This window comes from Phoenix dactylifera, chromosome 9 (assembly GCF_051530095.1).
Source record: "Phoenix dactylifera cultivar Ajwa chromosome 9, Ajwa_hap1_PhDact_Kaust_v1.1, whole genome shotgun sequence".
Taxonomy (NCBI): Eukaryota; Viridiplantae; Streptophyta; class Magnoliopsida; order Arecales; family Arecaceae; genus Phoenix; species Phoenix dactylifera.
In genome coordinates this window covers 7,844,322-7,916,410 of record NC_143198.1, presented here as the reverse complement: position 1 = coordinate 7,916,410, position 72,089 = coordinate 7,844,322, and the positions used below count along the sequence as shown (strand labels likewise).

Here is a 72,089-nt window from a genome sequence, read left to right as displayed (position 1 = left end):
CAAGATGAATTGAATATTAGAAAGAATTAGAATCCGTGAACAAAAAAATTAATTTTTAAGAAAGCTTGATTCATATGATAGTACTACATATGTGCTTATTTTTTGCAAATTATTATTTATTTAATTGTCCGATTTACCATTGCTTACTGAGCTATCTAGTTCATTATACGATTTCTAATTCTTTCATAGATTCGAAGAATTAACCTGATCCGAAGTTCGTTATGGGAGAATGACTAGTAGAATTTTGACAAACATTACCTTAGATTAGGATTTATTTAAGTTGATACAATAATTTAGAAAATTGTTGGTATTGTGAGATATTTATTTTTTTTGAAATTAGTAATTTAAGATAAAGTTTGAACATTATTATTTAAAATTTATGTTGGTGCTTGTTTACAATATCATGTTGAGATGCCTGGGGAGAGCTCCCATGAGTATGTGATGGTTGATGCAACCCCTGACTTGCAAACTCCGGTTGGGGTGTGACACAACCAGTCTATTGTAAGGTTTTCAACGAGCAAATTTTGTTAGAACAGAATAAAGCTTTCACAACTGGACTGTGAACATAATAAAGAAGCAGAATATTAGCAAGCCATCTCACTGGCATCTTGTAGGTATTCCAGTAAGCTGATTCAAATTCCAAAATTTGAAATTTATGCTAAGGTGAATAAGTATCTGATAACAAAAATATACGGTGGAGGCAGCATTTATGGCAGTAAATGAAAAATATAATCCATCATCATCATCATAACAACTTAAAACTTTTATATAGGATTTCTGAAATCCATTGGAATTTTATCGCCTGGACAAATAGGCTTCCGAAAATGAAATTCTCCCGAAACCAGAGCTTATATGTAGCTCTCTGTTCTTGGAGCTGAAAATGAAATCCTCCAGGTAATCTATAACCTGGATACAGGACGATGCATGTCTGCCTCAGTTATTATGTGTCTGCGAGTGATTTCTTTGAGCGAGGTGCAACCACTTAATGCCATAGTCAGCTCGAATTCGTCGCGAAGCATTTGAAGCACCTTTCTGACACCAGCCTCGCCTTCAGCAGCCAAAGCAAACACCACAGGCCTTCCAATCTGAAGTCATGAAGTCATGTAAGATACTAGAATGAAATCCAAGCCTTGTGACATGACGAGAACAAAATCAGCAAAAGAAATAACCACCTAATGCTTAAGTGAATTGGGTATAATGATAATGCAACTAGAAACAACAGTATGGGGAAAAGTACTGAAAGACCAATTCCTATGGTATGTGGTGCTTTCTACCTAGCAATTCCACTTTTACTTACAAATACACCGGAGGCTCCCAAAGCTAAAGCCTTGAATGCATCTGTTCCACGACGAACACCACCATCTAGAAAGACAGGAACTCGGCCTTGTGCAGCTTTGACAACCTGAATATACCACCACTCAAGAGCATCAGTAAGTCAAATATTATTTTAAAATGCCTAATAGGATGTTGATCTGTAGCCACAGGTGACAAACATGAGGGTGCCTCAGAAAAATTCAGCTGATATTGCAAACAAGCACTTCCCATGATATATTTGAAGAATCCAAAAGAATCCAAAACAAGGCTATTCCATCTTACGTGCAAAGAAGCATGCCTTGGTTTGTAGATAAAAAGTTCATTTAGGCTAACAGTGGAACATAAGAGATTTTCACCATTTGATATTATCTAGAGTGGAACAGTCTTTGTTAGACAAAGTGTAAAGCTGGTTTCATAAGTAGATGTACCTCTTCCAGAGCAGTGATGGTAGCAGGGACGTAGTCAAGCTGGCGAGCTCCATGGTTGGACACAATGATACCAGCTGCACCATTTTGTATGGCCAACCTTGCTGGATGTTTTAAAATAAAAGATAATGGTACATGTGGGACATCAGGCCCAGATGAATATGAACTCATTTCAAAAGAACAAAAGAGCAGAATATACAGAAACTGAATTCTTACTATCTTCAGCAGTGAGAACTCCTTTCACTAAAATTGGCATAGTAGTGATTGTCTGCAACCACTTAACATCCTGTCCAGATGCAAAGCAAATAGCCTCAGAAAGGATTGGAAAATTGATGAAAAAAATGCAACATCAGTAACACCGTTATAGAGTGTGTTTATGTTTGTCCGTGCATAGACGTATTGTATGCAGAGAGAGTAGGGAGGGATTTACATTAGCAATATGATGAACAAGGCCCACATAGAGTTCAATGTGGATATATATTCACATGTAAAAACAAATATCTCCGCATGCCAAATGATATTGTATCACATATGAATGCTAAGTACCTACCTTTTTTCTGGAGACTTTACATATATATATATTTTTAAGACGAACATAATCTTAGCCTGCATGTGTGTTTGTATATGTATATATGTATCTATGCATGTCTGTATATGTATGTATATATGAAATCAAAACCAAGTACTTATAGGTATTAAAACATTTGTGCTGACTTTTTAACAAATTCAGCATTCAAAGAGAGTGAGCTTCAAGGAAAAAAGAACGTTATATTAGATTCACATTGTACAATGAAGTAAAAAAATTAACCACAGATATCAGTTGAATTGTTATTCACCAAACAAACAGAGTAAATCAGCATTGGTGCATTACCATGACAGATTTGCATTTCCAAACTGAGAATCAAGTCATGGTCATCTTATATAGGCTAGGCAATTAAATAAACATATATGGAAGTGCTCAGATGTTTGAATTTCAATCCAACAACAAATCCTATCAATCTGCCGGGGATAAAGCAAGTAAAGCAACCTGAACTACTTGCTAAACTGCTTTGACATCAAAAGGTGGTACAGAAAAACTTGATCCTTTTTACAATGGCACCCACCTATTGGCATTGTGGATCGTGGTAAACATCCCAAACCGCTGAGGATAGAATAATAAATTTGTAATTAAGCACAAACCAAATAACTTTGACATACCTTCCAACTTAGTGTTCGATCAATTTGGCTAGCAACATAAGATGCCAGCCCAGAGTCATCGGCCTGCACAACACCACAAACTTATTAGAGAGATTGATACTCAGAGAACTAAAAATGGATAGAGAAATTTAAACTTACCTTGTTCATCTTGCCAAGGTTCAAACCCTCAAAGTTCTTCAGAGTTAAAAATGGAGGCAAGGTGAATCTGTAAAAACAACAAATGAAGAGATTTATCTCTCAAGAGCATAGTAGAATAACATCCATTCAAGATATTCAGACTTTGCAACTAGCATTTGACATGAGCATTCGTCAAGTTGAATCTCACAGCTTCTTTATATTTGTCTGTTCAAGTTGTTTACACCCAAAAAATTAATTGGCCATTGACCAACTTTAGTAAATGGTCAAACATATTAGGCCAATCAAGATTTGATTAATAAAACATGTTCCAGCACTTTTTGCTCATATAAGAGGCCACATATGAGTGTTTTTTTTTTTGTTAAAAACCACATACGAGTGTTTTACGGCTGAAATTACCTTCCTAAAGAAAGATATCAGGATGTAGAACGGTTATTTGCAAGACCAACCATCCAAAAGGGGTTATTTATGTAAGAAACTGCTGGTTACCATCTGAGGAGTTACCAGGACAAGAAACTACCTCCTAAAGGAAGAAATTTCTGAAAATAACTTCCACTCTGCATGATAAGAGGGAAAAAGATCAATTTGCTCTCTCCTATATATTCAACACAACAACACTCTATCAAGTGTTGGTTGCCTACTATCTTACGATTGATGGAGAGCTTGGTCCAATGAACCCTCCTAGAACTCTATGATCCAAAGCCTTTCTTAACAATGAAGGGATCTCATGACCATCAATAGATATGACTCCAATTCTACCTAAAGAGTGAGTGTTCAATCCATTCTCACATGGACATTGAGAGGCCTAGAGCAAACGTTTGACCTACTTCTGCATGGATATCGACGTTCCCATATACTGGAGGTTCAACATGCCAACTTATGGAGGTCAAGGGACCCATAGAGTGGAGGGTCAACCTTTCCACATGGAATTCAAGTAAACCACAAAGTTGGTGGTGGATATCATTCTAATATCAAAGAAGCAGTTCGAGTCTCATCTACAGGCAAAAGACTTCACTTAATCCTACTTCTTCTATGTAAGGTTTGAGTGACAAAACATGATGTGATTGGAGCAGTGGAGAAGGTACATTCTTCTCCCTCTTTTCATGATTAATTCTTTTATTGCCATTTATGTCGTATCACAAACACTATCAGTTACATTCATTAATTCTTTCACTCATCCTCCTCTTTTGTTTTCTTTATCTCAAGGTCCACAATCTTGATATCAGGAATTGTAATCAAGCTGAACCTTACCAACAATATGTACCGATTGGTACTAGTTCACTATTTTTTGCCCTTTTTGTGTTTTTGTTTTTTTATTTTTAAGTTTTTTTAAGATTTATGGATCTTTATTTTATGATTTGAGGTTGTATTAGTGCCATTGTATTTCATATTGGTCCTAAAAGACCACATAATTGCTTAAGGGATGCAATTGTAATAATCAAACATAGATTTATAACTCGGTATGCAGATGCATATCATTGTATGTCCTAGTTTTCATCATCTATGACTTTGTTTCAACCGTTAGCCTTTTTTTAAACTCTTGCTCTTGACTTTTGTCGTCCTCCCCTTACTTTCAACTCTACTATTTTTGCCTGCATTAGATAGATCTACATAGACTACATTATCCGCATATATAGGTGGACGTGACACCTTAAGATCTAGTTATTGTCTTGCTCCTAGGCTTATAATTCCATCTCTCTATTTCTCTCTCTAATTATCATTTCTGATTTACAATCAGCATCTACTAGAAAGGTATTAATCTAATGAAATAGTCTTAGGGTTTTCTTAGGCTTTCAATTTATTTATACAACTACTATTCCCATCAAGAGCTAAAATATTATAGGAGGATTTTAGGTTCCTAGATGATAAAGGCTACGGTTAAGGTGCATGTTATTTTTGGTCATACTGATGTGTGAGAGCTTGCCTTCTCCGAGCACTATTCATGGAAAGTATTTTTATTTATTGATAGTTCAATTAAGCAACACAAAGCTCAGATGGAGGCAAATTCTCTAATTTAAAGGCACGGTATAGGTTATTGAAAAGGTTATGAATGTCAAAAAATATTTTTATTTAAATATTAAATATTGTAGTTGTGTCTTCAATAGTCCCTCTTCTAGATGAACTGAAGAGAAGTTCTTTCACAGAGATCTATATGATCCTTTGTCATTCTCTATAGTTTTGGAAACTAATAATGATCAGGACCATCTCCAATTTTAAATTCTTATTATGAAATTAATGTTGCAGTAAAATATATGAATTTTTTGTCACAAAACCAATTATTCCCTTTATAATTTTCGAAGAAAAGAGATGAGAATGACATCCTATGGCCTTCTCTCTTTTTGGTCAGAGGATGGTCCAAAATGACCCGAAGCAAGCCAAACCAAGTGGTTTCGCTCGCTTCAAAGCAATTCAGGCTAATTCAAACCAGTTACTGAACTAGGAGTTTAAATCGATCCGAGTCTGTACTAGTTCAGTTCAATACATCTCGAACTAGGCAGTTAGGGTTGGTTTGGCAGATCATACTTTATATTAATTACTCAGCAAATGATAAATCCTCTTACTTGAGGCATAGAAAATAACTTAGACACCTTAGGTGATCTTAGTAATGATCGATCAATGAGAGGTAATTTTAAAATGTGAAAATACAAGTTATTGCATTTGGATAACTTTATAAGCATCTTAAGTTATTAAATAATATTTATGCCAATTTCTTCTTGCTTTTCTATGAATCAAGCCACAGATGATATTTTGCATGGGGAACATAAACTAATTTGACCAAGTAAAACCACAAGGGTCTAAGTCCAAAAGCTTTATAGATAATGCACGCATTGATTAGTTCTCCTAACAATCATCCAAGCAGTCAAGATTCTCAAACATATCATCAATTGGTGCTTGTCCTAGTAGTCATGGCTCTTTGCTTAGCAACCAAAGGTTATAGTTAGCAGTCTTGGGTGATGCATCCCCAAGTACTAGGACTTATATAATTACAATGCATTTGGGTCTCCCTCACTTTCTCTCAAAAAAAAAGAAAAAACTTAAATGTATCACAAATATAACCCGGTGGAAGAAATCAAATTGCTAATTAGTATATACCTGTTCTTGATGTCTGCTTCCCTACGCCCAAGTCTTGGAGTATCCACAGTGAGAGCTATTGCCTTGAACCCAGCCCTTTCAGCCCTCCTTACAAGCTGTGCAACTACATTCCTATCTTTGTATACCTAGGAAAACAAGGAATAAATTATGAGAACAAACAAATCCAAAGAAAACTTATAGAAAACATATAATTAGTACTAAGAAACCAAAGTGATAACAAAACAGAAGACAATATTTACATAGAGCTGGAAGAATCTAATTCCTGGTCCTGTGGAAGCAACCTCCTCGACGCTGGAAGTAGCCCATGATGATAATGTCTACAAAAGAAATAAAGAAAAACCATAACCACTATGTATATTTTTCACGTTGAGATTGGCAAATCAAAATAACAAAAGCATAAGTATGGTTGACATGTAGAAAAACAATGATTTGGTAAAAAATGGTTACTCTTAAAAAATTGAAAAGATTTTTTTGGGGGGGTTGGGGTTGGGGGAGCCTAGAGTGGCACATGGTAAAAATTGCATCTACCAGAGAGCACAAAAGAGCAATGCCTTTGACTTCTAAGAATTTGGCAGCATTCTGGTTTCCTACCGAGCAAAGACATATAGAGGCAGCAAGCTTTTTTATGTACGCATGGTATTTGGCAAGTGAAATAAGCTGGACATGAAACCATGTAAGTCTTATCAAAGGATGATTATTCCTTGATCAACTCTACAGAGGTACTGCAACAAGCTTGGCAGACAGCCATATCAGGATTCATAGACTTCTGTTCAACGGGGATATAATTGGAAGAGTATTGCTATTTCTTTCCATATTATCTCAATTCTTTAATTTAATTAACAAAACCTAACCTACAAGGCAAGGAGCAATGACATGATAAGTTCATACATGACAATCTCTATGCCACAATTAAATTTTCCAAGTTATGAAGGTGCTTCAGCCAGTATAACTTCAAGGGATAAAATATTGCATTCCACCCATTCCCTTCCTTTTAGGATGAAGCGTCTGGATGTTTGTCAAGAAAGGTCTCGAAGCTGATTCTATCAGAATGAAACTACTGAAGCAGAAATAGGACTCGAATACATATTTGGGGCTGCTCAGTTGTCTGTGAATTTGTTTAAAAGAGATTACCATAAAACATGAACTTTGTAAAACATGATTTATGCATGACAGTAAGACCTGGTTTTCATAAACCTCATTTTTCAGGTTTTATGACTTTCCAGTTTTGGCAAAACAGGTTTTATAGTAGACAGCCAAAGAACCATTTAGTTTACTCATTCATTTTGATTTTTTATAAACTTGTGTTATTAACAATTTCAACCAAACAGTCTCAAAAAATTCTGAAAGAAGTGATGGCCTGACTATTGAATCTAGAGCTGGGATGTTTATTCAGGAAGGACATTACTTACTTATTTCTCATCATAACCTAATCAAATTTAACATTCATCATAACAACTGAATTATTTGGCAGGGAAGCAGTCCTTTCCTTAACAGGGACAAAATACTTTTGATTAGCCTGCTTGCTTGAGATTGACTCAACTCTATTTCAAGTGTGTACATGACAGAAACTACGTAGATAGAACATGTAGAAATTGGAGAAAGAACTTGTTTTCTTGCCAATGGCAATTTCCATGTGCACTATTCTTGTTTCTTGGTTGGCACGGAGAGAAAGGACAAATGAGTGTTCCAATGATCAAGTACCCATTCTAACAGAATTTTGAATGGAGAGGCATCTAAGCTGTAAAGTTATTCAAGCTAGATGCAAGATATATTTCTCATCACTCTATAATATGTTAAAGCTCCTTAAAGCCAGCCATGCTTTGGTAGTGATTAGGGCTTGTCTTAGCAGCAGAAACTGTTGTTTGTTATCCAATTTCAGCAAAGGCCACATTGTTGTTATTCTTGAAATTCACATTAGCTTCTCCATTAGTGTCACTTCCAAATCATTAAACCATATTACTACAAGAAAATGATGACCAACCATAATGGTGCCAGCTGCTGATGATGCCCTTGCAGTTGCATATTCTCCTGAGGTACAATATCAGACTCAATGTCAGATGCTTTTTCTCAAGAACCAGCCCATGCAAAATACTAAGTACTATGTGAGGTAACTTGTAACATTGTCATAAGTCAACAAACACACACAAGTTAATATTGTATCCTCATTTCTTTAAAAGCAGTAAAAATTAACACAAATATTTTGAAAGCTCATCCATGTTCGAAAAAAGGTAAAATTGATAAATGGAGAAAAAAGAATATCATATCTTGTTTCAAGTTTTTAAATTCTGTGAGGCAGGTTGTCCCGGTTTGAACGTGGGATGCCCTGCTGTCCTGCCCCCTCCCTGGTGTCCATCCAGGTCGAGCATTGGTACCCTTTGTCTCCATCCCCTTCTTCTTTCCTCTCCTTATTTCTTTCTTTTTCTTCCTTCTTTCCTTTCATCCTTTCTTTTTCTTCCTTCTTTCCTTTCATCCTTACTTTTTCTTCCTTCTTTCCTTTCTTCCTTCTTTCCTATCTTTCTTTCTTCCCTTTTCTTCATTCTTCCTTTCTTTCCCTTCTTCCTTCTTTCTTCCTTTCTTTTTTTCCTTCTCTTCCTTCATATCTTTTTTTTTTTCTTCTTCTTTCTTTCTTTCCTTCCTTTTCTTATCCCTTCCTTACTTTTTATTTTTTTCTTCTTTCCTTCCTTCCTTTCCCTTTTTCTTCTTCTTCCCTTTCTTTCCTCTTTCATTTCTTGCCCATGTGGATGGATTTAGGAATCCCACCCCATCCCAATCCCATTGTCTTACAGGAACAAGATGGGACAGCCAAGATGCCTTCATGCTGCCAAGACTTAAAACTTTGTCCCGTTTTTCAGATTCTAGTATGAGACTGAGAACTTATATCCGACAATTCAGTTTCATTTTGAGCTTAACTGGGCTTAATGAACCCAATGGAGTTGCTACAAATTCCTAAAACTTGACACAAACATGATAGATACAAGGTGAGGGATTCACATACCTTCTGGGTGGGCCATTTTCTGCATGGCAGTGGGAGCAATCATAATTGGCATTGATATCTTGAAACCAAGCACAGTTGTGGTCATATCAATTCTGGACACGTCGATAAGTATGCGTGGTCGAAACCTAGTCCACAGTCAATGAATCAGGTTCAGTAAGATGAAATCTAGTGTACATTGACTAATGATATGAAGTCTTTGAAGCAGCATATGTTGGATCTTTCATATGATACAGAGGGGCATTACATATCTGTATGATTGGAAAGACAACCAAAAGTGAGGAATACAACATGTATGCATACCAGACATGCAGAAAAGGCATCTTGATCTTATCGCAGAAAGAAAAAAAGGCAAAATACAGGGAAACTGTTAGATAACACTAACACCATGTTAAACAGCTAAAACATAATGTGTTCAATGGAAGGCATAGCAACAAAAAACGTCTTAGAGCCTGAAAGTGACAAGTTTGAGAACTATGTACTTAATGAAATTCTTTAATGATATATTCCTTCATACCGCCCTTCTTTCCTGTATATCAGAAAAGATGAAATATATAAAGATATCGAAAGGAGGGGGAAAATATTATTTAGCTTACACTAGCATCATATTAACCAGCTGAAAGATATGAAATTTTAAATACAAGGCAGAGGAGGAGAAAATCTTAATCCTGCAGCTCACAAGATTGTATATTTTCTACAAATCCCTTCCTACAGATATGATCATGCTCATTCTACAGATTTGACATGTGACTTCTGCTTTAAAAAATGAGACATCTTGAAAAAATAATTCTAAATCATGTCAAGCAAAAACTTTTCTCTGGCGAGATGAACTGCTGAACTTGCCATGAGGGTTCTGAAAGAATCTCATTCACATGTACTTGTGATAACTGCATTATGAAAAGGTAAATCTCAAATAATCTAAAGTCTTAGTTGCAGGCAGAAGGGTAAATCTGCATGAAACACGAAAACCTCCCTTCTAAATACAAATAAACAAAAAAGATGCATGTAAGTATTTTAATATGAGTTTGAATCCATCTTACCCAGCAAAATAAAGACCAAAAGTTTTATTATCCATCACCATCAAGCACTGAATGAATCATTTGCTTAAGATATAACAATCTTGACAATTGACACAACCTGTGGCAACCAATACAGTGATCTTTCCAACATAGTGTCAAACAAATGCCAGATTCTGAAAGATCCAACATGGTGTCATTATAAGCTACATCATCAATATAAAAGACTGGCGTTGCTCGCTTCAACGGTACAGGAATCAGTTTGGATCATATTTATCATTAGAAGAAGAGCACAGATTTTGAAATCAAATCAACAAAAGTAAACATCAACAGAAAGGGAACACAGACAATCAACAGAAGAAGCTTACAGAATCCTCGAGAATGCCTCCCTGTTTTCCTTCAAACTCCACTCATCCTCTGCACCAGAGGCATAGTAGTCATAGACCATCTTAGGCAGCTTCTGCCTGGCGATTGCCTGATACTCCGTAACGTTGGTGATCTCCATGCTCATGGTTGCTTATCGCACACCCCCTGCAACCCAGACAATCTACAACTCAAAACACATGTAATTTGAGCCTCAAGTCACACATTTCACCTCATAACAACAGAGTGATTCAGCCAGGAAAAGAAGAAATCATATCAAATCTTGCAACCCCACCTCCTAATATCCAGCATCCAATTGATGCTGCTCAACATGGAATAACATGATATTAAACGCAAAATCTGTAAGTAGATTTTTCAGAATGAAAAAGGAAACTAAGCATATATACAAATATCTCATGTATGTGCATACATACATCTAAAATAGATTTAAAAACAATCAAAAGAAGGAAAAAAAATCATCACCTTTTGACAAAAACAAGATCAAAAACAAAATCCCAACTAGCTAATCATTGATCAAGTTAAGCTAATAAAAACATGAAAGTAGAGAACGCAATCAAGCGAGGAAAGAAGAACAGCAAAGGAAGAGAAAAGAACCTCAGTTCCTAAGAAGAGAGCGAATGGAGTGAAACCGGAATGGATGGATGTGGTGTGGATCAAAGTCATATATAGGCTGGCGATAAGAGATGGTGATTTGTTCGTTGTACAAAGAGCAGGGCTGGGGGAGGTACACTGGGTCTGTACGTGATGACAAAGGAGGGGTAGTGACGTGCAGGAAATCATCTATTAATTTAAGACAAGAGTGGAGGAAAATAGGGGCTGGTTTTGGATCAGCTTTTCGAGGTGGAAATGAAGAACGGCATCTCCAGCACTTCTTCCTAATCCACAAACGTCATAATTTCATTCGCATCCAAAAATTCTTATCCCATTTCCTTTTCTTTTTTTTCTTCTTTCTTTTATCGAATGCCACAACCCAATTCATCGAAGGATAAGAAGAAAACAAACGAAAAAAAAATTATGAAAATCGTGTGCGAGATGACCAAGTATTAATTGGACTATTTTGATGGTGAGAGATGGAGATAATTGGTAAAATTGTATGTGGCGAGGAGAAGTCTAATAGATTTTGAAGTCTTTCTTTTTTCTTTTCTTTTTTCTAAGCGCTGGTTTGAAGGAGTCCTGGTGGAAGAAGACAGAGACTGACCGTGATACGTGTTCGTTCTCAGCTTAACGGGAACCAAAACCAACGAATCTACGAGTTTGACGCACCGAACCATGAAACCAAAGTGTTTGCGCTGCATCACGATTGCCGTCCGCAACTACATCAGGGCTCACGGATATCGTACACGAATCTCAAAGAGAGTCGTCCTTGGAAAAGAGTAGCTGAGCTAATAAGTTGTTAACTGACGGTATTGGAATGGCTTCCAACAAGTTGTGAAGGATCGGGTTTCATCAAACTTTTTTTTCACGCCAAATAATAATTAAAAAAAATTCCACCAATCACAGTGTTGTTTTGCTCTAAGTTGGACGTGGTCCGGAAAAAATAGAAAAGTAGAAAAAAGAACAAAAGACAAAAACAAAGACGTCACCTCATGGTGGCTCTTGGGGAGTGAGATTTTGAAAATTCCAAGTACAAAACTATACGGGATCACGAACAAATAAAAAAAATCACATAATCTCCTATCGTTTGAATATATATATATATATATATATATATATATATAATAAAAAAATCAAGGGAAGAATGTTGAATGATATTAAAATATAGAGAGAGCAGAACAAATTATAATGAAGAAGAAAATATGATAAATCCTGCATCATTTTAACGTTGACATTTTTTTATTTTAATCCTTGACACCAAAGCTTTTTAATCAATGGAATTAAACCTTCGCAAACTTATGGTTCCCAAATGCTTACATGATACAGGGATGTGGGAAACCCAATCCGTTTATACTTAAATTGATTGACCCTAATTTGACCCAATTTAGTCATCGAGAACCATCTCTTGACTCATATAGGTAGACGGGTTTGGATTAGAAATTGCTAGTTTGCTACCACTGCTTTGGCTGATGAACCTATGATCATTTAACCGGTCCGGTCGAACACCCAGGCTAAAGTGGAGGTAGATGAAGTGATCGTTCACCATTTTTTTGAGAAAAAAAAAAGTAATTGATGGCATTTTGTCTGAATTAGTGTTAAACACCAGATTCATCAACTCGTGAATCAGGACAGATTTTTGCATCATGACACAAATTAGATTGGCAGTATGCAAGGAGTACTCATCTGACAGCAAAAAAAGGTGGCATCTGCAAGACCATTGTCTCAGAAAATACTTGAGTAGCACATGCTCGCTATTTTTATGTGACTTTGTTGCTCCAAATTTTAATCAGACAAAAAGAGATGGTCAATAAATCAACTTGAATGACCTTTATTCATCACATGTCATTGTCCTGATGCACCAAGTTGGTGTTTTATTACTTAAGGTTGATAAATTACCTTAGGCAGGTTCAACCTGAGAGAAGGCTGCATGGATCCAAAATGATATATTAAAAAAGTACCACAAGGTACCTACGGGCTTTTTGCTATAGAAAAGACGTGTTTGCATGACCATTCCGTCAAAAAAAATTGGCCGGAATTGGATGCATATCGTTTTGTTACTTCGACATACCTTTTCTTAGTCCCAAGGCATGCAAAGCCGCTTCAACTTGACGTTGGCGTTATCAATGTCTACACTCTCCATTGTGGTATTTCTCTTTATTTTCTTTCCAGGAGTTACAAAAGATACGTTAGAAAGGCTTCGTCGAGGGAGGAGGCTGCAACTTTTCTTCTTTCTGTGTGCCGATAAAACCGCTCCAAAGTCGACTCTGTGGGCTATCATACACGAACGGTTCATTAGATGGCCTAAATTGACACGGTCTCTTGTAAGAGGAACTATCGCCTATCCTGCGTGCGCAACGTGGGTGCATGCAGCCAACCACGGCAGCTTGTCCTATCTCCTTGTATCATTCTAAAAATCAACTATCATTATTTGCTGCATATACGGTCAAGTTGGTGCGACCAATAATTTCTCCAGTTGTAAATCACATTCTCTTGATACAACGCACACAAAACAACTCGTACTAGCCAATTTGGAAGAACAATGTAGACACGTACACTACCTTCTCCTTCTTCTCTTCTTCTTTCCTCTTTTTCTTCTTTTTTTTTTTTTTTTTTTTTTGGGAAAAATGGCATTCATATATATCTCACGTGAATACAGTTCGCCAAATCAAAAAAAAAAAAAAAAAAAAATGATACAGAGAGTGGGGTGTATCTCCGACCCTGGTCCAGATTAATCCGTCCGAATGCCGAGCCACAAAGAAGACGACCCAATCTGCCACATTGTTCGCCTCCTTATAAACATGCGCTATTTGAAAAAAGCCTATCTCCCGGGCCAAATCGCGGATCTCGCAAAACAATGGATGCTCGTCTCCATCCGGATCCACTCCCTGCATCCAGTCAACCACCGTGACGGAGTCCCCTCTAGAAATATCCTGTCGGCTCCAAGAACTCTTCTCGCATACGACATGCTCTTTCAGGCAGCCTGCAGCTCCACCTCAATGATGGCCTGGCTGATAGTGCATATACCACCTTCACTACAAAGTGCATGTTGAAATTCAAGATACCCATGCCTATTTTATCAAGATTACCAAACAAACAAGCTGTGTATGGGCTACTTCCGATTGGCTCAAGTTTGCATATTAGTATAATTTTTATATGTTCAACTAAGCTCGGAAAATATGAAATAAACAATTTATATATAATACAATTAGCAACTATCATTTTTATAATTTTTATATGTAATTATTTGACTTAATATTATCACTATAAGAATTTATAAGTTTACCTATAAAAAATTTCATCAGTAAAAAACAAAATTTATTACTAGGTTCATGGCTAACGCCCGGTCGCTAGACGTTTTCTACGATGGAAGCAGTAATTCATTACCAAATACCCAGCATTTCGTGATGAAACGTCTCTCATCACCAATTTATCCATGATTTATGACAAAATATTTCGTTATTAAAAGTATGTAAATCTCATCATGAAAACAAGTAATTTCATCTTAATGCTAAAGGTCATGTGCAGTAACTTTTGCTATGAAGATGATATTTTCTATGATGAAAAAACTTTCATTATTAAACGATTTGATAATGAAATTTTCTTCCCCATAGAAGAATGACTGTTGGCGACAAAGTATTTTTATCATGCATAGTCAGGTATTGGAGATGAAATACTTTTGCTGCAAATTGTGAACTACTGGCTACAAAAATATTTTTATTAGCAACAGCTAACTCTGATGGCAAAATGAATTTTGTCACAAAATCCACAATCTTTGTGATGAAAGCTTTCATTGATGAATTTATCGCTAAGCAATTTTCTTTTTGCATGAAGGTTGATATTTGTTGCCTTATGTTAAGTTACTTTTAGTGATGAAATTTATTCCATCACTAAAAAAAATTAGTTTTATTTATATTTTTTTATTTTTTACTATAAGAAAAAGAAGATTTAGCAACGGCCAAAGCCGGTAAAAGTATGAAAAATTGCTGTGGATACTTTTCCAAGCGATTTTCCCTACCGCTGCTTGGTCGTTGTCGAATGTCCTGCCTCTTACTCGCTAGAGCAGGGGCGACGGATGCCAGAGCCCTTCAGAGAGTGCTGACAGAGTATTGTGCCATATCTGGGCAGAGGGTCAATCTATAAAAATCCGCCATCTTCTTCAGTCCCAGCATAGAGGGGAGGGTGCGACAGAAGATCAGGATGATTCTGGGGATGCAGGAGCAGATAGGGACCCTGGTTTACCTAGGGTTCCCCATCACAGGGAGGAGACTACAGGTGGCAGAGTGCTCTACCTTATTGGAGAGGGTGCGGAGCAGACTGGAGGGGTGGAGGGCATCGTCGCTTTCTATGATGGGGAGATTGATATTGATCAGGTCAGTTCTGTGCTCCATGCCGCTTTATTTGATGACACACACAGCGATGCCGAAGACCGTGTTGGAGAGGATAGAGCGGCTCATGCGGAGTTTCCTTTGGGGCTCCTATGGGGGGGTATGGGATACACCTGCTAACCTGGGAGAGAGTGTATCAGCCACTGCGTGAGGGTGGGCTGGGGGTGCAGTCATTGTTGGTGCGACGCAAGGCTCTTTTGGCACGGAGGACGGTATAGTTTGTTTTGGAGCCGTACGGTCACTGGGGCCAGGTCATGATTGCCAGGTATGGCCGAGCGGGACCCGAGGGGCTGGTGATAGCTCCTCGGAGGAGATCCTTCATGTGGCGAGAGATCGGGAGGTATGTGCCTATGGATCTGGCGCATTCGAGGTGACTGATCGGTGACGAACAGAGCATCGATGTGTTGGAGGACCCATGGGTGGATGCACTTCCGTTGAGACTATGGCCGACGACAATCAGTGTTGAGGCAGGGGCAGGACTTTGGGTTTCTGACTTGCTCAAGCCGGAGGAGGCGGAGTGGGATGGCGATAGGCTGGGCCAGTTGTTTGGGGAGCATCTTGTGGAGCGGGTACGGGCGATTCCCCTTTCGGGATCTACAGGTCCAGATGTCAGAGTTTGGAGCACTACCTGTCGAGCCAGTGCTGGGATTGGCGAGGTTTCCCGGGTTCTTCAGCTAGGTTTACAGCCGGGCCTAGACTGTGGTTGGGTGTGGAGGTTTGGACTACACTAGAGGGTTGCTCTTTTCCTCTAGAAGGTGGCTTGGGAGCGATTGCCGGCATGCTTAGTTTTGAGTAAACGTGGTATGAGCCTGTCCCCCTTATGTCTGGAGTGCGGGGTGGCAGAGTCGGTGGATCATGTACTATTCCACTGTGTGAGGGCTAGAGGTGTCTGAAGTTTGACTGAGATCCAGGAGGACCCCTGGAGTGGGAGGGTTATCTTCCTGGAGGTAGTTCGGGATTGGGCTGGTGTTCCCCAGATGCGGAGATCAGCCATTAGGGCGTCTTGTACAGCATATCAAATATGGCTGGCCAGGAACGCCCGGGTGTTTGGGGAGCAGCAGCTATCCCAACGGTTTGTGATGGAGCGGGCCTGTGCCCAAGCTGATGAGGTTATCCATGTAGAGTCTACTCATAGATCTTTGATAGCTCGGGACACCTGGGGCTCCCACATTGCTTCGGCAGCTCCGCATAGGGTATTCTTTACCTGGGAGCCCCCACCCCCGAGTTTCCTCAAGGTCAACTTTGTGGCTCTGTCTTGGATGGTGGCAGGAGGGGAGGGGCCGGATTTATTGTTAGGGGCCCCGGCTCTGATGCGGTGGCAGCAGGGGGCTGTCAGATTTTTGATACTTTGGTTCTAGGGGCAAAGCTGCGAGCGGCCTGGATGGGTCTGTCCTACGCGCGGCGGGTACTCTACGCGAGCTCGATTCTTCTAGAGGGTGACTCAACTACGGTGATCATCTGGATCCGTAGGGGCCTGAGCAGTCATGGTGGTGCCCACCTCTTACTTCATGACATTTGGATGATGGCGAGGGAGGGTGTGACATTGCAGGCTATGCATGTGTATTGGAAGGCCAATGGGGCGGCTGACTGGGTGGCAGCGTATGTAGCGTGCCACTCGGGAGGTACCTTATGGGCCGGGGAGAGAGAGATGCCCGGAGCACTTCGAGACTTTTTGTATATATAGGGTGTATATGAATCGCCCGCTTTAGCAAAAAAAGAAAAGAAAAGAAAAGAAAAGAGAAGTAAACTTTTACTAGCAGTATTTATCGGAATTTAGTAGCATTTTCTTACTGCCGTAGAAATTTCATCAAGTGGTCTTTACTATTACAAAAATAATATACTATAAAAAAAAAAATATTGCCGACGCTTTTTAATATATATACCGATGCTTATCGGTAGTTTTATTCAGTGTTTTCTAAAGTGTCGTAAAAGCATTGATAATGTGAGCGTCGAAAATCAACTTACCGACGTTTTTTGAAAACGTATTAATTGGCGATGCATATAAACATTTCTAATCACTGATGCTTATAAGCGTCGCTAATCGCTAATATATTTATAACAACACTTTAAAGCACCATAAGAGTTACTTTTTTAAAAAAAATATTTTTAAAAAATAAAACTTTGTATACATATATACACCAAATACATATATAAAAAAAGTCGCATAATAATACATGTCACAATCAAGCAGATTATTTGAAATATTCATTTTGTCAAATATAATTACATTTACATTGTTAATATGCTTCAAAAAATATTATATATATATATATATATATATATATATAACTCCTAAAATCTGTGAGAAAGTAAGATTTTTCCGTTATAACATATTGTAAATCAATAGGTATAACAAATAATTTAAAGTATTTCATCTATAGCTTTCAGAGTCTAACCGCCAGAGCATAATAACCCCTGAGTTGATCGAGCCAGAAACACTTTCAGGGACCCCAAATACCGTAATAGCTTTTGGCAAATAGGCTATCTTTGCAAACCTTTTGTAGATCTCAACAAAAAATAATTTTAAATATTTTACGTAATTATTATATATTTTTGTATTAGCATAATAATTTTTGTATTCTTTACTTTTAAAGTTTCTATCTTTTTTTTAAGGTTCCTGATACTTTCTTTAATCCCCTGATAATTCTTAGACTATTTATTTAGGAGTTATATATATCTTATTTTTTAAAATATATTGTAAATGTAAATTTATAACGTAAATGTAATTATATTTGACAATATGAATATTTCGAATAATCTGTTTGATTGTGATATATATAATAATATGACTTTTGTTATGTATGTATTTAGTGTGTATATATATATATACATAGTTTTAAAAAAAATTTAAATAATCTTTTTTTAAAAAAACTCTTACGACGCTTGAAAGTATCGTTATAATAAATATTAGCGGCACTTTTTAGCGTCGCTAATGACCGACGCTATTAAGCATCGCTATTAGCCGACACATAAAAGCGTCGGCAATGAGCGACGCTTATCTGCGTCGCTAATTGCCGATGCTTATACGCATCGCTAATTGACAATACTTATTTGCATCGCTAAATGCCGACACTTATAAGCATCGACAATTAATTGAATTTCAATGCTCACATTGCCGACGCTTTTGCGATACTTTATAAAGCATCGGGAATAAAACTAACGACGCTTATAGGCATCAATATATGCAATAAAAAGCGTCAATAATGTCTTATTTTTTTGTAGTGTTGAGTAGATTATAGAGATGATTGTTGCGCGGTGAATAATATTCTATTTTATTACATAAAGAGAAAAAAAATATTGCCGCATCATTGTTTCTCGACTGTATTTTTCCAATGCTTTGGATTGAACGATTCTTGAGACCAATATTATGCCATGTCAACATATCTTCATGTGATATTGCGATAGATCTTTCGGCTGCTTGTTGGATAACATGCTCATGAAGTTAATTCTGTGATTGGGAGAATGACTAGGACTAACCGTACCACAGGTTGTGACGGAGCTTGACATTGGAGGGGCTTTGGGACTGCATAGGAGAGCGAGTCTTGTGTATGAGACTGTAGTTGTGACATCTTACAAGCCTGCACTTGCTAGTTCCACATCCTAATTTTTAAGGCATTTATTATTATGAACTGCGTTTGTTAGTGCTTAAGGATAAAATGAGGCTGCTTAATTTAGAACTTAGTTAACCTAGGATCAATGCATCCTAATTCATTAATTAGAGCTATTTCTATACATGCTAAAATTTAGTGATAATGAGTTCCAAACCTATATCAAGAATAAATAAATTTTCTTACGAAAGCTCTCCAAATCTTCCAGAGTAAACCATTTTTTAGTTAGCTAAATGATAGAAAAAAAACATGCAATGATTCCTTTTCTTAATATCTGGCCTTATTTTAATCCAAATTCACAACAAAGGTTTGAAGTAAGCAAATGAATAAAGCATTATGCTCCATATTAAGGATATAGTCCAAAGTATTATCGTAGGTATATGGATTTGGCTGCAAATTTACTAACTTCCAAAATACAGTAAAATTTCCTATCCTTCTTGTCAACGGTCATTTGCATGCTTGTGCATCTGGTTCACACATCTATCCAGACAGTGCTTTGTGAGATGGATTGCTAATATTAACTATTCTATATGATGACACACTTAGGTGTCTGTACAAAATCTTACTTTAGTGAAAGAGGACCTACAAAATTGCTGTCCACTTTAGCCACTTGGATAATCTCTAAAATATTCATGAAATATTTTTTAGCTCTACGACTGATGTAACACACACATGACATTGTTCATAAGATCATGAAAAAAAAAAACTATGCATTAAACTGGTCAGTGTTTACTGTTAAGCTACTAGTCCATTCCAGAATTCTCTAGCACACTCTGTAAACTTCTAGCAAAATCTGAATTCAGTTAATCCCAACTGAATTCAGTTAGTTTACAACTGTTGTAACCAACTCCAGCTAATCAGCAGCTGGTTTACTTGTATCCTGGATCATCAGCTATAACTACACATCTACTGGAAGCTCTTTGCAAGCAATAAAAATCACATTCAAACTCTTCTTTCCTGTTCTCTGCTTTCTCAACAGTTTACTGTAGCAGAGCAGTTTCAGTGTCGTGCCAATTTTTAAGGAATGTGCCAGCCACTGTAGCTTCAACATATCTTCTCCCAGACTTCTTCATGGTATCAGAGCAGGGATCCAGATCATCTCACCATGATCCACTAGCTCATTAAGATCTGTTAGTAAGATTAGAAGATCTTAAGAGTGATTCTATGGCATCACCTACATCAGTGAATCATACCAGATCAGATGAAGCTGTAAGGTCTTCTGAAGATCAGGTTATATCTCCCAAACTTAAATTCTTGACTTCAAGGATTCAATCACTTGTACCCAGTCAACTTACCTCTGAAAATTATCTTGTCTGGAAATCCCAAATCACTCGAGTGTTCAAAGCAAGTGGATTTTTTGGATTTCTAGACGGATCATCAACTTGTCTACAATCATCAACTAGTTCTGAATTTGATGCTTGGTTTTTGAATGATCAGTTCTTAGCAGTGGCTTTGAATTCAACAATTTCTTCTTCTATCCTACCCTATGTAATTAATCTTGAGCATTGCCATCAATTTTGGGGTACATTGGAATGTAGATTGAATTCCTCAACTAGATCTCATGTAATTCAACTAAAGAATGAGCTTCACAATATACGGAAGCAAGATCTACCAATGCAGCAGTATTTAAATGAGATCAGGAATAAGATAGATGCCCTTGTAGTTGTTGGATCCAAGTTAGATACGGAGGATGTGGTGTTGTATGTTTTGAATGGCCTTCCAGCAGCTTATGATTCCTTCTCTACTGCAATTAGAACTCGGTCATCAGCTATTACTTTGGATGAACTCTATGCACTTTTATGCAGTGAAGAGATTATCTTGTCTAACAAGGAAAAACAACAGTCCTCTGTCGACTCTACATTTGCACTACTTTCAGTTCGTGGCAGAGGTCGTGGATGTTTCTACTTCACCAACCGAGGACGAGGCAGGTCAAGAACATCAGGATGGTCCTTTCCAGATCGAGGCAGAGACCAGAGAAATTTATTGGAATGCCAAATTTGTAATAAACGAGGTCATTCTGGTGTAAATTGCTGGCACCGGATGGATTCAAATTACAGTAGCACAGGTTGGCAACGAATGGATTCTACTTATAATGCATCCACAACGGCACATACTCCTCAGGCTCTTCTAGCAAACTCTGCTTCTCAAGCTTCATCTGTAAGTTCTTCTCCATCAACAAGAACTGGGGATTGGATCATTGACAATGGAGCTACGACACATATGACGCCTGAGCAATCAGTCCTGCATCAACCTGTTTCTTACATTGGGTCTGAGCAAGTAGCACTTGGAAATGGAGCTTCTATCCCTATTCATCACATGGGTTCTGGTATACTCCCATAACCTCATCTTCTTCATGCTCCACAAATCTCCCATCACCTCTTGTCAGTCTATAAATTAGCAGCTGACAATCATTATGTTCTTATTTTTGATTCGGATGGTTGTACCATTAAGGACAAGCATACAAACAAGACTTTGTTTCAGGGACGTTGTAGTGAAGGACTTTATAAGATTCCCTTCACTTTTGTTTCATCATCGGTATCAGCTTCCACTGCTCCAAAAGCACTCTTAGCTTCAAAATCGTCTTCCTCCATCTGGCATCAGCATCTTGGACATCCAGCTGCCTCTGTGCTTTCCACATTGTCCACTAATATACAGCCACTTTCTTCTCCAAACTCTTTCTCTGTCTGTCATACATGCAGCATGGCGAAGAGTCATAAACTCCCATTCAAGTCTAGTTCTGCAGCATCAACAAAGCCTCTGGAACTTATTCATTCCGATGTTTGGGGGCCGTCACCTATTGCATCTTCAGGAGGAATTAAATACTATGTTCTTTTTGTAGATGATTTTTCTTGTTTTTGTTTGGTCTATCCTCTTCGTAATAAGTCTGATGTCTTTCAATATTTTTTACAATTCAAATCCATAATTGAAAATCAATTTTCCTCCACCATTAAAGTGTTTCAGTCTGATGGCGGGGGTGAGTTTAACAATGCCAAATTTCAAAGTCTCTTTTTCCGAGCTGGTATTGTACATCAAATGTCCTCACCATATACACCTGAGCAGAATGGCCTGGCTAAGAGAAAGCATCGCCATCTCTTGGAGGTTGTTCGAAGTCTACTTATTCATGCCTCTCTCCCTTCAAAATTCTGGGTTGAAGCACTTTTGACTGCTTCATACCTTATAAATCGCTTGCCTACACCACAACTTAATTGCAATTCCCCCTTTGAACTTTTGTTTAACCGTGCTCCTGATTACAATCATTTGAAGGTATTTGGATGCCAATGTTTTCCTTGGCTTCGGCCACAAGCATTGAATAAATTCTCTCCAAGATCTACTCCCTGTGTTTTCATTGGTTATTCTACACAACATAAAGGCTATCGATGCTTCAACTTGAAATCAGGGAAAGTTATCATTTCTCGGCATGTTGAATTTCATGAGTCCTTGTTTCCATTTTCTCAAAAGTCTTCTCTTTCATCCTCTCAGCCAGCGCTTCTTCCTTATCCTCTTCTTGTTTCATCCTCACACTCTTCAGAGTCATCTACTGTGTCTTCTACTTTCCAACAAACATCACCACATAACTGTTCTCCTGCACAATCTTCCTCTGTTTCTGTTCCTACTTCCCAGTCTTCTTCTTCTTCTTCCCTGTCATCTTCTTCTCATTTATTGCCTTCTCCTCCACAGCCTTCTCGTCACCACATGGTCACCCGTCTTCAGAACGGCTCACTTAAACCTCGGCGTATTTTCTCTCTACTTAGCACTGCATCTGTTCTCACTGAGCCTTCTTGCTACTCCACTGCTATTGCTGATCCCCATTGACGAGCTACCATGTCACAAGAATTCAGTGCTTTAATTGATCAGCATGTTAGATGTATGCCCTAGAAGCCAATTTTGGCTGACACATTATTAATTCTGGGACATAATTTGTACTTGACTTTATTATTATTGAATAAATGAAAGGCATCTTTTTCATTCATATTATTATTGTGTCTATGAATCGTCCAAGAAATTAATAAGATGATGATGCATATTCTCAAGAGTTGAGAATTTGAGCCATTTATCATTAGTAATTAATTTCTAAACGCTCCTGATCGATGGATCATCACGAGAACGGTGATCGATCCGACGAGATCAGTGCATACATTACTTTTCCTGTGGATGGACGAGACTCAAGTCCACGGTGTAGGGACACTGAAGTAATAGTGCAGGTGCTTGTTAGAGAACAAGGGTACTGAGTGTGACCAAAACAAGAAGTCACTTGAATGTCTATCCACTCGTCAGTGACTTGCTTGATGTTGCAGTAGTGTGACTAGTCCTTTGACCTGCGATGCTTCGGCTACTCACAGTGAGGTTATTGTAGTTTGACTGCACATATACATGGTCTCTAGCCATATGGAAACATGCAGTGTAGATTGGCTGCAGTAGGTTCACTGTAGGAGTAGGGTATGTACCTATAAGGAATTCATCGACCTTGATAGATAAGAAGAGATCCTATGTGATTTATAAGACTGAGTTCGTAAGACCTCGGCCAGGGCAGATTGTATAGTGGAGAAAGAGTTTTCTACTCTCGAACTTAAGTCGAATAAATCTTCACATACGACAGACGATGGGGTTTGACGAGTTGTCCATGACCTCCGTCCTATAGGGATCCACGATAGTAGGACTGTATCACATATTAATTGCACCTAGAGGTTCATTATCCCATTCTGCTAGATAGCCACTACATGCTGCTAGGTGTCACTGGTGGATGGTGAGACTCCCAGGAATTATCTCGATGATCGATAAACCCTAATGAGTAGAGTTGGAATCTTTCCAACCCATTGAAAGGAGTTTTCAATGATATTGAGATAGGGATCACAATATATCTCACTACTAGTCAGAATAGAACCTATAAGGTCACACACACTAGAAGTATTGACCGATCCAATGGTTGAAAAAGTGATTATGAATCACAAGTAATCAATTCGATTGATAATAAGTTGAAGAAGAAATGGGAATTGATTAATTGGACTTAAAACACGAATCCTACTTAGAGTGGGATTCCTAGAGTCCTAATTGGATTAGGATTGGGAGTCCTACTTGGAGTAGGATTGGGATTCCTACTTGAAGTAGGATTCCCACAATCCTAATTAGATTAGGATTTTGAATCTATTTTGAATTCCTGCTTAGAATAGGATTCCTAGAAATCCTAATTGGATTAGGACTTCGGATTCAAATTAGAGTCCTAATTGGATTAGGACTAAAATTAAATAAATCCTAATGGGATTAGGACTTCTTAAGTCCCAATTAATTATTAATCTAATGAATCAAGATGACTCCTAATTAGATTAGAATTGAAGGGTTCAATTGAGTCATGGCTCATTAAGTTCTAATTGGATTAGGACTTACCTAGATTAAACCCAAATTGGTTCACCCTTGGTCCAAGCCTAATTAAATTAGGACCTAACCATGAGTAACCTTCCTAATCCTCCTTAGAGGAAGATTAAGTTAACCATGAAGGAGGGGCACACGCCCCTCCTCCTTTTCCTTGCTTGGTGCGGCAAAGAAGAGGGGCCGGCGCCCCTCTTGGAATTTAATCAAGGAGCTCCTACAAAGTAGGAGCTCCACATGCTATTTAAGAGGAGGTGTGGGGGCTGACCTAGGGTATTGAAACCTTCTTCTCCTCAGCCGTATGCCCCCTCTCTTCCTCCTCTTGGTTCAGCCGCAAGCAAGGGAAGAAAAAGAAAGGTGGCCTCTTCATCCTCCCTTCCTCCTTCCAAAGCAGGAAAAAGAAAGAAGGCTGCAGGGGCTTTGTTCTTTTACTATTCTTCATCCTTCTTCTTCCTCCTCTCAAGCACATTCAAGAGTTGAAAGAAAGAGAAAAGATCAGCCATTAAAGTTGTCTCTGCAAGGGAGCTAGCACCCCGGGGAGACAAAGAAACCAGGATCGGTTTTTGCTTCATGTGGATACCCGTAGAGGCCGGACACGTGAACGGCTTCAAGCGAACCTTCATCCTAAACCACGATCATCAGTTCGCGGTGATCATCTACCCGCACAAGGTGAAGATCTGATCTTCCTAATAGTTTAAAAGTTTTTAATCCTTATCTAACTATGAACGGTTTTTGAACAACGTTCATGTGATGAACGGTTGATCCCACGCATGCCTCTTCCGCTGCCATCTGAATTTTTTAATTTTCTGCGGCATGGGCGGGTTCTAACACAGCAAACCTAGGAGCTGGTTCCTAGGTGTTCTTCACAGCATGTTCTTGGCTGTCGTTGGATTTTTAGGGTCAAAAGGAATTCTGATGGCTCCCTGGCCCGGTACAAAGCTCAAGTTGTGGCATAAGGCTTTAAACAGGAATATGGAGTTGATTTTACAGAAACTTTCAGCCCTGTGGCCAAGTTTCAAACAATCCGAGTTCTTCTCTCCCTTGCAATTACTTCAGGCTGGGATATTCGTCAATTAGATGTTTCAAATGCATTTTTGCATGGTAAATTGGATGATCAGGTGTTTATGGAACAGCCAAAGGGTTTTATTGATCCTCATTATCTGGATCATGTTTGCCGTCTTAAAAAGGCAATCTATGGCTTAAAGCAAGCACCAAGACAATGGTTTGCTACATTCACTAGTTTTCTCATTGAGCAGGGATTTCAGAGCAGTTCAGCTGATCCCTCTCTTCTGCTTTTCACTCGAGATGGAGTTGTCCTATATCTGCTGATTTATGTTGATGATATATTGCTCACTGGTAACAATACCAGTGCTATGTCTTCTCTTTTTCTTCAGCTGCAGAGTAGATTCAAAATGAAGGACCTTGGCTCATGTTCTCATTTCCTGGGCATCACAACGACCTTCACTTCAGATGGTGTTTTTCTTAGTCAGGCTACTTATGCCAATACTTTATTACACCGAGCTGGGATGCTGACTTGCAAGCCAGCCTCTTCCCCATTGCCACTTAAACTTGGAGCCTCCTGTCCGAATGATGCCTTGTTTACTTCACCTGATTTGTATCGAAGCTTAGCAGGTTCCCTTCAATATTTAACGGTTACACGTCCTGACATTTCCTATGCCGTTAATTATCTCTGCCAATTCATGCATTCTCCAAAGATCTGTCATTTTCAGTTGCTAAAGAGAGTTCTTCGTTACATTAAAGGGACCTTGAATCATTCTCTTCATTTTAAGTCAGGACCTCTCATTCTCTCTGCATTTTGTGACTCAGACTGGGCTGGCGACTCACTTGATCGTCGCTCTACTTCTGGTTTTTGTGTCTTTTTGGGTTCCAATTTGATTTCTTGGTGTGCCAAGAAGCAGCCGACTGTTGCTCGCTCTTCTACTGAAGCTGAGTACAGGGCCTTGGCTATCACAGCTTCTGAGTTGATCTGGCTGCGTCGACTACTTCGTGAGCTTGATATTTCAGTTGATTCACCCACTGATATCTACTGTGACAACATTTCGGCCATTGCTCTTACTTCAAATCCCGTCTTCCATGCACGAACGAAGCATATAGAGGTGGACTATCATTTTATCAGGGAGAAGGTGCTTTCCAAAGAGCTTCATATTGCTCATGTATCTAGTGCTGATCAACCTGCAGATATCTTCACAAAATCACTCACTGCTAGAAGACATTCTCTCCTCTGTTCCAAGCTGAAGGTCTCTTCCCTACCTTCAGCTTGAAGGGGGGTGTTAAGCTACTAGTACATTCCAGAATTCTCTAGCACACTCTGTAAACTTCTAGCAAGATCTGAATTCAGTTAATCCCAACTGAATTCAGTTAGTTTACAACTGTTGTAACCAACTCTAGCTAATCAGCAGCTGGTTTACTTGTATCCTGGATCATCAGCTATAAATACACACCTACTGTAAGCTCTTTGCAATCAATGAAAATCACATTCAAACTCTTCTTTCATGTTCTCCGCTTTCTCAACAGTTTACTGTAGCAGAGCAGTTTCAGTGCCGTGCCAGTTTTCAAGGAATGTGCCGGCCACTGTAGCTTCGACATATCTTCTCCCAGACTTCTTCATTTACAATTATATATAAATTGTTTTTAGGGCATATGCTACCCTAATGGTGGCAAGTTAAAGGAAGGTCCATATAGGCACAACAAGAAAAATGATGCCACAATATGCCCAAGACCACAATCTAAAAGCTAGCTTATTAGGTCATCAGCAACCAAAAAAGCCTTAATATGGAAATCATTTAGCCCATACTCAATTCAGATGACCGGACAACTAGCACTATTATGCTAATGAGGCTGCGGACTGGGTGGCTGCTTGTGTAGCCAGTCATTCCGGTAGCACCCTGTAGGCTGGTGATGGAGAGTTGTCCCTAGCACTCCGAGGTATTTTATTTTTTGATTTTATTGGGTGCATCTATACTCGGCAGATATGATCCATCCGCCTCAGCAAAAAAAAAAAAAAACTAGCACCATTATGCTAGTGCTTATCCCTTTGTGTCATCTAGTTTGCGAGCATGTTTGGGAGGAAGACTATGGTTGTAGAAACTAGACTTTTTAGTATAACTCGTGGAGGCTTATGTAAGTCAATGTGATGTGGAATTACATCCAAACCTACGATAGGATGTTTTAATCTCGTTGACCCACAGCGACCCATTTTGGTGGTGGGTTCATGGCTTAGTGGTTCCACCACGGGTCAACCCATGCTCATAATATCACAAATAAAATATATAAATACTAAAATAACAAAAATATAAAAATATAAAAAATGACTATAGAATTAATTTTAGTATGGATATATAATAAAAAATGAAGCTTATTTCATGTTTTTTTTTTGTTTTACAAGCTTATTTTTGATCTAATTTTAAGGTTTCTTTGATACTATCTAATTTATTTCACTTAATTATATAATATTAATCAAAATAGTTACATAATAAAGTTAAATAATGCAAATCGACAGCATGAATCTGTAAAAAATATTTGATTATAAAATTTAAAGTTTCAAAAAATGCAACAGAATTGATAATTAATTTATTTATTGTACCAAAATATAGACATTTTAGTTATTAAAATATTAAAGCTACCGTACCAATTGGATTTAAGGTTCTTACGACTTATTCATTATTATGTAAACACGACCAGTTCTATACAAGAATTTAATCTATTTTGGCGATGAGAGATGATCGGGCTCGTTTGGTTTGTAGTAAAAGAATGGGAGAAAGTGTGGTCAACGGAAAAGTAATGAGATGCCTCTTATTTGGTTGGAGTTTTAAAAAGAGAGAGATGGGAAAGTTATATTTCCATAAGAATATGATTCCCATATTTCATGGAAAAGTCTTTTCCTATGGAAACATGGAAAAGTTACTTTTCCATGAGTCAGGAATTACTCTATTTTATTTTTTTTCAAAAAGATCCTTCAGCATTAAAGAGGCATTAAAGACCTAATTTTTATTAAGGGTATAATAGAAATTACACATAACTTTTTCAGAAAAGTGGATGGTCAACCAAACTTAAGCACTTTGAAAATCTGTCATCTTTCCATGATTAACCAAACATGCCAAAAGTACTTTCTCAGGCATCATCTTCTCAGGAATCATTTTCCTAAGAGGAAAAATGCTTCCCATGAATCAAACGAGCCCGATGTAGTTGTTCACTATGACCAAGGTTCAGTCACCCTTGTCACAATTAAGCCAATTTTAAAAGTTTCATCGGGTTTGCTAAAAATAGTGTTTATGGGCTATAGGCCCGAGTCGATTCGGATCAAATTTGGATTTAAGTTTGGTGCGCATAGATGTTTCGGACGGACTCGCGTACCCGAGACTGGCTGAGCCTGAGGTCTAAATCTAATAAAGCCCGAACCGTGTCCGAAGTCAAGGCCGGAGCTGGCCCGACGTCTGGCCCAGCGTATTTTGAGAAGTGGTCGGGTCCAAGTAAATCCGGGCTCGGTCGAAACGGATCCCTTCAAGGACATTCGCCCCACTTGTTTTCTCCCTCACTGATCCCCCACCGCTCTTCTCCCAATCCCCCTCAAATCCCACTCGGATCACAGCGAAAAATTCTAGGGCTTCTGTCGTTATTAGCCTTGCGGCTCGCCGGCGACATGACCCATCTATTCAGCATCCTCGTCATCTTGCTCAACTTCTAGGGTTTCCCCCGCGGACTCGAATTCTGTCGATTTTCCTGGTTTTTCTCCGATTTTTTGGGATTTTTTTTTTTGATCTGGAGGCAGGCATATCGACTGGGCTTTCTTTGATGGGTGGCCTAAGACGAAAGATTCTTAGTCAGCTCTGGAAGAGGAGAGGTCCAACCGGACCTCATTCTCCACAACCCAGCGCTCGATTTCCATCCCAATGGCCTCCTCCGACTTCTCCACAACCTCTTCGAGGTCTCTCCTGATGGTTGTTCCTAATCCACAAGCAATTTCTTTGCTTTATAATTGTTTGGAATTGCAATGCCTCATGACTTCGATGCAGATGACTGAGAGAAGTCTTCAGGCCTTTTGGGTCTAGCTCTGGAGTCAGGAAGTGGCTGGGGTAGCAGGACTGCCTGTATGGTTTTCTTTAATCTTTAAGAAATTGCCCTGAGTTTTGTTATCAATTACTCCAGCAGGTAGAAACTGCCTGTGAGCACTTTGTGGAAGTAACTTTATTAGTTTAGTGCCTGGACTGAAGTCATCTAACATCCATAGGCCCAGTAATTTCAATTCATGTTCAGCATTGTGGGATTAAAGGATTCCTAGGTCCCAGCCAACACTGGTGTACAATGATATCTATGCCAAATTATTCCTGTTACAACATGCCAAATAGGGCTGTCCTAGTTCTGGCCCAAACGGGCTAATTTGGGTCGCCCCCAGCCTTGATTTTCCAAAATTTTTTTGGTCTAAGCTTGGCCTGAAGCCCGAGATTGCATGACCCGGCTCATTTTCAGTCCTATGTGTAGGTGACCCAACGTGAAAACACTACCACCATATATACCCAGGGCCGGCCCGAGCCCTAGGCGACTGAGGCGGTCGCCTAAGGCCCCGGGCCAAGGGAAGGCCTCCGGGAGCAGAAGCTGGCTACGAGTCTTCCCCCTTGATGGAAGGGAGGTGGAGGGTTTCCTGGCCTGCAGAGGGCAATCGGGGAAGTTGGGGACAGTAGTTTTGTTTTGGGTGGAGAGAGAGAGAGAGAGAGAGAGAGAGAGAGAGAGAGAGAGAGAGAGGAGGGATTTGGTTGGCTTCATACACACCTGAAGCCACTCTTATCTTTCATCCCTTCTCTTTTTTGGTTTTGGTCTTGGTTTTCCTTCCCTCACATTACTCCTGATCCAGCTGGGCCATCAGGAAGAAAGATAGGGGGATTGGAGATGGACTTCTTGGAGGGTGGAGATTCTTTTAATTTTCTCCTCTCGGTTTCTTCTCCCCTCTTGGGTGGTAGAGAGAGAAAAGGAGGGAGGGGGTTGAATGGCTGCTGTGCCGTGATGTTGCAGTTGCAGCTTCGGTGCTCACTTGAAGGGGGAGATGGTCTTTAGCAAAAGAAAAGGAGGGTAGAGAAAGAGAAGGAGGGAGGGGGGGTTGAATGGCTGCTGTTCCGTGATGTTGCAGGGGCTGCTTGGGTACTCACTTGAAGGGAAGATGGTGGGATGGGACTTTTATTAATTAGATGGAGTGAATTTTCCATAATGACCCTACTTTCTCTTGGATAAATTTTTTGACCGTGAAGCGCCATGGGATGGCCTTTTTCCTATTCTGCTCTCGCTTCACATGGTAAACAGTATTGCCAAGAACAGTTCCATGGCCTTTTTTTTTTTTTTAAGTATTTTTTTTTAATATTTTCATTCAAGAATTATATTAAACTGAAGAGGCTTTTTGTCGACCTTTATTAGATCCATGCATTTTTGTTGAAATAGTGTACTTGACAGCAATCTATTTTCATAACATTTTTTTAAGTATTTTATATTTATTAAAAAAATTATTATTTAAAAAAAAGAGGCCCCATTTACTGAATTCGCCTTGGGCCCCCAGATGTATTGGGCCGCCCCTGTATATACCATGCCTACCATGGAAACTAATATACCATGCATCTAGCCTGGACATGGACACCATAATTATCTTATTAGCCTATAGATTAACATCCACACTTACTTTATTTGCTCACATACTGCTAGCTAATCTTTTATGATAACTTAATGAAAACTACCATGTATTATATAGTTGGCATCAACTTGTATACAAAAGGTTGATTACCCAAGTGAATAATACACAAAATACAACTATTCCTCACATTTTACTATATTCTATAATATGGTGTTAGAGCCATGGTTCTTGATCCCTTCTTGTCTCTAGTCTGGCTTGGGCATCTAACTCAGGATCTTTTCCAAATTCTTCCTCAAAGTTCCTTTGAATCCACAATCATCGAAGAACCATCTCTAATCCAATATTGCTTCAACACATCTCCTTAACCTGTCACCTGCATTTGCTTAGTGCTAATTTTGTTCATTGCTCAAAGATCCATCTTAGATGGTGCTTTATGCACCCAAGTATTTGTTTTCTCCCTTCCTTGCTTCACTTTTTAATATTTTACATCCAAGATTTAAATACCACCTGCTTGGTGTTGTACCACCAATACCATATTGTTCTGGTGGCATGCTAGATGGAAACAAGATGTGGGACATCGAAACTAGCCCTAATCAGTGTATCACATTAATGATATAAATGGACTGGTTTGGGCTTATGGTTTTAAATTAAAATTTTGATACTAAATTAACTAAAATTTAAAAATATATTAAATATAAAACAATTTGAAACATAGGTATTAATATAAGCCCAAAACATGACACTACGCATAAGGGGTACTGAAATCCCAATTCCTGATGTTGAACTCTATTATCACTACCGGGAGGAAACTAGATTTGTTCAATTCTTGATGGCTCTTCAAGATGATTTTGAGTATAATCAAGCCTCAATACTCTACTAGTCCCCACCCTGTTGATGCTGCCCTTTCAGAGTCAATAGCAGAAGAAACATGTAAAAGCACAACCAACTTCTCCACAACAAATAGTGCCTCAATTATTTTAGCTGCTTCTTATCTTGTCCTCTCCAACACCCTAAACTTTCTGCACTTCCACTTAGAGACATGTCGCAAGTATAGTGCAAATACTACAAATAGTTTGGAAATGTGGTTAAGAATTGCACCTCTTCTATCTCTAGAAACATGTAGGTCAACAAAAAGACTTTTTATAAACAAAAGTTTGCAGCACCCCTCACTCAGTCGGAGCCTTCTCCTGGATTAGTTGCTAGTCCATCTGAATCATTTAGTCCTACTGTGGAAGACATCTAGGATATGATCAAGAAAGCTTTCTCTAGTATTGGTAATACAACTTTTGCTTTTGTCCTCTCCACTTTCTCAAGCACTTCATCTGCTTGGTGGTTCTTTGATTCTAGTGCCTCAAATCACATGAACTATAAGCCTATTCCTATTTCTTCCTCACCTTTCATTCATACTGTTGACGGGTCTGCAATTGTTGTGAGTCATGTTAGAAATGTTCAAACCGTATCTAATGATCTCTCTTTACCTAATGTTTTTTCTGTGCCCAAACTCTCAATCAATTTAATGTCAATTGGACAATTATATGAGGCTTTTCCATCACATTCTCTTTGTCTAACTATGTTTGTAGGAATGTTTGACAGGGGAAGTAGGTATAGGGTATAATCTTGGTTGTTTCTAAGTTTTTGATAACTTGCATGTTCTACCTCCTTTCAATACCTATCCTATTGATGCTTCTACTCCTGTCATGCGTTTTCTTATATATTAGCATAGCCTCTTAGGTCATGTTTCCTTTCTACAACTTCTTTATATGATTAATAGAAGTTTTTAGGATCAGTTAAGTTTGATAAAGAACAATGTTATGTCAAGTTTTTAGGATCAGTTAAGTTCTAGGGTTAAGTTTTTAGGATCAGTTAAATTTTTAGGATTTGCGCTACATTTTATGCTTAGTAATTCTATTTTATCTGCTCCTTTTGATCTTATTCATTTGATGTGTGGGAGCCTGCTCCTCTTGCCTCTATAGAAGAGCTCAATTTATGTCATTGCTACATATTGATATTTCTACTTCATTCTCAACTTGATTTTCTTAAAGTTTACATAGAATCTTTAAACATAATAAAAACACAATTTTTGAAACCATAAAAGTTTTCTGCTTAGATTCTTGTGGTGAATATCTTTCTAAGGCTTTCGTTGAAGATCTTAAGTCACAGGTGACAACTGCTTAATTGTCTTGTGCTGAAACACCTCGATAAAATAGGTTTTCTGAACTCAAAGACCATCATATTATGGAAACTATTTGTACATTACTTTTGTCTTCTTCTGTGCCAGTAGAATTTTGGGGAGAAGCTGTGGACATAACTGTTTATCCCATTAATCGTATGCCTTCCACTGTAATTGCAGAAGTAACCTTATTAAAGCATCCATCTCATATTACTCCTAGCCATTTCCCTCTTCACGTTTTTTGTTCAACTTGTTTTGTTCTTCAAAAAGAGAAAAGACAATCGTAGCACCAAATCTGTTTTTTATATGTTTTTGGGCCATGGGATTCAACAAAAAGATTTCACTGTTATGACCTTAGAAAGTATATATGCCTCATCATGTTACCTTCTGGGAAAGGACTCCATTTTTCACACTCCTAAATGCACAAAATTCCTTCCATTAACTTCATTTTGTTGATCCTTTTCTTGATTTGAATCCCATTACTTCTTAAAACAACCATTCAACCACAAATGCTATTCCTTCTTTTGAATCTGACCAAAAGCACCTTATCTAGACTTTATTGACCCAATGTGTGATCCACCACCAGCTACTCTTGAGCACCACTATCCATTTCGCATACAACATCCTCCACCATATCTCAGGGACTATTGCTGTTATCCATCCACCGTTCTTTCTCTATATGAGCCTCAGTCCTACCAAGAAGCTTCATTTAATTCATGCTGATAGGAAGCTATGAATGAAGAACTTATTGCACTTCAAAAGTCCAATACTTAGGAAGTTGTCAGTTTACCTCCTGGAAGGTCTATAGAAGGAAGTTAAGGGTTCTCCAAGATCAAAAACAAATTTGATGGATCTATTGTATGGTATAAGGCTTGATTAGTTACAAAGGGATTCAATTAAGAATATGGGGTTGATTACAAAGAGACTTCTGCTCTTGTTGCTGGTATGATTATAATTCGCACTCTTCTTGCTGTTGTTGTAACTCAAGATGGCAACTATATTAGATAGATGTTAAGGATGCTTTCCTCATTGGGTATGTCCATAAAGAGATCCATATGACACCACCTCTCGGCATGTCATGTAAGCTAAATCAAGTATGTTGACTTCGTTATCTTTCTATGGTCTTAACCAAGCACCGCATGCTAGGTAAATTCCAGTCCACCATTTAACAAATGGCTTTTCTGAAAGTTGTCATGATATTGCTGTGTTTACTCTCTTTACAGCTAAGGGGTGATTGTTCGCCTATATGTTGATGACATGGTCATCACACATGGTGATTTAGATGGCATTATGACACTACATGCTGGTGAGTGAATCCTTTGAATGAAGGATCTTGGCATTCTTCGCAATTTCATTGGTATTGAGGTTGATAATCAATCTAATGGATATTTCTTGTCTTAAGTGAAGTATGCTTATGATCTACTTGCCTGAGCAAGCTTGACTGATAGCAAATTATGGATACTCTAAGTGAACCGAATGTCAAACTTTGACCAATTTATAGAAAACCACTTCCTGATCCAACTCTTTGGGGTCGATTGGGAGTCTCCCAAGGCTTGATATTAGCTAGACGGTTCATCTTGTCAGCCAGTTCATGACCTCTCCTCAATCAGTTCATTTTGCTGTCATATTTCATATCTTGTACCATATCGAAGGCACGATTTATCGAGGATTGTATCTATCAGTTCATGACTTTTGCAGCTCATATTTACTTTGTGATCATATTGGCAGGTAAAACAACTCTTCAGTGATCATGAAAAAGCTGAAATTTCTGAACAAATATAAACTGTTACATAGGCTTTCGTGATAATGTTCTTTCTCTTTGTTCTACTTTTGAGATCATCAGACTTTCTGAATCTATGAATCTATTATAGATAAAGCAAATATTATCTTTCGTCTCTTCTTATATCAAGATGTTATGCAGCCTTTTTGAGAGCTTGTTATCTATCTATTTTCTACTGGTTCCTTCCACTTAAAATATTTCAGAAACATGATTCCACTCTGCAGAGACAAAGCTATTCATAACTGGACTGTCTTTAGGCTTATTAAGTAGCAATTTTGTTTTTTTGAACTTTTTTTAGTGTTTTCAGCATGTAATCTGGGAGAGAGCTACAAGAACTTGTGAAACATTCCTTATGGAATAAACATGCATCGTTATTTGCATATCATATATAGTTTATGCAACTACTGCACACATTTTGATGCTAACTGAGCTGTTGGAGTCGCTCAGCCACAACATAACTTGTAGAAGAACACAAGCTACAGAAGAGGACTGTGCATGCATACGAGAACGCTTGTGGTGGGGACACAGACCACCGTTTCCAGCATGTATATAGGCGTCGCCGGCGTGCATAGCACTTCGGCCACCCTAGTTTTATTTTCTTGTGTATTTTCATTTATTTATTATGTATTTTCATCTTTTATTAGTTGCTAACTTGTATGGTTGTATTTAGCTAGTGTAGTGATCCATGATGTTGTTGGATCATGGGTAGTTACATGATCATTTATGGGGATCATGGGTAGTTGCATAGGAGGTTATATATGGCACCCCATATCTACTGTTGGAGGTAGAGTAATTTGGAATGAAAAATTTGTCTTGACATCTGATGGACTCCAGAACTTCCCTCCTCTCTCCTTTCTATTTATATTTTCTACCCTAAATCATCTGTCCCGCATCAGTTTGGTATTAGAGCTTAGACAGGCTTGCCACTGTTGCTAAAGCCTCGATCCCTCTTCTGTCTCTTCCACTGTTCCTACTGTTCTCTTCTCCTTTCGGTTTCAGATAAAATAAACACCTTCTGCTGCCTCCTCCCTCTATCTCGGATCTCACACTAGACAAAAAAAAAAAACAAAGCAGAAGCCTCTGCGGCTGGTCCTCCACTTCCATTCTCAGCCACTTCTTCCACAGAAGCACCACGCCAAGTGTATGACGGAGCATCGTCAGATCCCAGGATTCCGGTGGGCACACGAAATCTACGCAGTAACCCGACCCCGGATGCCGGAGCGTGCTGACGGACCACGAGTGACTCCCGTTGTCAAAAAGAAGAGGAGCATCGCTGCCCTTCTTTCGGCTCTGTCCCTCGGACCCGCTGCAGCGCCTGCCGGCCACCGCGCACACGAAGAGAGACGGGAAGACATTCCTAGTGAGAAGAGACCCAGTGTCGGAGCAGGTGACCGGTCGCCGGCCATCACCACTGACCACTGAGATCCACCCGCACTGCTAGCATGAACTTCGGCACGATCGGCCGCCGGGAACCGCCAGCAACCGTGGGCGTAAATCTCGGCACGCTCACTTGAAACTGTTGGAGAGTTTCAAGTTGGTAAACGGGTAAGCTCCAAACCCGTTAACCTTCGGTCAGTAACCCGGATCCGTTCCCCCCCCCCCCCAAAAAAAAAGGGTCACATGACCCTCACGTGAGTCCCGCATGTGACTTCCACACGTGACAACTCCAGGTGAAAGCACGTGACTTGCACGTGCTGTTCAAAAAAAAGAAAAGAAAAAGGTGTACCTGTCGTCCCGACGAAGAAGAACCCTAGATCTTGGGTTCCGCCACCACCGCCGCCGTCGACGCATCGCTGCCATGCCACCACCGCCACTGTTGCCGCTCTTACCACCGCCGCTGTCGCCGATCTTGGGTTCCCCTTTGCTGCAGCCGAGCCGCCTCTCCCTTCCGCCGCCAGGCCATTCTCGTTCGCCGACGCCGCTCACCTCCGCAACCGCGTACACCGCTGCCATGGTCACACCGCCACCCCCCCTTCATCTTCTCCGTTGCCTCCACCCTCCACCAACTCTTGAGTTCACCCCATTTCTTCTCCCTCCCAGCTCACTGAGACCCTTCTCCCTCCCATCTCACCGAGACCCTTCTCCCTCCCATCTCACCGAGACCTCTCTTTCCCCCGCGCCACCACCTCCACCTTCGTTGCCGACTCCGTCGTCCGCCCTCGCCGCTTCCTTCGCTCCCCAAAACGAAGATCGCCACCCTCTGACATCGCTCCTCTTCACCCCCCCTGTCTCCCTCAGTCCTTTTCCCCATTGCTTAGAGGGATTCGAAGCAATTCTAGAAGTTTCGGGTCCCCTCTCACTTTCCTGCTTTCGGGCGAGCGGGCCGGCCCAATGTTTGGCCCGTTGTCACGCGAGCCCAGTTGATGCTCTGGCACATTATCTAGCGGGCTCAGCTTTCAGGCCTTTGTACTTGGATCCAGACCCTGCAGTGAGTTGGGCTTCCACAACGATACCCGCAGTCGACCGTCTTCTAGCAGCATCTTCTACAAACCGTCGAGCTCCGGTTCTGCATCCTACACTCTGACATCCAAACTCATCCACTGACTCCGATCTGTCAGAAAAGGTCGTATCTTTCCTTTAAATAAATTTTTTTGCCTTTCCCTGTAAGCTAGTTTACCTTTAGATTATTATTGTTTTCACTGCATGTTGTCGGTTTGAGATAGGACCTTAAGTTTATAATAGCCTATGCCCCTTGAAAACACATATTGAGCTTTACAAATTATTTTCAAATCCTTGAAAGGCAACTAGGAAATTTTACTTGAATCTGGTGAAACCTAAATCAATTTGAAGGACCCCACTTTCATTAGATTAACCTGTAAAGATTTCGTATGATCCAGGCCAAGGTTAGCATTACCTAAGGTCCTGATATTTTGTTATCACCTATGCTAATTCGAAAGTAATCAAGACTATGTCAAAAGTCGTCTTTTATTCAAGATCGTTGATTTTAATCTGAATGTTAACTATATATATCTAGGATTTTTGAATTCTAGGGTATGACAACTCGCAGCGGTACATCTTACTCACATGAGATGTCTACCAACCCAAACCAACAGGTGTTAGATGCCATAGCAGCATTAGAAACCAGATTAGGGGCAAGAATCACTGACCTTGAAACTAGGCTGAACACTCGCTTGACTATGGCTGAAAATTTAATCACCACTCTCCAAGTTACTCACAACGATGGAGAGTCTGAACTTGGAGAGTTTGAACCGCCCCGCCCCAGAGGCCTTGGGCCACAACACCAAAGGGACTATCTAAGAGCGCGTGAGACTCCAGATGAGCATGTACTGTGCAGTATTAAGATCGATGTACCAAGTTATGATGGTCGTCTCGACCCAAAAGTCTTCATTGACTGGCTCGCTGATATGGACCATTACTTTGAATGGTATAATCTGTCTGAAGATCGCAGAGTTCGTTTTGCAAAAATGAAGCTCACTGGTCCCGCAAAGTTGCATTGGAACACAATAGAAAATATGCTTGCTAGAGCTAGACAATCCCCTGTGGTATAATGGGATGAAATGAAGGAGAAGTTAAAAGAAAAATATCTCCCAACATCCTATAAAAGTCGCCTGTTAGATCAGTGGCAACGACTGATTCAAGGAAACAAACCTGTGTCTGAATACATCGCTCGTTTTGATGAGTTCTTCATGCGATGCGATGCACGCGAGAGTATGGAATTGACCCTTTCTAGGTTTAGGTCCGGATTGCGAGATGATTTACAAAAAGAGCTTATTCTACGCGAGGTCAATTCATTAGAACATGCTTATCAACTTGTCCAAGACATCGAGCGTTATACTAATAAGACAACCTTTAGGCGATTTGATCTTAAGGAGGCCAATCATAAGTTTACCCACGGTAGTCAAACTAACACTTGGGGTAAGCCTAATATTAGAAATCAAGCGACAGAGACCCCAAAAATTAATGATCAAAAGAATAAGGGAATTTTAAGTGAACCACCCAAAATTTCTCGAGATCAGTGCTACAGATGTTTTGGTTTTGGGCATAGAGCTAGTCAATGTCCTACTAAGAAAACACTGGTCATCAAAGAAGTTAGAAATGATGAAGAGGATGAGTTGGTCTATGAACCAGAGATATACCCTGAAGAGTCAGATGAAGGTGAGGAACCCTGCTCACTTGAGGGTTCCACTCCTTTAGGCGTAGTTAGGTGTGTCCTTACACAACCTAAGCAAGAAGATGATGACTGGAGGCGTCGATCCATATTTCACACCTATATCAAATGTGGGGAACATAGCTGTAAGGTTATTATCGACAGTGGGAGTAGTGTCAATGTTGTATCCACAAGAACTGTCAAGAAGCTACAGTTAAAAACAGTGCCTCACCCTAACCCTTATAATGTGTCTTGGGTGGATAAAACCGCTATACCAGTCACTGAGCGTTGTCTAGTCCAAATCAACTTTTCTGAATATAATGATAAGGTCTGGTGTGATGTTATTCCCATGGACGTTGGACACATCATCCTTGGCAGACCGTGGCTTTATGATTTGGATGTGACTATTTATGGCAAATCCAATTCCTGTTCTTTTGTTCACCAAGGAAAGAAAATTCGACTAAACCCTTTGCCTCCTAGACCTTCTATTGCTGGAAAGAAGGATGTGAAGGTTGAAAAGCATCTTCAAATCATTAGTCCTAAGGAATTTGAGAAAGCAGCAGCCCAAGAATCTATAGTCATTGTGTTAGTGTCCAAAGAAGTTAACCCTGATTTTCAAATAGATTTTCCGAAGGAAGTCATCATGTTCTGGAAGAATTTAAGGATCTCTTTCCTGAGGACCTTCCTGATGAGCTTCCCCCTATGCGTGACATTCAGCACGCCATAGATTTGGTTCCAGGGGCGACTCTCCCGAACTTGCCTCATTATAGACTCAATCCGATTGAACACGCTGAATTAAAACGGCAAGTTGATGAACTACTCCAAAAAGGGTTCATCCGAGAGAGTCTTAGCCCGTGTGCGGTGCCTGCGCTTCTAACGCCAAAAAAAGACGGCACTTGGAGAATGTGTGTGGATAGCAGGGCAATTAATAAGATTACGGTTAAATATCGGTTTCCAATACCACGATTAGATGACATGCTTGATATGATGGCAGGTGCCACTATCTTTTCCAAAATTGACCTTAAGAGTGGTTACCACCAAATCCGTATCCGCCCAGGTGATGAATGGAAAACAGCTTTCAAAACCAAGGATGGGTTATACGAGTGGCTAGTCATGCCCTTTGGGTTAACAAATGCACCTAGTACATTTATGCGAATTATGACCCAAGTGCTAAGACCTTTCATGGGTAAATTCCTTGTAGTCTACTTTGACGATATCTTAATTTATAGCAAAAACAAGAAACAACACCTTGAGCACCTACGTTTGGTTTGCAATTCACTAAGAAAAGAAAGCCTATATGCGAATTTTAAGAAGTGTTCATTTATGACTGATCGTGTAATCTTCTTGGGATTCGTTGTTTCTTCTGAGGGTTTTTCAGCAGATCCACAGAAGGTCCAAGCTATTCTTGAATGGCCCAAACCCACTACATTATTTGAGGTGCGAAGCTTCCACGGCCTAGCCACCTTTTATAGGCGGTTCATCAAGAATTTTAGTACGATCACTGCACCGATTACGGAGTGTATCCGGAAAGGTGAATTTCATTGGACCGTTGCAGCCTCTAGGGCATTCCAAGAGATTAAGACTAGAATGACTGAAGCCCCAGCAATGCGCCTCCCAGATTTTACTAAAGTTTTTGAAGTCTCTTGTGACGCATCTGGTATAGGCATAGGTGGTGTCTTAAGCCAAGAAAAACATCCTATCGCATACTTCAGTGAGAAACTGAATGATGCCAAACGAAAATATTCCACCTATGACAAAGAATTTTATGCAGTTGTACAAGCGCTGCGTCACTGGCGTCACTATTTGCTACCTCAGGAGTTCGTATTATATTCCGACCATGAAGCTTTGAGGTACTTAAATTTTCAAAAACGATTGAGTTCACGACACGGAAAGTGGGCTGAATTTCTTCAAGAATATACCTTCGTGTTGTGTCACAAAGCAGGTATTGACAACAAAGCAGCTGATGCCTTAAGCCAACGCGTAGCATTACTTTCTTCAGTAAGCATAAATGTTACTGGATTTGAACGTATGATTGACGATTATGCAACTTGTCCAGACTTCGCTGAGATCTATGCGAGCGTCTTAGAAGGTTGCACCAGGGACAATAGTGATTACCTTGTGGTTGATGCCTTTCTGTTCCGAGGAAACAAGCTGTGTATTCCTCAAACATCCCTTAGAGATTTTCTTGTTTGGGAACTTCATGCAGGAGGAATAGCCGGCCATTTTGGTAGAAATAAGACCATTGATATGGTCGAACAAAGATTTTATTGGCCTAGTTTAAAACGGGATGTTGCAAAAATTGTTAGTCAGTGTCGTACTTGTCATCTATCCAAACAGCGCAAACAAAACACTGGTTTATATACCCCCCTTCCTGTCCCAGATCGTCCTTGGCAGGACATTAGTATGGATTTTGTGCTAGGATTGCCAAAGACTAGAAGTAAGCATGATTCCATTCTCGTGGTAGTGGATCGGTTCTCTAAGCACATTTTTTACCCACTTCCAAGACTTCTGATGCCTCCAAAGTTGCGAGAACCATTTTTGATGAGGTTGTTAGGCTCCACGGGCTTCCAACATCGATAGTGACTGATAGAGATGTCAAATTGTTAGTTATTTTTGGAAGACCCTCTAGAATTTTATAGGTACTAAGCTTAAATATTCCACAGCCTATCACCCTCAGACAGACGGGCAAACTAAGGTGGTCAACCGCAGCCTAGGAAACCTACTACGATGTTTAGTGGGTGACCATCCAGGTAATTGAGATCTTTTTCTATCCACAGCTGAATTCGCCTACAATAGCTCTGTGAACAGGACCTCTGGCTTGAGCCCTTTTGAAATTGTCTTAGGCTATGTACCGCGAAAACCTATTGATCTTATCCCAGTAGCACCTAATAATAGAATCTCTGAGACCGCTGAATCCTTTGCGCAACACATGCACAATTTACATAAAGAGATTAAGAAGAAAATTGAAATCAACAATGCGAGATATAAAATGGCCGTTGACTTACGTCGACGTTATCAAGAATTTCGAGTGGGTGACGATGTAATGATCAGAATCAGACCTGAACGGTTTCTACCAGGAGCCGTTAGGAAATTGCACCCCCGAAGTATGGGTCCATACAAGATTCTAAAACGGGTGGGATCTAATGCATTTGTGGTGGATATTCCAAGTGATTTTGGGATTAATCCAGTTTTTAATGTAGAAGACTTAGTTGCCTACCGAGGTCCGACAACTATTCCTGCAGACCCACTCAATGAGCCTGACACTGACCTCACATCCAATTTTGAGAATATATCTCCTGCTCCTGCCTTGCCTCCTGTACCTTTTTCTCCGCAGATCACAGATACAGTGGAACAAATTTTAGATGATCAGATTGTTAGTACGCAGAACGGTGGTTATCAGCAATACCTGGTCAGATGGCATGGTCGACCTCCGTCAGAAGATACCTGGATTAGCAGAGATGAGCTTCAGCGACTTGCTTCAGACCTGTTGGAGCATTACCAGACATCCGTTTCGCCAGAGGCGAACTCTTCTCCGTTGAGGAGAGTTGGTGGGGACACAGACCACCGTTTCCAGCATGTGTATAGGCGTCGCCGGCGTGCATAGCACTTCGGCCACCCTAGTTTTATTTTTTTGTGTATTTTCATTTATTTATTATGTATTTTCGTCTTTTATTAGTTGCTGACTTGTATGGTTGTATTTAGCTAGTGTAGTGATCCATGATGTTGTTGGATCATGGGTAGTTACATGATCATTTATGGGGATCATGGTAGTTGCATAGGAGGTTATATATGGCACCCCATATCTACTGTTGGAGGTAGAGTAATTTGGAATGAAAAATTTGTCTTGACATCTGGTGGACTCCAGAACTTCCCTCCTCTCTCCTTTCTATTTATATTTTCTACTCTAAATCATCTGTCCCGCACCAGCTTGCTTCACTGTTAACGAGAATGTAAATCCTGGACTGCTCACAATCGTGAGTAGGCAGACTGGAGATCATCCCTTTCTTTTCTTTCTTTTGTAAACTATCTATACTATTTTCTAAATAATAAAGCCTGGATGGTCATGCCTCCCATTACATCAAAAAAAGAAAAAAAACTACTGCAGGTCTGCTTGTATACATTGATCAGAAAAGAGGTTGAAATTTCTCAAATGATCATGGAGAAAAGTGCCATTATCGGTAATTAAAAGAGATGTTTACATGATCTTGATGTCTCTCAGTTCGAAGAACTGTGCGTCCAGTTTCCATCTCTTTCACATGTCCCATGTTTTAAATAGTCTTTTCTGCTATTGAGAGATGCTTGGTTTTGTATTCAGGAAAGGGAAAAAAAAGCAATTTCCTTTTTTCTTTTGCCCTTTGAAGCTGCTTTGAGAGTCACTCTTGACCTTTAAAATTGTTGAACATCATGCAGGAATATCAGGCGACGAGATTAGAGCCAAGGAACTCAGAATACTGTCTGAGGTGTGGAAGGGACCGTGGCACCAATGGCTCCGTGGATGGCTAGTTCAGAGTCTGGAAATTTCCCACATCAAATCCAATTTTTTTAGAAGATTTTCACGAAGGATTTGTAAGACAACTCATTCATGCAGAGCATGCCAGAAATTCTAAATTTAACAGTTTACAGAATTCAGATGGGAATTTATCGGCAAAATTCAAGTAGGCAGCAGTTGAATCACCTGTCCCATGGAAGAGTCCTCTTTTTTTTTTTTTTGGCTAAAACGGGCGTTTCATCATGGAAGAGTCCTTTGGAGGCCGTTTTGGCCCTCAAAACCGCCTGTCATTTTTTTTCTCTCTCTCTTCGGCTATGTTTGACCAAACTATATCTCACAATTTGGTCTGGGGTTTCGGGATGCTCCAGAAGAAAAAATTGGCCAGAAAATGGTCTTCGATCTTTCTTTATTTTCAATTTTAAAACTTTTCGTATTCCTACAGTACCTATTTTTGCTCTGGGTGCTAGCCATTTTCCAAAACTTGTAACGGGCTGTAGGCTTGGGTCTGGGTCCAGGCTTGGGTTAACCTCCTGCGTGCTGAGTGTGGGGCTGCCCCGCCCACGACTCCTCCCCGCCTCTCTCCGCTCACCATCGGCTTCTCTGCCCTCCGCCCTTCCGACAGCCCTTCGGTGGCAGCTCTGCTTAGCTAGCTTTCTCCACCTTTGATGTCTTGGTTCGTAACCCATGCGACGCTTTGGTATCCTTTCTAATTATGAGTTATATTTGTGTTTATTGTTTGCCGTGCCATTTGTAGAGTTACTAATAAACCAAGCCGGCTTCAAATCTTCTGTCTCAAAGGTGGAACATAGAGTGGGACAGGGAAATGAGACACAAGATTTGAAGCCAAACCAAGCCTAAGTTGAACCGTGCCCCGTGCCTTCCAGAGTCTAGGGGAGAAGGCCTCTAGAATCTTCTCATCTCTAATGGAACCAGGCCACTTCTATTGGGCCATGAGATGAATCCATGGCCCTGTTCCGGACCTATAGAAACTCTTCTTATTTGCACTCTATCCTAAATTAAGAATCTTTTATTTTAATATTTTCTTTTTTGAACTAGAGGCCTATTCACTTTGTTTTCACCTTTGAACGCTTCGGTCTCTTTCCAAAAATTATGTGCGTTGTCCATGAGTATACTAATAGGTATAAACTAAAAGAAAAACTGTTCGGACTAGTAGAAAGAAGACTGGAGAACAAACTTACATGAAGTTTTTTTAGCTAAAAATAAGTTGGATACGGATAAAGAATTAGGCTAAAGGCTAAGGGTGGGCGGTCCCTAAAGGGCCCAAAAAGCCCGTGCTTGGATTCGCTGCCTTCCCGTGGTCGCTTCTTTACCTGTTCTTTTCCTCGCCCTGACCCGGAGAGTTCTTATTATCACGACTCCGCCGTCACCCGTCTCGCTCGCTCGCTCGCTTGCTCTCTCTCTCTCTCTCTCTCTCTCTCTCCCGACCGTCCTCTTTCGCCGCGCGGCAGCAACCGGAGAAGCGAAGAAAAGAGAAGACGAGGCGGCGGAAGCAACAGCGAGGCGGGGAGGACGAGGCTGCCCGAGGAGACGATGCGATCGGATGAGGAGGAGGAGGAGAAGGAGGAGGAGGAATCCGGTGCCGGGATTGGAGCAACAGGGAGAAGGCCAACCACCACCACCACCAGCGGCGGCGGTGCCGGCGGCGGCTCTGGCGACGGCCGGCTTCGCTGATGGCGTTGCAGATGACCTGGCAGCAGCGGAGCCTGCAGCGCCGCAAGGCCGGTCCCCCTCTCGGCCTCAAGAACCTTGGCAATACCTGCTACCTCAACAGCGTCCTCCAGTGCCTCACCTACACCCCTCCCCTCGCTCAATTCTGCCTCGCCTCCCAACACTCCTCCCTTTGTGAGTGAGCCCTTCTTCCCTTCTTTCCCTCTGCGTTTGTTTCAAATCGGAATTTTGGGTTGATTTGTGGGGCGGGGGAAATTTCTTGGCAGGCAAGTCGATGTTCGCGAAGCGGGACAAGGACTGCCCCTTCTGTATCCTGGAGCGGCAGATCGCCCGATGCCTCAGCCTGGACGGGCCTCTCGATTCGCCCTCCAAGATCCAGAAGTGCCTCACCCTCTTCGCCGAGCACTTCCGCGGGGGCTGCCAGGAGGACGCCCACGAGTTCCTTCGCTATGTCATCGATGCCTGCCACAACACCTGCCTCAAGCTCAAGCGCCTCAGCGCCACCACCGGCAATGCCTCGGCGGTGGTGGGGCCCATAACGGTGATGAAGGATATCTTCGGCGGAGCGCTGCTCAGCCAGGTGAAGTGCCTCTCCTGCAAAGGGGAGTCCAACAAGACCGACGAGATCATGGATATCAGCCTCGACCTCTTCCAGAGCAACTCTCTGAACGATGCCCTTGCCCGATTCTTTCAGCCTGAGGTCCTCGAAGGCAACAACAAGTACAGCTGCGGCAAGTAAGCAAGCTGTGTTACTGCCGATATCCGTTTCTTCTTTTATTGGTGGAGGTATCGATGTAATTGGAATACTTTGCTGTGTTTCAGGTGTAAGAAGCTATCTGTGGCCAGAAAGCAGATGTTCATTTTTAGAGCCCCTAATGTACTCATCATCCAGCTCAAGGTGATCTTCTCTGGCTCTATTGCCTTTGATTTTTTTTTTTTTGTTGCTTGTCTAGGGTTTACTGGGTTTTGCAACTGTATTCTTTCTGTAGAGATTTGAGGGCATACATGGTGGGAAGATCAACCGGAACATTGAATTCGAGGAGGTGCTGGTGCTTTCAAAGTTTATGTACAATGCAACTCAGGTTTGTCGTACCCCATTTGGTAGCCTTTTTCCTTTTTTCTTTAAAAGTTGCCCGTCAGTCTCTTTTAATGAACAAATGGATATGGTCATGACGAATGAATAACGGACTGCTGGTGAAAGACTATGAATTGCTGGAATGGTAGAATGTTGATGCTTGGATACTCCATTCTACATGATGTATGCAGCTTAGGCATCTTGTTCATGTGTAGTATTAACTACATACTTGGATCATAATTGAGCATTTTGAGCATTTTGAATTGTGAACTGTTCAGTTTGTAGAAATAGGGTCATTCAGGAAATCACTAGCATATGCAGCTCAAAATTTACATCTATGCATGCACTTGCTATGCATGTGAAGCCTATCGAAGAAGGAAAAAAAAATAAAACTGTATAAAAAGAATTATTTTAGAAAAGAAGAAATTGTATTAGCTAAAAGAGGCAACGACATCTTACTGGTGTTATATGTGATTGTCTTCACTAGAAGAATGGAGATAAGCTAAGCATCTAGTCGAGTCAGGCTGTATATGGTGAAGATTAGGATGGAGGAGAGAGAAGTCATATAAATGGGAGGTTGCTATTATAGGTGGTAGGAAGTGGGGGATAAGATAGGGAATAGAGATTGAGAGAGGGCGAGTTTAAGTTATAGTCTGGTGACTCTGGTACTTCTCTTGATTAGTTCAGATTAAGGATTCAAGTAAATTAAGTTGCTATGCATATTGAGTCTATAAAAGAAGACAAAATAATATAAAAGCATACAACAAAAATCATTATAGACAAAGAATAAATTCATATTAATTAAAAGGAGCAATAATGTGTTGATGATGTCTTATTTTCTTGAGTTTACTAGAAGAATGGAACTAAGCTAAGCATCTAGTAGAGGTGGGTTTTATATGGTGAAGATTAGGAGGGGAGAGAAGCCAAATAAATGGGAGGTTGCTATTATGGGTGGTAGAATGTGGAGCATAGGTAGGGAGGAGACATTGGGAGGGTGGGGTATGGGGAAAGGGTGGGGGGAGGCCAATGAGAGTGTAATTTATAGGTCATTTAAGAGAGTTAGGTAACTTAGGCATGATGTGGCAAGGGTTCATGTGCTTATAGTTTGTGGTTAAGTGGTAAATCTTTAAAAATCCCTGAATCAGTTAGCACCAAGGATTCTAGGACAATCATATGCGGCTTGTATCAGTCAGCATGTACAATTTTACTGATTGATACTGACTTATATCAATTCAAGGTTACTAGTTGTGTTGGGTAAACTACGTATTGATATGGGTCTCATGTTGTAATTCATATACCTACCAGTTATCAGTACAGGGCCCTACATGGGTTTCAAAACCCTGGTAGAGACAGAAACATGGGTGCGAGAAATAACAATTTGCTTTTCTTTGTAGATCTCTGAGAATAGTATTTACATGTTGAGAGTAAAGGTGATGGGTGAAAAAGATACTGCTGTTGGATAAACAAGCAGCTTGTTCCAGGTAGTTACTACTATTTATCACTATAATAAATTCTTTCAGACAAGATTTGGTCTAAAAAATTGGTCAAGCTGGAGGATATGCTGACAAACTTGAAAACCCAATTCACTTTGTTCAATAATATTGACGCTGAAGCTTGTATGGTCTGAATAGTCATAAAGAAAGAAACCTATCATATGTCTAGATCTTTATGGGATTGTCTGGATGTTGAAGACATTACTCAAGTGACAAGATATAACTGGCTTGAGTTTCAGTTTAAGAAGTGGTGGTAATGGAGACCAAGGGAACCCATGGACATGAGAAAGGAATAGCAATTCCTTTCTTATCTTTAATTTGGCTAGTTATATCCTGGAAAGAAAGAAATCATATATTAGCTTATTGAATATATCTTTGACTAAAGAATACATGCATATTTTGATGATATTTGTTAAAATTCAAAACTTAATCAAGTTAGGTCGTTCCCACTTGATGCTATAAATGCCACTAACTAATTGATACCAAAGATCTCATTCACTCCTGCTTTATTCCATAAATGCTGAGTACCAAAAAATATCATTCACTGTTCACAGTTATAGGGATGACCATTTTCTTCCATGTAAGAGTGGGTTTACAGTTCATCTATTTTATGGGAATGTTGGTCCCAAAGGTAATATGATTCCATTACTTGTTGGCAAACCAAACATTGAATGATTCCAAATATGAAATTTCCATTCCATTGCAGCTCTTATTATGTGAACCAAATGTAGCATTAGTTTTAATCTTTTAGAACATGTTGCAGGATATTGAAATGAAATCAACATTTCAATAAAGTTTCCAATTTCCTAAAATTCATTGGAATTTTGGGTTTTGTGGTCACCAAATTCATAAATATGAGCAACCCAATAGCCCCTTCTAACAATGGCCAAAATAGACTTATGATGTTAAGATTGGATAGGATTTTGCTGTCATCTACTTGTGGTTAGGTATTTACCTGAAGTAGTTAATTGTGTCCTTTCTTCATTAAGTAACACTCTAATATTGCTGAAAGTTGTGATTGAAGAAGAGGCCATGTTAATTTGTAAGCTTGAGTTTGAGAGAATTCATAGTTAAAATGTGTATGAGTTTGTTTATGAATTCTTCTGTTTTATTTTTTTGGAATGAGAAGATTGTGCATGGATGGCATGATCTCTTTCCTAAAGTAGTTAATTGTGGCCCTTCCTCAGTCAGTTTTTGGTAACATTCTTATATTGCTCAAAGTACTAATTGAAGAAGAAGCCATGTTAATTTTTTAAGTTTGATTTTGAGAGAACTTATTGCTATATTGTATATGAGCTTGTTTACGAGTTCTGTGCAGCTTTGGTTTTTTTTGGGACTGAGCGGATTGTGCCCCTGTGACATTATCTCCTTCCTACTTCTTGGATAAGGGAGTCTTGAATGAAAAATTTTTAGTAGAGTTTCTATTGGTAATCTTGAATTGTCAAACCCACTTTACTTGAAAAATATATGGGCACATTTGCTGATGACACTCTTGGTACTTTGTAATGATTTAGTTGATCATATCTTGAATGTCAAGATGATCTTATGCTTCTAGTAGGATATTTTGAGCATTAACAATATCTTCTTGACATTCTTGGCGTGTAGGGGTGTTGAGGATGATGAGGTAAATGAGAGGGCACAAACACTTGACCGTAGTGTGGAGTGGATAAGCCTACTTTGCTAATCTCTAGCTTCTCATGTCTTTGAAACCTAGAAGGCAAAATTTGATCTCTGTTAATAGAAGATATAACACTTGACATGTGAGCAGAAGAATAAACCTTCAACTGTAGTTTCTAATCTATTGGTTCTTGCTTTTATGCCATACTTCCATCAGAAGTGGGTAACTCAACTAAGTTATCCATGGAGGGTATTGTGGCAGTACAGGTTGGATTAGTTAGCAGACATCTAATTTATTGTGTTTTAGTTTTATAGTTATTCTGGTGGATGTCTTGGGGATAAAAACTGTAAGATACATGAATACAACTATGTTGGATGACTGTGGTAATTGGCGGGGATCAAATAAAGCGAAATTAGGTTATTTGGAAAGCTGTGCTAGGCTCTGAGCAGGTACATCCTTTGGTTACTGTATTTCTGTTCAACTGAACATTAAAGATGGGAAATATTTTTGTGTGGCAATAAGTTCTAGATGGGGGAGGTGGGAAAAGAAGTGGTGTAATTGAATATATCTCAGTTCTTTGGTCTGCTGAATGTTGAATGGAATTTTGGATAGATGAAAGCAATATAGGATCAGTTACATATTTTCTTTGGAGAAATCTGAAGGGAGAAGAGCTTTAGGTTGGTTGGAATTGTTGGATATTATGGAAGGATAGAGGTTGATAGCAAAGGAATGGTGGTATGTTCTGTAAATGCAGTGACTAGGGATGGATATAGAACCTTTCCTTATTTTCATTTCTGATGCACGGACCAAATGCCCATTGCACAAGATTTTTTAAATTGGTGCAATACCTGAGAGACTGATGGTTCTACTAAAGGTGCAGGGATTCTGATCATCACGTTTCCTTCAAAGTCTAACATGAAAGTATTTCTTAATACAAAAAGAACAGGAACCTGGTTGACAGGGTCAGTCAGTGGGATATTTGCGTGGAGGGTGAAATAAACTTGTGGAAGATGTATACTAGTCTAGCAAAAGTTTAGCTTATCAGTACCTATTTGGCATTTGGCTGTTTTGTGGAAGTTTGCTTTTTTCTCTTTTTCTGGATTCCCCCTTTTGTTTGCTCATTTTCTTTTCTTTTCCTTCCCTCCTTCTCTGTATTTCATTTTGCTGTTATCAGCATGTTATGAGGAGTTTCTTTGTTCTTTAGGGGCAGCTTGGCAACCACTTTTCCAGTGTTGGGAGTTTAGACTTCACCTAGTCTGCTTTGTAAGACTTTTTAAATAAAAAGAAGGGGGGGGGGGGGCAGTATCTACAACCTTTAAAACTTTCTGATTTCAACTGAATTGAGGTGCCGGAGTCTTTTGTTACTTTGGCAACAAGCAACTGTCATTTAATTATTTTTTCTTTTGAAAGATTTTCTAATTCAATTCATCGGTATCATGGTGATGCAGGATTCACAGCCTGAGTATAACCTTTTTGGCAGCATTGTGCATTCAGGCTTCTCACCTGAGTCTGGACACTATTATGCATACATCAAGGTCTCATCTTTTGTCATTTTTCATCTTTCCATATTTCAAGTGCTTGAACTCGTTCTCCTTTCCTATTGATGCATCTGCCTCACAGATAATTTTTATATTATCTTCTACAGGATGCCTTTGGTCACTGGTATTGCTGTAATGATGCTCATGTTTCACTTTCAAGCACACAGGAGGTTTTGTCTGAGAAAGTCTATATCTTGTTCTATATCCGCAGTAATCAGATCCCAAGATCTAGCAAAACTGGTTCACCCTGCAATGTTGTGAAGTCTTCATATTCTAATGGAAGTGATGTGTTGCCAAGCATTAAATCTGCTGATGTTTTGAAACCTCAGGTCACAAAGCCAAATGGGGCTTCGTCTTTTAAAAGTAATGGTTCAAATATGTTGAAGAATGGTAAGATATCTCAAAGTCCACAAATCAAGAGTATTAACTTGAAGAACCTGGAGATAAAAAGAGCTAAATCAAATGGTAGTGACAGCATTGAAACTTGTAATAATTTGTCTGCTCAAAGTGATTCTGCATCACCTGAATGTAGCTTATCCAATGAAACTAAAGTTATGGTTAAGGTTGAGGGGTCATCAGCACCTAATGACAATGCTGCTGATCAGAACGCGTCTTCTAATTTGGTGGAATACAGTTGCGCACATACATTGACAGTGCCAAATGGAAATGGATGTGTTAGTCTTTCGAAGATAGAAGTACATAAGGACAATGGTACTCAAAGTGTGGAAGCTGTGAAAAGAGATTGCAATGGTTCATCCAACTGCTTGATTACTAAATGGCACTCTGATGTCTCATCATTTAAGAGAAAATCGTGTGATAGTGACAAAGCCGAAAATTCAATATCATGTACTAAAGAATCTAGCAATCTGTCCAGGGAAGATGTCTCATTCAAGACTCAGAGCACATGTTATGAAGAGCAATTTAAAGGGGAACTTGAAAAGTTTAAAGAATTGTAAGTCTCTTCTTCCCACCATTTCAGTTTTTGACCTTAAATATGGCATTTGTTTTCTTCTGAGGATATTTGTTGTAGGGGAAGAACTTGCCACTTTTGCATTGGCAATTCACCTGTTATGCTCCTTTTTCTAAGGGAAAATATTATTTTTTTCCAAATAACACATGGAACATATGAAATTATATATTGGTTGTTTTAGTATTTTTTTACGGATATTTTGTCTCTTTTTTTTATATTGGCTACATATTGCAAGAGAAGTTTCTCCAAGTTTGATCAGACGTAGCACTTGTAACATGTGGTCACCAATTTTTTCTGATATGATATTGGCGGCCTCTTCAGGCTTGCTCCAGAAGTCCGTTTAGAGCTACAGTCGTGTGGTTGGGTTCATGAAGTTGATAATTTCATGCGCACCAGAAAGCGGTCATGTTTCCCTGCAGCAGCCAATTGTCATGATAATAGTTTTATGAAGTAAGAGTTGTGCTTTCATTTTGCAGTTACCATGAAATTTTATGTTCTTATGTCTTTTTAAAAGTTTACATGTACAGATCTTCTCTTCACCTTTATTTTAGCATTTGAAAAGGGTAACTAATTTCAGTGCTGCTTTGGGTAAACTAACTCTTAGCAAATACTAATGTGTGAAATGTTTTCTGGAATTATATGAGCAATTATGCATATGTTGATACAATTTCTAGCAATATTTTGCTTTTGCTAATCCTACATGACATGGAATCAACAAACCCATTTTAATATAGTTCACCATTGAGGATTATATCCTTTTGCCAACAAAAATTCTTGTGATTCGTTCTATGTTCCCTTCTATGAATCTTGTAGCATAGCCCTCCTTATGTTACGTTTTCCTTTTAAGGAATACCATATTATGTTTCTGTCAACTAGTGTTTACACCAAACCAAATTCTTTAGATTTCCAACTTGTTACTAGATTTTGCATTTATTTTTAAAAATATTAGACATCAGTTGGTAATCAACATTGGCTGCAATGTATGCCTATATCCAAGTCCTCATAAGTTGGATTCGCCATGTTTGCATTATACTTGGGGTGTGTTTGGTGTTTCTTCTGCTTTTCAAAAGGTCATTCTCAGAAAAACACACTTGTCAAGATATTAAATTAAAAGTACTTTTTGATATATTTGCTGTTATTTGTAACAATCCTTTCAATGGATGAGCTTACCATGTTCAACAGGGAAGGTGCATCTCGTGGAAGAAGAAGAAGCTAGAAGCTAGATTTGTAGCCTCTTTGAAAGTGCTTTTCTGACTTGTTGTAGAAGCACTTCTCAAAAAATGTTATCAGAATTTTTCAAGGAAGTTCTTTTACTTTTACTTTTAAAGTTACCAAAAACCTTTTTTTTTAACACAACTGCTCCCTTTGCAAATACATGAAGATGAAGGCAATAAAGATTAAAAGCTCTTAGTGATTGAAATAATGGTTCTAAGTAGGTAAGGCAGAAAAGGGAAGAGAATTAACTAGACCTGCAGAAGTTGCCTCTGCATAACATAGCATTCTAGACAGCTGCTAAAGCAACCACTGGTCTCATTAAACCTGCCAAGCAACTTAGTTACCTTGGCCTCCGCTTGCAGGCATGTGGCTTGTTATGCTTTCCAACTGCAGGGGCCTCATTTTGAGCAGTACTGCCACATTTCTGAAGGTTGCAAAACCTAGTACACATCCTCAGGCTCAGCCATAGTTGCAGAACTGGGGGAACTGGTCAGCTGCTTACTGTTGGTAGGATGGTTCTCCATCTGCCATCTCCCTGTCAAAACAGTGTTTATAATCATGCTTTAATCTGTCAAGCCATGGGCCTGTTTTCAGGTTGATAATTTGTATAACATTTGGAGTAGAAGTTTGTTGCCAGCCAGATCTTAATGCTATTGACTTCCTAATTAATCATATATAATCAACTTCTAATTGAGCATTACTAAAGTGTATCAAGGATTTAAAGTAGTACATTTTATATAAGTCTTTAAGCACATAATGTAGATGCTTTGTTGTTTTTAGGAAGTATAATGGTGCAACATGTCTCTCAATTTAAAATTATTTGTGTCTACATTGCTATTTACTGTAATGCAGGAACCAGTTGATAATTGATGCTAAGAAGAACTTTACCTCGCAAATTCCAGAACCAGTAAAAGAGCACTTCATTAACCGTCTGAGATCATTTAGTAAGGGGAAATTGTTATCGGATGCTTAAACTTCCATTGACGGTATGCTACACATATTGAAAGAAACTATCAAACTGTGAGTCTATATTTTGAAACAATTTTTTGTTTGCTCCCTTGTTCTTCCTGTCTGATTGGTTTTTCAATAGACTGTAATATCAGTTGAAGCGAAGTCCTCAAGTAGGTATTAATTTTGCAGTATTGGATGCTGCTGGACTGGCTGTATAGTCTGTATTATTTCTGTATCCACAATTCAATGGCCTAATTTTCTTTTCGAACTTAGGAGCTGCTGGTACGTGTTGAATCTTGAATATTGTACTTTATATCAAATTCGAGAAATAGCACATTTCAATACCATGATATTACCATTGTTATAACTTTTTAATACTTAACTATATTCTTTTAGGAACATGTGAGAAATGTCGTTGACTTCATCACAACCTCCTCTTCCAGTGCTATATACATTTTTGAGTCCGATAGTTTTCTTTGCTAGGAGAGACTAAGTGCAGCCATGGCAAAAAAAAAAAAGAAAGAGACAAAGTGCAGAGTTACAGTCATGTGTAAGATACCCTTGCCGGTGCTCAATTCGTAGAGGCAGTCTCTCTCATTTCCCCCCCTCTTTAAGTCCAAAGATGATGGAACACAGTTTCTTAAAGATAGTCACAGTCCTTGAATTACATGAATTATGCAAGTTTTAACTTTTCTTTGCCTCGAAATTATTATGGCCGTCTCTTGTTTTTCCTCTTGGCTACTCTTATTAATTTCAGTGGCATGGAACATGGTAAGTGATATCTTCTTCCAGGCATTTCATTTCTTATAACTAATGGAATACATATTGCAGATTTTGTCCATGCATCTGGTTGAATTGATATACTTCCAAATATTTTTGTATCAATTGTTGCATTTAGCCTATGCACTTAATTTTGCCTCAATGTTTTGTTTTGCAACTCTCTGTAACAAGATTTTGTTCTATAAAGTGCAATAGCCGATAGCAGGCCTTCAATTTCATGGAGATCTTGCCCAGGCAGCATTAGTGGAGCAATCAACATTAGAATGATATCATGCTTAATGTATTAAAAAGCAGATTGCGAGCATGTAGCAGCCTGGAGTTTGCATGGCAGATGGTGGATGAAGCTATAACAGGTGCAATGTAAACATATCAATATTTTTCAACTAAGTATCAAAAGCAATATTTTACATCAACTTCATTTAAAAGATATGAAAAAATATCATGGTTATAAAACATCAACTACCTAACATTGTGCATGTCAACATCATAATATTTAAGGTTCATAATTTAATGACAAATATTTTCATCCATCAAAATATTAATAAAACATCATCTACCTAACACGAAATGTAATAAAATCGTTCATAAGATGAACATGTCCACAATCACATAACATCAACTATAGAAAGATGTATGCAATCATATAACATAAACAAATCATCATCATCAGTAGTTAATAGACTCCACTAGTGTGTAGGCAAAGAGTGGAGTGACAAATTGATGATTGACTATCTTAATGATCGATCATCATCTGCTACTTCTAGGAGGTCTGCTCCTTAAGCATTAGAACTAGAGATATTTGAATCATCCTATTGGAAACCAATCTAGCTCGCCGTCGAATAAATCCCCCACTTTGAACCCATACCACAGAGGCTGCTATAATGGGTTTTCACCTAGTATATCGAGCGCTTCATGCCCAAGCGCCGTATAATGCCACTTTGATAATTAGTGTAGGGTTTTTAGGACGAAACCATGATAGTGGCCAATTGATTTTTAAAAGAATGATTATACTGGTTAATAACTTTTATATCTTCTTAAAATTTGCCAAGTATCTCCCAATGAGAATTTCTAGAGGCATGCATAAATTGACGTACAACACTCACTGTGAAGGTAAGATAGACCAAATGATTGCTAGACAAGTGAGCTTTCCGACAAGTCTTCTATCTCTTTAGATCCTCAAATAGCTCATCTTTTTTGAATAGCAATTTTTAGTGTTTTACGTTAGATTTAGTGAATTATACATTGATTTAGTTCATAATATTCTAAATTTAGTGAATAAGTTTGTCGCTATTTTCTTTGGATGGATCATCTAATCTCTAGAACCAGTACTGACTATGTTGCACCATACCGACAAAGTATTAGTATGGTATCGAGATTCAGTTTGGTATATGAACCAAACCAATCTGCACCTTACGCCTGGTATGGACTCCTGCCGCCCTATTTTTGGCAGTACTGTGGCCGGGTTGAGAAAAGGTGTTAGAAGCCTGTCTTGGTATGGGTTGCGCACCATATTTTACCAACCATATTATATCAAACTAGTAACATACCGGTATGGATCTCAGTATCAACTTTGTGGACCTTGCCTAGAACTATCACCGGCAATACGAATTCTTTAAAATAACCATTTAAAATATTAAGCCCTGTCAAAAGTTTCTAGTAACAATATCAACATGGACAAGCAAGATGTAATACTCAAGGCTCTTTTCTAAACAAAAATAGGTCATGGACATTATCCCTTTATTCTTCATTAACTGCCAAAGATCATACTATTTTCTAGATCAATCTGCTAGATAAATCTATTGCTTATGTACATACATACATGCATACATCTAATATGTTTGCATATACATAACTTTTTCCAAAATTTTTATCAAGAAGGGTTTTAATAATCTGCAATTCAGCAGATACATCAGTGATTACTAATAAAAACCAAATTATGGTTTCAAGTTGCACATCTGGAAGATTTTTTTCCTTTTTTTATGCTTGTACTTTGGTTGGGACTAAAGTAGGAGGGACTATTTGGAAGCAACAATCAGTTACAAATTCTAAATATTTGGGGCACCATCCAGACACAACAGATTGAGAGTTTTTTATTTCATAATTGATCAAAAGTAGAGTAATTACTTATACTTGGAAGGTCTTCTTACCATAATAATTTTTTATCTGTTCGGAAGGTTCAGTAGGACTGTGCCCGAGTAGTCAACAGCAATTATTGCTAGAATTGAAAACTGAAACTATTAGAATGAGATTGCTGAGGGAGGGGGATGTGAAAATGGAATTTATAATACTGTGCAGTGTGGTAGAGCTTGCAAGGGTATAAAGGTGAGACTTGGGCAGCTCCATAATGGAAATGAAAAGTTATGGAGAAGAATCATTGCTATAAATAGTATATAAACTTCGCATATATGACATTTAATCCCAAGAATGATTCTTAGTCTATCTAGAAGGTGGCAAGGACGAGAGGGTGGAAAAATTACTGGGTGTGAACTGAGAAATTTTAATAGAGTTTGTCCAAGTATATACTTGATCTTCACATCAAAGAGCAATGTTTAATTGTTACATCAAAGTGCAATACTATAGTCAGTGGCACCATAGAAGAGAGAAGCACATGAAATGGAATCACATCAGAAGAAACCTCAGAAACTATGAGATATCTGCACAAACTGAGATGAGGACAAGGCTGGCCAACGTCGTAGAGTTGAAGTTTTTGTATATTTGAATGTTTCAAACTTGAAGGACAGCTATTTTTTGTCTTAACATTCTGAACTTTTGGATGGTGATAGAGGAATTAGCATTGGAAGATCTTGATATTAGTGTAAAATTTTAAATATGGGCCATGGAAAACTTATAAGGTTTCCTACTGATTTGAGGTCTTCATTGTGGAGGATGTTTATCCATTCTATGCTCAAGTACAACAGGGAGCAACGGTATAGTCATGCACTTGTGTGATTAATACACAATCTAACTTGTGTTAAGACTAAAGAAATTAGTTTTGTGATTAAGGCATTGGATCTCTAGTCTAATGAATTGGGTTAAAAGAGGAGCAATGGTACTACAAACTACGGGGTTCACAAGGTGCACTTTGACAGGCATTTATTATACAATGTTTGGGATTAATCACAGTAGTTAGGTAAGTATGTGTAAAGGGGTAAAGCAACTCCATGTATTCTGCAATCTCTGTTACATGAAGATATATTGTTTACGAGATCAGTTACTGGATAATTCCAATCTATGCATGCCTCTAGAATTTCTTATTAATAGAGCATAGTGATCCTTGTTTATATAATATATATATATATATATATATATATATATATATAGAGAGAGAGAGAGAGAGAGAGAGAGAGAGTATTGTGGCAAAATAAAGTGCAGAGACCTAAAGACTAAATTAGAAAATGTTGCTCTCAATGGAGATTGTTAATAGGTACCTTCAGTTTAGTAATGCGTGTATTAAGGTTCGCCGTACTGGTACCGAACCCCGTACCGGTGCCGCACTAGCCTAGGCATACCAAGTGTCGGTACGGTACGGTTTGCGGTATGCTAGGTGTACCGACATTGGCATACCGATAACAGTACCCATCAGTACTGGTACGGTACGCTCGATACCGACCGGTACAGCATACCATGTGTGTATGTGTTATCTTCATTATTCTTATCATGCATTCAGGAGAAGTAAGAGTAACTCAGGCTTTATGGTGACCATTATTACACGTTATGTCCTAGGTCAGTATTTTTTTCTATTGTTGTCTCCTTTTTTGCTTTTAGAGTTGCCTTGAGGATTAGATAATGATTCCTTTGAGAAATCTAGGTGATAAATCTTTTATGAAGCCCATGTAGACATGCATATACTAACCCCTCAACTTCCATCCCCAACATGCCCAAACCAAACTGGAAACTACTCCCCTTGTAACTTTATCCAATTATTTATTCCTCTGTTCTTGTTCCTTCTTCAGTGCTTCTCTCTTTTTGTATCTCTCTCTCTCTCTCTCTATCTAATCTGTCTATCTAAATATGTATAATTTTATGTGTGCGTACATGTGTGTTGACACATACAAACACACACACTTATATTCTGTATGCGTGCTTGCTTTCTTGGTATCATTTAAGTTTTTTTCGTTCTTCTTTTTCTCCTTACTGTCGACAATAGCGGATTCCCGTTCCCTCCTTTTCCTTCATGGTTATGCTGTTATTTCATTCATTTTCCTTATTGTTTTTACTTAACCAACATCCCTTCTCACCCTTATTTTTCATTTAATAACCTCATTTCAAGGACTTCAAAAATGATAAACAGCAGTAATACACAATATCAGCAGATCTGATAGATTACAACTCTTCAGCTTTCCCAGTCTTTGCAATACTAGACTAGGAAACATCATTATTCTTTTAAATCAGCAGTCATAGCAGTTTCTTTCCAACTACAAGACCTTCAAGCCAATTTTACTAGATGCATAATAAAGAGCATGAATAGGGCTTAAATTGGATCGGATACGGATTGGATACTAGTATATCTATATTCATATTTGTTTTGTTTGACGAATATAAATACAGATACGGATGTTAGTTGGATGCAAAAATTTATATTCATATTTGTTTTAAACGGATACGGATACAAATTAGAGACCGAAAGTATGGATATAAATTAAATAATTAAACTCTATGATCACAGAATCGAATATGTTACTAAGTGGATGATGAATCAAGTTAATAGCATGTCAGTGTAGTCATCTATTTTTCTTAAAAGTTTATGAGTGCTATATAGAATTAAATAGGGTTACAAATAGAGTTGGATATTCGGATACAAATCAAATAATTGTTTATCCATATTCATATCTATTTTTCTTTGACGGATACAGATATTAGTCGGATGCTCAAATTTCTATCGGTATCTGGATAGATTCGGATACAAAAACAGATCCAGATGGATATTATCGAATCTACTTTCACCTCTAAGCATGAAAGGCACGCTAAGTAAATCTTAACTCCTTGATTGCTTTATCACAATGTAAGATGTAAACATACCATTTAATTTGTTAGTTCTGAATTTAGATCTTAATGTTATTCCAAGAGTAATTATTGGAAGATAGATATTCATGCATATTCTAAGAGCGATTTTTTGAATGCAAAGACTTTATAAATATGAAGTATTTACTATGTATTAAGAGGATGATGGATGAAGAAAAATGCCATGAACTACTATCAACTTTCGAAAATTTGTGCGGAGGCATTGATGTTGGCATTCAAGTTATGATTTATTAGTAAGGAAATAGTGAAAATGGGGCAAAAGGAGTGCACTTGGGCTTAACTTATATTTTTCCATTTGTGGATTATTTGATACTGCAGTCTTCATGATCACTTGTAAAAGGGGTATTTTTTATTTGGAAGGATAATGTTGAAGTCTCATGTGTACTGCAAAAACCTAGAAACAAAGAAAAAATTAGCAAGTTGAAATTCATTCTAACTATTAAAGTGGTTTTGAGATGCTCCATTGTGTTCAAGGTAGCCATCCAACTAAAGCCTATTTTATAGATAGAATATTTTGTTGATGTAACATAGCAATCACAGATAAATTATTGGCATGTAGATTTATATTCATCTTGTGCATCCATGTTGGGCAAAAGAGGATAGTGACACGCAAAGTTTGCCATATCATACCGAATCAGGCGATACAGGGCATGCCATATCGTACCGGTTCGGTACTGATATATGGAGTGGAGGGCGTGTCGACATTTGATATGCCGAACCGGCCTCGTACCGTATCATACCGACACAATGATAGTGTGGCACCGATATAGGGTCCTGCATCAAGATAGTGTACCTTGATGACACATCTTATGGGTAATTCTGGAGGCAAAAGGAACCTGCTCTCTATTTATATGTCTTACCATTTGTTTTAGAACACTACATTTGTTTTTACCATCTATGTTTTGGGACGATTATAGGCAATAGGTCTACTAACTAAATAAATATTTTTTGTGCATAGTTTAGAGGTAGTAGACCACATTCAATAAATTGGACCTTCATTTTGGAACCCCCATCTTAGAATTTAATTTTATTAGATTTCTACGCAAATTTAGTCAATTTTATTGTAGCACGCCTCGCCAATCTCTTTTTTCTTTATGGATGTAGATATCATGGTCAATTTTGGGTGCCTTTAATCTCCTAGATTGCCTTGAATGGAAAATTCAATCTTTTCTTTCCCTGAAGAGAAAGTATGACCTTTTATTTGGCTAATGACAATCATGAAAAAGAAGTAATCCACAATAATCATTAGGATAATCATAAAGGAATCCATGATAAATGTTAGGATAATCATGCTAGCTTGAAGCTTAAGGTAGCCTTGCTATCTCTTATACGAGGAAGTTTGACATAGACCCACAAGTCACTGTTTAATGAAGCTAACTTCTTGGTTTGTCTAGCTGCAGTAAAATATCTCTAAAATGGTTCATGTTTTGACCACTTGATGCCTTTAGAGTGAATGGTTTTTTATAGCTCAAGACCTCTAATGAGTACCTTCGATGGCAGATCTACTCTAGAGATTCTTATTGGGCTTCTGGAGATCCTTGGTTTCTTGGTATTACGTTGTATCTTTTGCTAATTCTCTTAATCCTACTTACTAAAATTATGCATGCACAATCAAATCTCACCTCATGAGGTAGGCATGTGATAGCACTGCACATCCACAAGTCTCAACCCTATAGGGCATGCAAGGCTTAATCCGTTAGTCATCTACTCACAAAAGCCAGCAAGAAGAATTATCTCCACATACACATCTCAGGTTGAGATTCATCGGAGCATCTAATTCCTCACTACAATAGAATGAAAATTAAAGTCTATCATAACATAATAATATTACAATCTAAACCCCCAGAACTCGAACTTATGATTATCAACAATGCAAATAAGTATCCAAACCAAGGTACGCCATATTGGCCCAAATCGGGCGATACGAGTGTATCGTACCATACCGATAGCCGGTATAGGTGGCGTACGGATACTCGGTATGCCAAAAAAACTCCATTACCATATTGTACCAACACTATACTAGTGGCACCGATATGGAGTCCATTACCGAGATGGCAAACCTTGTTCCAATAACCTAACTGAGAACTATCAAAAAGAAAATCTTTTTATGAAATGCTTACAAAAGTTTTGATTTCAAAATTATTTTTATGCTTAAAAGATCTTATGCTAGGTGAAATGCATTTATGAACATGGTTTACTCATGTTATGAATGCAACAAAGATGAAGATTAAGGCCCCGTTTGGTAGAACTTTCGGCAATAGAGCTTTCGAAAGTAGAGCTTTTTGGAGTAGAGCTTTTATAAAAAGCTATTTGCTGTATGGTGACTACATTTCTAAAGTATTGTGAGACTTTAATATGTGTTTGGTAAACAAATTAAGAAAGTACTTTTGGTATGACAAAATGATCATAAAGGGCATTGCATAGTATTATACAATAGTATAATATGTATAATATTGCATAAAATATAATATGTATTAATACATAAATATATAATATGGTATAATATTACTGTAATGTAATATAATATTGTTATAATATAGTAATATAATATTGTATATTATAGCATAATAATATAACATATTTGATATTATATAACATATTATATCAATGTATTATGATATAATGTAATATAATATTATATTTATAGTATAATACAATAATAAAGGTATAAAATATTATAATTATTATCATTATATATTAATATTATCATTTTCTGTAATTATTCTATTTTATCATGGGTATTTTGGTCCAAAAAGAATATTTTTTATAACTCAAAACAGCTTTTTGACGGAGCTTAAAAGTGCTTTTCCGGAGAAGCTCTAACCAAAAGCTGTTTTAGCTTTCTGGCAAAGCTAAAACAGCTTTCCGTTTTTTTTACCAAATACTCCTATTTTATCTAAAAGTGCTTTTGGAGGGCTAGAAAGTACTTTCTAACCATCCAAAAGCTCTGCCAAACGGGGCCTAAGTTTAAGCTAGATAGAATAACATTGAGATAACAAAATATTAAATTTTTAAAGCAATGATGAAATTCACTAAAACATATTGCACAACATTTATGAAAGAGTAGTTTCTAAGAAAACTCAGTTTCAAGTTTTTAACAAAAGTAGAGATTGATGAGGAGAGAGCTTACCTCAGAAATTCTAGTGCACACTTAAAGTTATTCTAATACTCCAAAACACACCTAAGCAAGGGAAACCAATCTAATATGCACCTGTTGCGGATTCTGCTCCGCCGGTTCGTCGTTCCTCTCGTCTTTCCGTTCCTCCTTCTCGTTTTCTTTCCGTTTACTCTTTTTCTCTCAATCTTCTATCAAGTATTATGAAAACTCTTATTTCTTGGACCAAAATATTCAGCCCACTTTTGACCTTGATAATGACCAGACAAATAAGAACTCTGAGTAGTCTTGAAGTTTGCTTCGGACACATTCAAAACACACACACACACACATGCACACACACACAAATACATACATACATATACATATACATACACACACACACATATGTATATATATATATGCCTCAAAAGGGCAGCTAACTCAAAAGATCCAAAAGTAGACAAAATCTTAGAGCCCGTTTAGCATTGCTTTTGTTTTATGTTTTTGTTTTCAAGAACCTAAAAAGAAATGGACTAGACTGACTAACATGTATGATGAAATCTTTTTGTTCTTCAAATTTGTTTGTAATTCTTTAAAAAATTTGGTAGCAAAGATTTATTGCTTTAAGAAAAGAAGAAAAATAAAAGCAAGGAATAGCAGAAGTGAGCAAATGCTATCATGAATCTTCACGTGGTATTTCACTAATTTTTAGAGAAACAGAAACACAAAAACAACAATGAAGCCAACCAAGCCCTAATTACTCCTTGTTTATATCACAATCACTCCTAAATAAATTAGGGTATGTAAAGAATCTCAACAATGAAAATCTTAATATTCATATCCTTAACATTAGCTATCTAACGACATTCAGAAGCAAAAGAATGGGAGATCTTAAACCCTTGAGTGCCCATTGCCCAATAACACAACTTGAGAACTTACCTCAAATGGCTATATCTTCAATTAGTAGGATATACCATCACCCAAGAGCGGCTTCTATCCTCTTCCCCAATATATTTGTTTCTAATTCCCACTTCGGTGAGAATAGAGAACACAAGAGGAAAGAGAATCAGAGTTGTAAGAGAGAGAGATGCAGAAGAGAGGATACGTGCAAGCGCGCGGGAGAGGGAGAGAGAGAGAACTGGGTCAAGAGATTCAATGAGAGAAAGCATATCAGAGAGAGGAGTGTGCGAGAGTGCATGAGAAAGGGGGATAAGGTGCATGTGTGAACCAAAAAAATATGTGAAATATGAGAGTGGGTTTAAGATGGGTTTAAGGTTAACCTGATTTAGGTTTTATTAGGTTTGGGTGAGCGGGCGAGCAAAAGGGTATTTTGGATTTGAGTGAGTGGCTGAGCCCTTACAGTCTTCTCTTTTAAAAGAAGTTTAGTTCTCTAAACTTAACATATTTGGTATATGAAATACAAGGATACTTCTCCCTCGTCCTCTAGCTTTGTAGTAGCCTCTATTATGATTACTCCACTGGACTTTGATACGAAGAATGGTGCAATGCCTTGAGACCCACTCCTTCTATACACTATTTGTACTTTCTGCACTTCATAAGTTAGGTCCTCACTAAGCTGAAGCGGCTCATCTAGTATGTATTTTCTCGGCATGGATGCATAGAACACATTATGTACTCATGCTAAAGTTGGCATCAAAGCCAATCTTTAAGTTACCTCACTAACTGCTCATACTCTCGAATGGTCCCATACATGTTGGACTCAACTTGTCCAATTTCACAAACCTCGTGACTCTCTTGGTGGGCGACACCTTTAGGAACATGTGATATCTATTCTGAAACTTTAACTCTCTTTATCTATTATTGATGTAGCACTTTTATCAGCTCTGAGCTAGCCGAAGCCTCTTTTTGATTAATTGAACTATCAGCTGGTACTTTGGATCAAATCCAGCCTCGATAGCTTCCTTTCACCATCATCCTCCTAACCAAGGATTCAAGTCTTGGTGGGACGCCCGATGGGACATCCTGCGGGACTTCGCGGGACATTGGGATGGGTTACCATCCCATGTGTCAGGACAGGACCATCCTGCCATCGTCATGGCAGTCTGATCGGCACGTCTTGGGGCATCCCTTATCCCAAGTGTCGGGATGCGGCGGGACAGCGACGCATCCTGTTCCATGGAAAAACTAGGACAACCTCATCCCATGAGATTTAAAACCTTGCTCAGAACATATTGGAGATCTACACTCTCTTGTAGAGTGCCTCATACAACGTCATCTCAATGCTTGCTTGATAACAGTTGCTGTAGGCGAACTCTACCAATGACAAGGGATTATTCGTTGCGCCCTTTAAGTCTATGACATAAGCACCCAACATATCTTCCAAGATATGTATGGTCCTCTCTGACAATCCATACATTAGTGGGTAAAAAGTTGTGCTGAATGCTGAATCTCAAGATAGTATTTAACAACGTATACAGGCTCTTTCAAAACTATGCCACAAATCTTGAATCCCTATAAAACATAATGAAAATCAGAGTCCTATGCATTCTCACGTCCTCTGGATACATAGTTCATGAGTCTCCCCAGTGAGAAGTTGACCCTAATGGCCAAAAAGGGGCAGATTTTGTCAGTCATTCTACTATCAACCATATTGCATCATGATTAATGGGGGTTCTAGGAAACCCCAACACAAAATCCATAATTTGTGCGGTTACTTCCACTCAGGAATAGGAAGAGGATGCAACTTTTCAGCTAGCCTTTGATCTTGACCTTCACTTGTTGGCATACAAGACATCAAACAACAAATTGAGCACTCTCCCTCTTAATGCCAATCCACCAAAAAGTCTTCCTTGGGTTTCTGCACATTTTGGTATCTCTAGGATGCATCATCTTACCCATGTTGTGAGCCTCTTCTAAGATCTCTTTCTTCAAGTCAGGATTGCAACAAGGAGTAGGTGTGAGGCCTTGCACCGTTCCTTATGTCAAGGTCCAATGAAGTAACCATACAAAGAGATGTTAGTTAGGAGCTAGAGAATGAGACAAGGGAGAAGTGTCTTTACCTTTTTGGTGAATCAGGTATGTTAGAGTTTAGAGGACAACTTTTCAAATGGGGGGATGTGATACCCTTTCCCAGACCCATTACTTGCTCACCCAAACCTAACAAGACTCAAATCAGATTAATTAAGCCCTAAACTTGTCTCAAACCCACTCTTATATCTCTCACGTATTTTGTTGTTTGCACATCCCCCTATGCTCTTTCTCATTTGCTCTATCACATATTCTCTTGACCGAGTTCTCTTTCTCTCTCCCATTTATCTCTCTTCCTCCTATATCTTCAACCTCTAACCCCTCACTTTTCTCTCGTGTTCTCTGCTTTCACTAGAGCAGGGAATTAGGAATTCAAATTTTTGGCTTTAAGGAGTGAAGCCGCTCTTTGGTGAGAGTGGATCCTAGTAATTGGACAGACAACCATTTGAGGTAAGTTCTCTCTAACTTTTTGTTATTAGATATTTTTGGGTTTAAGATCCTCCATTTTTTTCGTTTGAATATTGTTAGATATGTTGAGCATATGAGTGTTGAAGATCATTGTTTTTATTATTTTGGAGATTCTTTTGTTCTCCAAATTTATGTAGGAGTACTTTTGATGCAAAAAGGGGTAATTGGAATTGTCTATTTTTTTGATGTTTTTAGTCAGTTGCCTTTCTAGAGGTATAACTTGAGATATAAATTCTCATTTTGGATGTGTAAATACTTGTTTCATATTTGATTTCTAGGTCTACAAGTTTTAAATTAGAGTTTATACTAGTTCGGTCATTATTAGGGGTCAAAAGTGGGTTGGAAGTTTCGGTTCCAGATTAGCACTTTCTTGAAATACTTAATAAAATATTGATATTGAATTGATTGCTATTGAATTGAATGATCTTGCTCAGGTGGGTTTTGATGTGTTCAAATATCTTGAGTTTGGGTGTGTGCTAACATCTGTGAGGTACATTCTCTCCTCATACATTTTCTACTTCTGTTAAAAATTTTGAAATTGGATTTTCTTGTGGAACTACTCTTTTGTAAATGCCATTTGTTTTGGCAAATTTGCTCATTGCTTTAGACATTTAGTATTTTGTTATCTTAACATTATTTTATTTATCATTAACTTAATTATTCATCTTTGCTATTTTTTCATGTAGGTAAGCATGTTCATAAATACATTTCATCTGGCATGGAATTTGTTGGGTATAAAACGAATTTTGAAATTATAACTTTTGAAGAATTTTATAATGAGAATTGATGGGTTGGTAGTTCTTTGTCAAGTTATTTTTATTAATACCATAATCATGGGTTAGGCTAGCCATATCTACTATGCATGATGCTGATCATAGGGTAATTCATGACAATTTGTCGATGCTTATCATGGGGCAAATCATGTCTTATAATTGATGGTTAGTTGGTTTATTTATTAAGAACGTATCATTTTGTTTGTTCCCAAAACTTGGAAGATGAATTCTTTGGGTTATCAAACAGTGGCGGTTTAAATATTATACTCTTTCATGTATATTTGAACTATATTTATTTCTTGATTTGGATAGTTTGAAACATGTTCAAAGTTATATCTTTTAGATTAAATTCTTGATCATAAGCTTTCTCAAAATATTTTTGTGGTTGCAACTATGGTGGGTCGTGGAGCTCGTGTCGTTCCTTCTCTTTTTTAGATGGTGGACCAATGTTCGCCGAATCGTTACTGGAGAGCCTACTGGCTGGCGATCGGTTTAGGTTTGTACTATGTCGTTCTGCAGCATATCGACACAGAGAGCCGGAGAGCGGGGGAGAGAGAGGAGAGGGAGGAAAAGAGAGGGGGAGAGGGGGAGAGGAAAAGAGAGGGAAGGGAGAGAGGAAGGAGAGGGAGACTGAGGGGAGTAAGAGAGGGCTCACTATCAGGGCTTCTTGCATAGTGATCGAAGTGTTGGCAACGACCATGGTGACTAGATTGGGGCCTCCCTACGATTCTTGGTTAGGGTTCCAGCAGCGTCGGAGGTGCCAGAGAGCTGCGGAATTCCTTCTGAGATAGGGGGAGGGTGAGCATTGAGCGGGGTCGTGCTCTGAGTGGTTGTGAGCACTGGGGAGAGTGCCTCAGGGGGGCCTTCTCGAAAGATCGCGAGCCGAAAAGGGGATAGGGTTATTTTTACCCTAGGGGTTAGAGCTGGTTGGGCCTATTTATTGAGCCGACAAGGCGAACCGTCCTAGTTCCCCATCAGCTCGGTTCGATACATCCCAAACTAGGTGGTTCAGCCAACCATGAGGTGGACCAATAGAACCTAGTGGGTGTCGAACCATGGCAAGGGTTATTGGAGGCATAATTGAATTTTGCTTTTCTCTTAGGTTGGATTCTAATGCTAATATGTTATTATGAAGTTTAGTTTTTGTTCTATGTAGAGATATTTCATCTCTTATCTTGTTGGTTGTTGTTGATGAATGATTAATAAGTTGAGGCTTACATGCCTTGTGGGTGTGCAGCGCTATCATGCGCCTTCATTAGTTGGGATTGAGTTGAGGTGTGACAACTTTAGTGGGCCAAGTTAGTGTTCGAACATTGAGCTTGTTGCATCTTTGGCTAGGGGTATGCCAGAGGTTCATAGTACTATTTTTTCCTTTTTTGTCCCGATTTCTTTGGCTAGGGGTTGGCAAGAGGATAAATTTGATGAAATAGCTTGATCAATCTCAAATTATCCTTTCTTCTCAAGCTCATGTTTTGTTGGGATTTAGAAGGCTAATGTTGTACTGAGTATCATCCTTGGAAACTAGCATGGGATGTCTCCATATTGCCCTATGTTTTTCCCTTTTATCAAAAGGGGAATGGATTTAGAGTCTCTCAAATTTGTTGTTGCTACAGATTGGTGGATCATTGGTTGAAAATCTCCATCATGGCTTTAACGAGTGCCTACTCTTAGTAGAGGGTTGGGACTTGGTGAATGCTAATTTGAATTGGCCTAAACCTACTTTTGCTTCTTGGGCTAGTTTACTTCATTTTTGAGGAAGGATAGGCCTTGGCAGCGTCAAAAGCTCAAATGTGGTGCTACAATGCTTGATGGAGATGTGGAATGCATGTTATGAGAAGCTTTCTTGGAGCTTTGAGGTTTCTAGTATGAAGATTGTTAATAGTTGAGCTGCAAATGGGTTGGATTGACCTGTGACCAAGGTACGCTATACCATACCAAATCGGACGGTACAGAACAATATCGTACTGTACCCGTACGCAGTACGGGTGGTATGCCGATACTCGGTATGCCGAATCGAGCTCCGTATAAGGTGTACCGATATATTAATAGGATGGCACTGGTACAGAGTCCGGTACCGAGACAGCATATTTTGCCTACGACCTTACCTGTCCATATGAATAAATTGATCCGATCCATTATTGGAGACTCTTGAGTCAAGTTGGGGTCAAAAATTGGACCTGATTTGAAAATCCTTCTGCATCTATTTTTTGTAATTTCAAACCCAATTCCGGTCTGCATAACTTTTGGGTCGAGAAGAAGTATGGCCGACCCAACCCAGACTTGGTTTGACCTAACTTGAAAACTAGAATCATATAAAAATCCCATTCCCTAATTGTCTTTCCTAGTTCATTGAATAAATCCTCACCTAAACTTATCCTTCTCTGTTCATCCCAGCAACCCCATCTCTCATATAGTGAATTCTTGTTTACAATGCTATCAATTATACTAATTATTTACCCTTAAGTTGTTATCTGTGAACTTATGCCTTCATAATGATTGTTTTCTTGGATCAAATAAAAAGAAAAGTTTTTTGAATGAAAATTTATGGTTAAGTTGACATTCCTTTAGTTTTATTTTAAATTTTTAGTAATTTTATAATTTATAGATTTAAAGAAATAACTAATTACTTAATTCCAATGTAGAGCAGACCTAGCCCAATCCCAGCCTAAACCCAAACATCGTGTGGTGACTTTGAGCCAAGCTTGACCCCGACCTAACCAAATGACCCACTGGTCTCAAATCATTTTCATAGGCCTGACCTGATTTGATCCAATCAATCAATGTTTGAGTCCTGGTCCAAAATCAAGCCTCAAAAATGTAATTGGGTCGGGTCGGGGTCAAGCATGCCCTCTCTGACGTGAGCTGTTTGCATCTCTAGTTAGTTGGCTCTAGTTTCAAAGAACAATAGTCTTTTGTTTGTGATGAAACTGTGTTAGTGCATGATTTAGGAGATGACTAGCCAGGATGCTTCGTTAAACCAAGGGATTTTCCCATTTTTGGCATATGGTCATCATCCAATGAATTTTAATGGAGTTGTTCATGGTGGAGCGGGATCTGTTTTTATTTTCCTTTGGTTTGGATTCTATTTGCTGGTTTTGTTTCTTTCGATCATTTCTCCATGTGCATGTAGGGGGTTGTGGGGGTGGCACAAAAGCGCAGTGTGCTCGCCTCTGTATTTGAGCTTTAAAAATTTACATTGAAGCTGATTCAGCAATCAAGATCACAATAAATGCAAAATGATATTACAGGACCACCCCCACCTTGCTTTCCTTTTGGGGATATTGAATGTCGAAAGGCATATGCTTGTATTGATGACTTACCATATTTATCAAGAGGCATACCAACTGACAAGTTGGCTTTTGTAGAGTGGTGGTTGATGCGATAATTTATATTAGGAGCAAGGATTTTCCAAGCAGGCTTTCTCTTGCAGATGACCCGCTTTTTGTATTTCTTCTAGGAGGCTTTGTCATGTCTGATAGAGCCTATAACATATATAGCATGTATAGCATACCTAAAAAAGAACATAATATTTAAAGATTTAGAGGACTTGATTCTGTGCATGTGCACTCTTTATATTCATATACTGGATGCTTATAGTGGTCATTCTATTTTATCAACTGCATCAAGGAGTTCAGCAAATACTTTACTAAGGTTGGTGACTTTTGATAGATCTAAAGGGCCCGTGCTGCTCCATTTATTTTGACAAGGATGCGGTAGAGCATATGGCTAGTATGCAATGTTTGTGGTGCCTTGCCTTTCGCGTGTATTCCATGAAAATTATGCTTTTTAGGAGACATTAATAATGACCAACACATAGGGAGACTGACCTGAGTATATCTCCGTGCACGCATATATAAAGGTCCATAACTCTTAACAGGTAATGCTTAGAAGGATTTGGTTTTTGGAGATTTAGAAATATCCCTTCATATTTTCAAAATATTCTTAAGGGAAGTCAAGTAGGTGTGCGTTGCAGAGATCAAATATTTGTATCTTATTTGATACATGACAGTTTGGAAGATAAGGATTGCTTGGCAGTGTTTGGAGATCTTCAATACGATGAGTGTGTTTTGTGTGACTAAAATCTAGAAATTTCCTTTTGACAGTGTATGCTACTCTTTGTTTATATGTTTGGATGACACTGAAAGTGGCTGTGCAAGTGTGATGCTCAATTATTTCATGAGTTGTGTTTGTAAATCCTTCTTTTGACTAGATTCTGTGGTGAAATTGATATTAGTTTTTAAACATTTAGCAAAAACACTGCTGACAGAAGGACCATTCCAATCATATCATATTTTGGCTTTCAAAATATAATTGAAAATTGTAGAAAAAAAAATAATTAAAACTTGCACCAAAAATCAATAGTCAGCCTAGGTAATGGACTCAATGATGAAGAATAAATTGGCTTGTTTTACTCATCAGCACTTCAACAGCAGGACAGTTATTCAAAGATCTTTGGAGAAAATTTTGACTTGTCGTGGGTAGGTTTATCTTGAAAAGATCTGCTACCTGGCCCATTAAATTCCAATTTTAGTCTGTACCAGTCTCTTCAAAGCATCATGTTCCCTTCTACAGAGTGCCGGGAGATAAGTCTAGGTGAATCATTTTGTATCCAGTTAATGTTTTGAGAAGGTGATGATCTGTTCCTCACCCATTGCATGTGATTTGATCACAATATCATTATTGAAAGTTTATCATTGCTAAATAGTTTCTATTAATTGTTCTTG

General features: G+C 38.8%; 2 protein-coding genes across 6 annotated transcripts; one reads left to right on the top strand and one right to left on the bottom strand.

Annotated features, from left to right (window-relative positions):
* Positions 1 to 742: 742 nt before the first annotated feature.
* LOC103697143 (glycolate oxidase 5-like) lies at positions 743 to 11,481 on the bottom strand. 2 transcript variants are annotated; one of them, XM_089925298.1, is made up of 12 exons: positions 11,151 to 11,481; positions 10,541 to 10,703; positions 9,160 to 9,284; positions 8,146 to 8,192; positions 6,404 to 6,481; positions 6,165 to 6,289; positions 3,075 to 3,141; positions 2,937 to 2,999; positions 1,956 to 2,025; positions 1,743 to 1,843; positions 1,298 to 1,402; positions 743 to 1,085 (listed from the first exon to the last, which is right to left on the bottom strand). In XM_089925298.1, the coding sequence occupies exons 2-12, from the start codon at positions 10,681 to 10,683 to the stop codon at positions 900 to 902; spliced, it is 1,110 nt and encodes a 369-aa protein (XP_089781424.1). In that variant the 5' UTR covers positions 10,684 to 10,703; positions 11,151 to 11,481; the 3' UTR covers positions 743 to 899. The 2 variants fall into 2 exon arrangements, with proteins under 2 accessions (XP_089781424.1, XP_038987903.3); XM_039131975.3 differs by lacking the exons at positions 10,541 to 10,703; positions 11,151 to 11,481 and adding an exon at positions 10,197 to 10,534.
* Positions 11,482 to 44,853: 33,372 nt separating this feature from the next.
* Positions 44,854 to 54,943, top strand: LOC103721095 (ubiquitin carboxyl-terminal hydrolase 25-like). Of its 4 annotated transcripts, none has more exons than XM_026810027.4 (10): positions 44,854 to 45,551; positions 45,644 to 46,112; positions 46,200 to 46,275; positions 46,367 to 46,459; positions 51,012 to 51,098; positions 51,209 to 52,053; positions 52,393 to 52,521; positions 54,139 to 54,272; positions 54,427 to 54,519; positions 54,634 to 54,943. In XM_026810027.4, the coding sequence occupies exons 1-8, from the start codon at positions 45,380 to 45,382 to the stop codon at positions 54,257 to 54,259; spliced, it is 1,992 nt and encodes a 663-aa protein (XP_026665828.2). In that variant the 5' UTR covers positions 44,854 to 45,379; the 3' UTR covers positions 54,260 to 54,272; positions 54,427 to 54,519; positions 54,634 to 54,943. The 4 variants fall into 4 exon arrangements, with proteins under 4 accessions (XP_026665828.2, XP_008809370.2, XP_088560290.1 ...); XM_008811148.5 differs by having other exon boundaries at positions 54,139 to 54,306; XM_088704165.2 differs by having other exon boundaries at positions 45,052 to 45,555; positions 54,139 to 54,306.
* The last annotated feature ends 17,146 nt before the right edge of the window (positions 54,944 to 72,089 follow it).

Bases quoted from the DNA above. Each gene is read 5' to 3' on its own strand.
- LOC103697143 (XM_089925298.1), bottom strand. From the start codon at position 10,683: ATGAGCATGGAGATCACCAACGTTACGGAGTATCAGGCAATCGCCAGG. The intron at 6,290-6,403 runs GTAAATATTGTC...TTGTTTTCCTAG, and splicing joins TTAGATTCTTCCAGCTCTAT to GTATACAAAGATAGGAATGT. The intron at 1,844-1,955 runs GTAAGAATTCAG...TAAAACATCCAG, and splicing joins AGTTCTCACTGCTGAAGATA to CAAGGTTGGCCATACAAAAT.
- LOC103721095 (XM_026810027.4), top strand. From the start codon at position 45,380: ATGGCGTTGCAGATGACCTGGCAGCAGCGGAGCCTGCAGCGCCGCAAG. The intron at 51,099-51,208 runs GTCTCATCTTTT...TATCTTCTACAG, and splicing joins ACTATTATGCATACATCAAG to GATGCCTTTGGTCACTGGTA. The intron at 52,522-54,138 runs GTAAGAGTTGTG...ACTGTAATGCAG, and splicing joins CATGATAATAGTTTTATGAA to GAACCAGTTGATAATTGATG.